Raw genomic sequence first — 72,089 nt, 5'->3', positions numbered from 1 at the left:
ACACAGGCAGCTCCATGACCAGTCATTCAGGAACCCCATGCCCCCTGAGCCCAGGTGCCATGGGCTAAAAAAGAAGCATAGGAGACAGGCTCACCTGCAGAAGGAGAAGGGGAGGCCAGCAGTTTCTGGAGCTGTGACAGCAGATGCTGCTAGGAGCCTGGCCTGTCCCAGTCTGGGAACAGGGTGGGGGAGGCAGGCTGCCCATGGCCTGCTGGCCCCTAGGGAGCAAGCGGGGATGGGGGGGCCTGGCCAGTGGCCACCTGAGCCCAGGCCTGCCTGCCTGACTTACCATGGCTAGATTCTATACCTGGAAAAATATGGGAAATGTATACATTTTCCATATATAGAATCTAATTAATGGGGGTCTTATAATCAGGATTATCTTACATTTGAGTAAATATGGTATGTCTCTCCTGGACTCCTGCTGCATTAGGTGCTGGACCATTTGCATTTCATCTTGGTTGGTCGCATGAGAGGTCCCCCTTTCTGGGGAAATTTGTTCATCCTTCTTTGTCATCTCCAAATCTCCTAAGTCCCCACTGGCTGCCCTTGTTTAGGGACTGCACTCCCTTCCTTGCCTTGAAGCAAGAATAGCTCTCTCAGCTGCTGTCTCAGCTGACCCATCTCTTACGCATGCTGCTCTACCCATTGGTCCCATCTCTTATTCTAGCATTCTAGGAGGGCTGGCAGGACCTCTTCTTGTAGGGTTGTAAGCTTCACCTCTACCAATACCTTCTCTGGACTGGTCCTCTGCGGTCCGGCCTCCTCTCATGGATCTTCCAGGCCTCGGCATCCAGGGAACTTCACCTGCTCTGGAGGTTTCTGGCCCTCTAGCCGTGTGGTCGTTAGTTGTGCCTCCACTTCCCTCAGCGACCCTTTCACCACCTCCATCTCCTAGTGCTGCTCTTGGCATTCAGCCTTAACCGCAATCACACACTCCACTAATTGGGCTCCTAGTGTCTCCAGCTGCTCTCGCATAGTGTCTGCAAACCTCACTGCTGGAGCTATCTGTCCTACTTCTGTCTGTGTTGCTACCCCTGGCCCCTCTGCCTCCCCAGGACTTTGGCCTTTCGTAGCCATCTGACTGCTTGCCACCCATAGCGTTTTGTTTTCTGCTTCCAATGCCTGGATCTGTTGCCTTAGAGTTTGCATTTGAAGCTGTGACTGCTCCCTCTCTGCATTAGCCACTGCTTCTTTGGCTGAGCTGTCCTCTAGGTACGTTATAAGGAGCTGTACTTGTTCCCCAAGGTGGTCTTTTTCCATCTTCCCTCTCTGCAACTGGGACCATAACCCATCGCTCTCTTTTACCCTGGTTTCTAACTCCTTTTCAAGGGACAGGTTCCAATTGTGCAACGCCTCATAGTTTGCCATGCAAGTCTTTACCTTCTCCATCTCCCGTATGATCCTCTTACCATCTTCTGCGATCTGTGTATGATTTTCCGTCAGCTTTTCTTGCAGCTCTTCAGCCAGACGTTCAGCTCACCAACATCTCTCCTGCCAGATCTCTAGGTCCTCATGCAGGCCTTCTATTTGGTCCTCTTGGCTGCAGACTTCTTTTTGTAGGACGTCTATTAAGTTTCTGGACACCTCCAACTTCTCCTTCTGTTCCCCTGCCTGGGTCGTGCAGGCTTCAGGGGCCCTCGCCATCCAAGTTTTCATCTCTTTCTGCATCATCTGCAGCTTCTCTTCCCTCTCTCGGCTCTTCTGGACTTCATTCATGACATGCTGTTCTAGTGCACGAGTTCTTTCAGCTTCTTTCAGCCGCTATCAAGCGCCTAATTTATTTGGAGCCTCCTTCCTTTTTCCCTGCTTTTACCCGCTGTTCAAGCCCCGTGGCCTTTGCCTCCACTTGTTCTTTTCGGGCCTTTGCTGCTTCTAATTCCCACTCTAGTCCTCTCTTCCAGCTCATTCACCTGCAATAGCCAGGCAAAATTCTCTTGGCCCAGGCTCTCTATGTCCACTGCCTCTGCTATAGCTAGCCTGGTCTTATTCCCTCCCTGAGTCATAACTACCCTGACCTTGTCTTCCTTGGTCAGGGCCTCAGTCTTACTCCCAAAATTCTGGGCAATGGGTATCCTTCCTTCAGCCCCACCTAGTGAGGTGTGGTCCCCACTGCCTTCCTGCCAAACCATCCGTTGCTCTACTCTAGCCCATGGGTTTGTTCCCCTTTTCAGGGACACGGGTTCCTTCCCCATGCACGGCCGGCTTCCCGGCCAATGCACCAACTTTGTCACAGAGCAGGGTGTTAGGGGTGGCCATGATCTCCCCTAGCACCCCCTACCGTGCCAAGTTCGTCTCAAAGCACCCTCTTAATCTTTTGTATATATAAGGGAGGCTGCCTTTCGTCCCTTTGGACACGGTGCTCTGTTGTATACTGGCCCCTGTTCTATACTGTGTGACTTGGTGCACCCCAACCTTATGGGCTATGCATAGCTCCAACTGCCCCGTACCACGCCGCAAGCCTTGCTGATATCCAGGACGTTGTTTGGTCTGTCTGGCTCTCTGCGCCCTCTCTGGTGCTTGGACTCTCCGCAGCCCTCGTCTCTCACCACACCCTCTGGTGCTTGGGCTCTCCGCAGCCCTTGTCTTGCAATTGTGCCCCACACATACTCGGGCTTTCTGCAGCCTTGTCTTGCAACTGCGCCCCACAGGTGCTCTTTAATCATTGCCCCCTTGCTCTGGGGCCTCCTCGCACTGACCCCTTTTGCTCTGGGGCCTCCTCGCGCTGCCATGCCCTCTGACGCTCGGAACTGCCTGTCCGGCCTCAGCCTGGGTTTAAATGGGAGCCAGGCCCTGCCCCTCCTGGTCAGCTGACTCACCAGTTTCCCTGGCAACCCGCAGCTGTGCTTCTTTATCACTACTCTGCCCACCCTGGTAACTAGCAGCTGGGCTCCCCACTCATTGTTAGGGCTCTCTTCCTAGCTGTTTCTGCTCTAAGGAGCAGGGCACCTGTGTGCTCTGCGACACTGTTCCAGACCTTGGACACTTGGATTGTAAAGAAGTTTTTCCTTGTATCAAGTCTGAATCAGCCTATTAGAAGTTTGTGGCTGTTAGACCTAATTATCCCTTGGGGAGCCCCAGTGAACAAATGTCCTCCCAGATCCTGATGCACTGTGGGCGGCATGTCTACGTGAAACATTTACTGCAAGTTGACTAATTAACTGCACAGTAAATGTCTCAGCAACTATACATGAGCCCCTATTAAGGTGCATAAAACTAGTAAACTCCACGGCAGTTGGAGGATGAACTCCTGCTTTGGAGTTTTTATGTGCATGATAGCGCACATGTAGGTGCTGCCTCAGTTGGCTAGGGCAGAGAGTGCTTGCTGGTAGGCATCATGGAGGCTAGCCAGCAGGTAACACCCATGCTGTGTGCTCTGTGTCCCCTGCTAGCCCTGACTGCTCCAACCAGGCTGCATGTACTGTGCATAAATAAACTCTGCAGCAATTTGAATGGCTGGCCATTCAAATGTCATGCCCAGGAGCAAAAAACTCTATAGTTTATTTGTGCTTATTAATCTCATGTGAAGACATGCCTTTTGTGTAGTTCCTGTGACATCACTTATTCTGTGCTGATTTGCACCAGTGTAAGATCTGACCCATCAACCCTGTTTCCTTACCTCTCTGCAGCCAGTGCTTTTTGTTCATTTTCTCTTTCAAGCAAGTGCTTCAGTGTTGTTCTGGAGTAACCCTCAGTGTAACAAATGGGCATGTTCATGAGATCTTGGGGAAATGTTATGAAAAGGAACCAGATTTCTACACTTTAATCAAGTGAAGTGCTGAGTGCTTCTACCAAGTGGTCCATGCCTCTTGATTTCAGAGAGGGCTGACTCCCCAGCCCTGGCTTGATCTAGCCCCGGGGATGGGAAGTCAGCCCAGCTGGGCTGACTCCCTGCCTCTGGGCCCTACCTGGCACTGGGGATGGGAAGTCAGCCCAGCTGACTGACTTTCCATCCCCAGTGCTATGGTTGAAACATTTTGATTTTTTAAATGTTTCAACTAGCCTCATTTTGCTTAGAGGCTGTTTTGATGCCCTTTGTTTTGTTTTGATTTTGCTGTTTCAAACTTGAAATGAGTTGAAACAGTGTCGAAATGAAACATTGGGTGAAATTTTGCACAGCCCTATATAAACTGACCATCTTAAGGATTTGGCCATGGATTTTAGGGGCCTTGAATAACACTCCAATTTTATGCCAGTGCAACTTCATTGATTTCAGCATAGCTCCATCAGAGCAAAGCTGGGGAGCTGTGGTTATAAATCAAGTTGTTTATGAGCACATTTATTTATTCATTAATGCACTGTAATTGTGGTGTATTAAGTTAGTACCTGTAATAACAGGTACTAACATAATCAGCACTACTGTGCATTAGTGCAGATGAATGTTTTTTGTGTCACTTAATGAATATTGGACTTATTTACTGAGCATTAGCACAGTTTTTGCCAGCTGCGCAAATGCGCAGTAGACTCAGTCCAGTGGGAATCAAGTGTCTCATGTGGATGTTCCCCATGTCTTTCTTTTCAGTGTTAGGATCATAGGAAAGTAGGTCTGGAAGGGACCTCAGTAAGGTCATCTAGTACATTCCCCTGCTGAAGTTATCCCTGACTAAACCTTATTTATCATAAATAAAACCATTTAACAGAATCAGTGGGCCAAAATCAACACTTATTTATACCAACGTGAAGCCAAGAATAACAACAATAATAAAGACAGTGACTTAATTATGAAATAACTTTAGCAAAACTGAAAGCCAGTTTTATCTGAGGGAGAGTTTCTCTACTTCTAACACCTTTGTTCCTCCTCTCTACAATGTTCTGTACACTCTTATTTCATATGATCATGCTACTCGTCCAGGCTTGGTCTGCCATCTGACAAATGTTCCTTCTAATCGTCGCTTGAGCAGTTTTCATTGAAAACCTAATTATAACTGTGCCATTAAATCTCAAAGATAATAGACTTCAACTTGAATTATAACTGCTATTTGTAAATTTATTTTGGAGAGGTCATTTATGGATGCAAAGTCCCTGGGAAGGCGTCACACCTCTAGGGTAAGCTTTGTTAGCCACTGGATATCTCCCTCATGAGTCAGAAATCTTGTCTGAATAGGTAAGGGCTAGATCGGGGGGGTGGCAATTATTTTGGGTGGAAGGCCGCTTACTGAGTTTTGGCAAGCCATCAAGGGCTGCATGACAGGCAGTCAGGGGTAGATAAATATTAATTTTCTAAATTTTTTAGGGGCCCTGCAGGCCAGATAGAATGGCCTGGCAGCCCACGTCTGGCCCATGGGCTGCATTTTGCCCACCCCTGGGGTAGATCCTCTTCTACCTACTAGGTGCCAAAGTCATCTTAGGTATCTAAGTGCAATCTTTTCCCATTCTACCCAAGTTTCTGAAAAAAACACTAACAAGTCTACTTTTATAACATGCCATCTTCTTAGCCTTATGATGGTGTCACAAAAAGCATGAAGAAGACGACCCAGAACCAGGGCTAGATCCAGGTTTTAGCAAAGGGAGGTGCAGGACCACCCATCTCCACTGTAGGGGTGTACCCCTTCTTCTAACCTCCTCCCCCATCCCTTCCAAGTGACAGGAATACACCCTGCAACAGCAGCCTTTGTGGACTTCTTAAAGTTCACAAAGCACATAAGAATCTGTACCTTCCCCTCCATACTAAGGAGTGCATCATGACATAAGAATTACCATTTACTGAATCAGACCAGAGGTTCATTTTGCCCAGTATCCTGTGTCCACTGTGCCAAAGAGTGGATGCTGAAAGGGAGAGTGAAATGGGTATGACCAGGGTTTTTTTTTCACTGTTCCGCTCTCACTTGTAAATTCTAATTCAGGCTGTATCCTAATATTCCCTCCTCTACCTGCTACTGTTCCCCATCCCCCACCCCTGTCCTTGGGAGGGGGGTAAGGAAGCTTGAAAGCTGCTCCTGTCCTCTCCAGCTGGTGTACCACTGGGAATAGTAACAGCTGTAGCTGTCAGATGCTCGGTGGGGGATTCCACCACCCTGCCTGGTTGCCTAGGGAGCAGGCATGGGAAAGGGAAACACTCTGGCCATCACCTCTCCTGCTTTCACTGCTCCCAGCTGAGCCTATCAACTTCAAAGGATCTGCTTTGAAGTTTTATCCCACCCCAGACTGGGAGGAAAATAGCAGTAGGAGGGGTAAGGAGGGGAATAGTAGGGAAGGGGATGTGTCTGAACATGAAGGGGAAGGAGGGGGATTCTTACATGGTTTGGAGACTTTATAAATGTGTCCAAAGGCTCTTGGGCAAGATCCAGTACAAAATGGGGGTGCAGCCACACCACTGCACCCCCTGAAGATCTGCCCCTGAACCTGTCTACTGGTTTCATAGATTTCATAGACATTAGGGCTGGAAAGGACCTTGGAAGATCATCAAGTCCAGCCCCCTGCCCGAGGGGGAGGAAGTCAGCTGGTGTCACAGGATCCCAGCAAGATAAATGTCCAAATGACTCTTGAAGGAATCCAGAGTAGGTGCTTGCACCACCTCTGATGGCAGGCTATTCCACACCTTGGGGACTCGGACAGTAAAGAAATTCTTCCTTATGTCTAGCCTGAAAGGGTCTTGCAGGAGTTTATAACCCTTCAACTTTGTCATCCCTTGGAGTGCTCTGGTGAACAAATGTTCCCCCAGATCCTGATGTACACCCCTTATATACTTATAGGCAGCCACCAGGTCCCCCCTTAGCCTACACTTTTCCAGGCTGAAGAGTTCCCTAGCTCTCAGCCTCTCATCATAAGGCCTGTTTTGCTGCCCTCTGATCATGTGCATTGCTCTCCTCTGGACTCACTTGAGCTTCTCCACATCCTTTTAAAATCGTGGAGCCCAGAATTGGATACAGTACTCCAGCTGTGGCCTCACCAAGGCCATGTATAGAGAGAGGATGAAATCCTGAGATTTCCTGGAGATGCAAGCCAGAGTTTTGCTTGCTTTGCCAGCTGCAACATCATATTGGTGGCTCATATTAATCTTGTGGTCAATCATGACCCCCAAGTCCCTTTCAGCCGTGATGCTAGCAAGCATAGCACTGCCAAGCCTATAAGTGTCCTACAGGTTTTTCTTCCCAAGGTGGAGTTGAAGGCCATCAGGTTTTTGTCTGCCCATTTTCTGAGCTTGTCGAGGTCAGCCTGGATCACTGTCCTGTCCTCAGGTGTTCATAGATTTCATAGACATTTGGGCTGGAAGGGACTCTGGAGGATCATTGAGTCCAGCCCCCTGCCCCAGGGGCAGGAAGTCAGTAGAGATCCCAGGATCCCAGGAAGATAAGTATCTAAATGTGTTTTGAACATGTTCAAAGTAGGTTCTTGAACTGCCTCAGGTGGCAGTCTGTTCCAAACCTTGGGGGCTTCGACAGTGAAGAAGTTTTTTCTTATGTCCAGCCTGAACCGGTCACAGTGGAGTTTGTGACCATTCGATCTTGTCATACCTTGGGGGGCTGTGGTGAACAGTTGTTCCCCCAGATGCTGATGAGCACCCTTGATAAACTTATAGGTGGCCACCAGATCACCCCTGAGCCTGCGCTTTTCTAGGCTGAATAACCCCATTGCTCTCAGCCTCTCATCATAAGGTCTGTTTTCTTGACCTCAAGCCCTGCCCAGGCCCCTACTTGGCCCAGCCATGCAGGGAGAGAGAGAGGTAGCAGGGGTACTCACCAGTCCCCCTCCAGTAGGGCAGGGCCCCCGAAATCCTGGGCAAGGCCCCCCGTGCCCATGAGTAGCTTCCGTGACGGCAGGCCCACTGCGAATACACGTAGTTTAAAAGGGCCCACCAACAGCAAAAATGCCCCAATTAGGCTCTGGAGTGGCAAGAGATGTGTGGGTGAAAGCCCACTGCGCCCCTGCTCCCTTGAAGCCCCCCAGAAACCTCCCAGCAGCCATGGAGCCTCTGCCAACCCCCAGCACAGCTGGAGGCAAGCGGGGCCCATGATGGGAGGGGGTCAACACCTTAGTGAGTGGGAGGAGGTGGCTGAGTGGAACTGGGCCAGGTCAAGCCCCGTCCAGGCCCCTACTTCGCCCAGCCCCCCAGGGAGCCACGTCACCAGGCTGCGCAAACAGGCACACTTGTCTGCTGGTGCATGAGTTAGCACGGAGTTCACGCAGGAGGGTGTGCAGGAGGGCCCGAGACCCTGCCTGCGAACCCCCCAGGGTAGACAGTCCCAGCCGTAGCCAGCCTACCAGAGGCATAACACGAACGGGCACACGCTGTACCCTAAGGGTCCCCTTGGGGTCTGCAGCCCCTCCCCCGGCACCTCAGAGATGGCCACCCAGATGGAGCCGGTTGTTCTGGGCTCCATGCAGATGAAGCCCCTGGAATTCGGCTGAGGGGGCTGTCTGTTCCATTTTCAGGCTCTGGGGCCTGGGAGCATGGCCACCTCCCCTTGTGGGGTCTGCTCTCTTTTGGGGTCTCTGGCGCGCCAGCTGGATGAGCTCCAGGCCACAATCCAGATACTGCATGCCATCAGGGACTGTAACCAGGAGATAGACTCCTACTGCCAGGCTTCTCCCCCTGGGAGCCAGAGGGTAGACCACAGTCTCCCTCCAGGACAAAGGAGTACTCTGGGACTTCCCACTCTGTCCAGTCAGGGGCATGGACCAAGGTGGTCAAGGGCCCTAACGCCCACCGCACCAAGGCCCCTGCCCCACTGAAGCTTTTCCAGCAGAGCCTGCTGAGTTGCCAGTTGCTGCAGACAACACAGGTCAAACTGCAGCTACCGCCCCCGCTCTCCCCAAGACAAAATGTAAGGTGTTTGTTGTGGGAGACTCCATCCTGAGAGGGACTGAGGGGGCAATCTGCCGCCCTGACCCCTTAGTCCCGGAAGTCTGCTGCTTCCCGGAGGCTGCATCTGGGACATTGCGGAGAAGATCTGTAAGCTCCTCCAGCCCACAGACCACTATCCTATGCTCCTTATTCATGTGGGCACCAGTGACACAGCTCAGAGTACTTCCAGATGGGTCATGAGACGCTACAGGAATTTGGGAGCGGGGCTAAAGTGTCTGGAGGCACAGGTGATGTTCTTGTCAATCCTCCCAGTCTTGGGGTATGGGCTGAGGAGGGAGAGGAGGATCCACATAGTCAACCAAAGACTGCGGTGCTGGTGTCATTGGGAAGGCTTTGGCTTCCATGATGACAGCCCGCTCCTTGGCGAGAGAGGCAGCGAACTGCTGGGAAGAGATGGCCTCCACCTTTCTCCCCTGGGGAGGAGGCTCTTCTCAGCCAGACTGGCTGACCTGCTGCACTGGGTTTTAAACTAAGCCCGTTGGAGGACGGGGGGACTACCACCACTGCTGGCCCACCCAGCAACCTTTGCAAAGCCAGCAGGCCAAGGCACTTAAGGGAGCCCACCCTTACCCCAGCCCTGGCACAATCTGTGGGCAAGGGGACACTTGCCTGCCTGTACACAGAAGCCAAGAGCTTGGGGGATAAGAAGGAAGAGCTCGTCCTCCTTAATTCAAATAATTATGATGTCATAGGGATAACGGAGACCTGGTGGGACTCCACCCATGTCTGGACCAAGGGTATAGATGACTGTACCCTGTACAGGAGGGATTGTATAGATAAAAGTGGTGGGGACGTAGCTCTCTATGTTATTGAAAGCTACGCATCCCTGAAAGCTGATATTGGAAATCAGGGTGGATGACTGGAGACCCTCTGGGTTAAAATCCATGGGGAACACGGCACAGGGGACACAACAGTGGGAGTCTACTACAGACCTCCCACCCAAAGTCCTGAGCTTGACCAGGAGTTCACCTGGGAACTGGCTGAGGCTGCATGCTCCAGGACCATGGTTGTCATGGGTGACTTCAATTACCTGGACATCTCATGGGAGGATCACTCAGCAAAATCCAAGCAGTTGCAAAGCTTCCTCTCATGCATGGATGACCTCTACCTGACTCAAGAAGTCTATGGGCCAATGAAAGGCACTGCACTGCTCAACCTGGTACTAGCTACTGGGGATGACCTAATCGGCAACCTAGCGCTTGATGGGAAGCTGGGTGACAATGACCTTCAACATCCACCATAAAGCTGGCAAGTCAGTCAGCAACACGGAAGTCCTTGACTTCAGAAAAGCTGACTTTGACAAGCTCAGGAGGCTTGTCAGTGAGGCCGTGAGGGACCATGACCCCAGGAAGAGGGGAGTTCAAGAAGAGTGGTTGCTCCTTAAGGAAGCGATCCTCAATGCACAAGCTAAGTCTATTCCATCTTGAAGGAAAGGCATCAAGAGGGCACAGCAGCCCCCCTGGCTCTCCAGAGACCTAGCAGACCTCCTGAGGCTAAGAAGAAAGTCCTACAAAGGATGGAGGATGGGATTCACCTCCAAGAAGTATTATTCTGTACTGGTCTGGTCCTGCAAGGAGCAAACCAGGAAAGCCAAGGCTGCAACTGAACTCCAACTAGCTTCAAGTATCAAGGACAATAAAAAGTCCTTTTTCAGATATGTGGGGAGCCAGAGGAAAAACAAGGGCAACATTGGACCCCTGCTGAACCAGATGCAGAAACTGACAACTGATGCCCAGGGAAAAACCAGCCTATTAAATGGGTACTTTGTGTTGATCTTTCATCAGTCCCATGGGACGCCCATGCCCGCTACGGGACAGGGAAGTCCGGGTGAGGGAGATTTCCAGCCCTCCATTAATGCTGACCTCATGAAGGAACACCTTGAGAAGCTTGATACCTTCAAGTCAGCCGGCCCTGACAATCTGCACCCCAGGGTACTCAAGGAGCTGGCAAGCGTCATAGCCCAGCCCCTGGCACGGATCTTTGAAAACTCCTGGCGCTCTGGTGTAGTGCCCAAAGACTGGAAGAAGGCCAATGTGGTGCCGATCTTCAAGAAAGGGAGGAGAGTGGATCCAGCTAACTATAGGCCCATCAGCCTGACTTCTATCCTGGGGGAGGTTCTTAGAAAAGTTTATTAAAGAGGGCATTCTTCATGGACTGCCCGACGCCAACATGCTAAGGGATAGCCAGCACGGGTTTGTTGCAGGTAGGTCTTGCTTGACCGATCTCATTTCCTTCTATGACCAGGTGACTTATCACCTGGACAAGGGAGAAGAGATTGATGTCATATATCTTAACTTCAAAAAAGCCTTCAATCTGGTATCCCATGATCCCCTCTTGGCAAAACTGGCCAATTGCAGCCTTGGGTCCATCACAATCTGCTGGCTGGAAAATTGGCTCCATGGTTGGACCCAGAGGGTAGTAATTGACAGAAGTCAATCATCATGGTGTCCTGTGACCAGTGAGGTCCCCCAAGGCTCTGTCCTTGGACCCATATGGTTCAAGATCTTCGTTAATGATGTGGACATTGGAGTCAGAAGCGGACTGGCCAAGTTTGCTGATGACACCAAACTTTGGGGCAAAGCATCCACACCAGAAGTGATCTAGGATAACCTGGACAGGCTCAGCAAATACGCAAACGAGAACCTTATGGTGTTCAACACTAAAAGATGCAAGGTTCTCCACCTTGGGAAGAAAAACGTGCAGCTTCCTTATAGACTTGGCAGTGCTATGCTGGCTAGCACTATGGAAGAAAGACTTGAAGGTCATCATTGACCACAAGATGAACATGAGCCTGCAATGTGATGCTGTGGCTAGTAAAGTGACCAAAACGCTGGCTTGCATCCATAGATGCTTCTCAAGCAAATCCCGGGACGTCATTCTTCCCTTGTACTCAGCCTTGGTGAGGCTGCAGCTGGAGTACTGCGTCCAGTTTTGGGCTCCACAATTCAAAAAGGATGTGGAGAAGCTTGAGAGAGTCCAGAGAACAGCCAGACACATAATCAGAGGTCAGGAAAGCAAACCTTACGATGATAGGCTGAGAGCCATGGGGTTCTTTATCCTGGAAAAGCTCAGGCTAAGGGGAGATCTGATGGCCACCTATAAGTTTATCAGGGGTGACCACCAGGATCTGGGGGAACGTTTGTTCACAGAGCGCCCCAAGAGATGACGAGGTCGAATGGTCATAAACTCCTGCAAGACTGTTTCAGGCTGGACATAAGGAAGAATTTCTTTACTGTCTGAGCCCTCAAGGTCTGGAGGTGATTCAAGCACCTACATTGAACACCTTCAAGAGTAAATTGCATGCTTATCTTGCTGGGGTCCTCTGACCCCAGCTGCCTTCCTGCCCTTTGGGCAGGGGGCTGGACTCTATGATCTTCCGAGGTTCCTTCCAGCCCTAATGTCTATGAAATCTATGAAGTTATTGATGAAGATGTTAAACAGTATAGGCCCTAGAACACAGCCTTGTGGGACCCCACTGGTCACAGAGCACCAAGACTATTGCCTCCCGTCGACCACCACCCTCTGGGTCCTACCGCAGAGCCAGTTACCCAGCCAGCAATCCTGGTGAAGTGAAGGCCAGTTTAGCCAAGAGGTCATCATGGGATACCAGATCGAAAGCTTTTTTAAAGTCGAGGTATACGACGTCAATCTCTTCCCCCTTGTCCAGGTGATAAGTCATCTGGTCATAGAAGGAAATGAGATTGGTTAGGCAAGACCTATCCACAACAAACCCATGGGCCCTCTTCCAACCATCAGGCACTTTACCAGAGCCCCAAGAACTCTCAAAGATCTGTGCCAGGGGCTGAGCTATGATGCTTGACCTCTCCCTGAGTACCCTTGGGTGTAACCCATCAGGGCCGGCTGACTTGAAGGTATCCAGCTTGTCAAGGTATTCCTTCATGAGGTCAGCTTCAATGGAGGGCAAGGAATCTCCCTCACCCGGGCCTCCCTGACCCATAGTGGGCAGGGTTTTCCCATGGGGCTGATGAAAAACTGATGCAAAGTACCCATTTAGCAAGTTTGCTTTTTCCTTGGCGTCAGTTGTCAGTTGCCCCATCTGGTTTAGCAAGGGTCCAGTGTTGCCCATGCTTTTCCTCTGGCTCCCCACATAGCTAAAAAAGGACTTCTTATTGTCCTTGATATTTGTAGCTAGCTGGAGTTCCATCGCAGCTTTGACTTTCCTGGTTTGCTCTCTGCAAGTCCAGACTAAAGCAGAGTATTCCTCCTTGGTGGCAGTTCCAGTCCTCCATCCTTTATAGGTCTTCCTTTTAAGACGCTGGAGGTCCGCCAGTTCCCTGGAGAGCCAAGGGGGCTGCTGTACCCTTTTGCTGCCTTTCCTCCGAGACAGGATGGACTTTGCTTGCGCATCCAGGATTGCTCCCTTGAGGAGCTTCCATGCATCCTGAACTCCCCTCTCCATTGGGTTGTGGCCTTTTAGGGCCTCACTGAAAAGGCTCTTTAGCTTGTCAAAGTCAGCTTTCCTGAAGTTGAGGACTTCTGTACAACTGACTGAATTGTCAGCTCTACAGCAGATGGTGAAGGTGATCAGTTCATGATCACTGTCACCCAGCTTCCCTTTGATTGTTAGGTTGCCAATTAGGTCATTCCTGGTTGCCAGTACGAGGTCGAGCAGCGCTTTACCTCTTTTCGACCCGTAGACTTCCTGCATCAGATAGAGGTCATCCACTCATGAGAGAAAGCTTTGCAACTGCTCGGATTTGGCTGAGCAGTCCTCCCACAAGATGTCTGGGTAGTTAAAGTCTCCCATGACAACCATACACTGGGATTGTGTGACCGCAGCCAATTCCCTGGTGAACTCCTGGTCAAGGTCTTGACTTTGGTTAGGGGGTGTGTAGTAGATCCCCAGCATAGTACACCGTGTTCCCCATGGATTTTAACCCAGAAGGTCTCAAGTCATCCACCGCGGGTGCCAATATCAGCTTGCAGGGACACGTAGTTTCCTTGACATAAAGAGCTACGCCCCCGTCCCTTTTGTCCACCCAATCCCTCCTGTACAGGGTATAGCCATCAATACCTGTGGTCCAGTCATGGGTGGAGTCCTACCAGGTCTCTATTATTCCAATGACATCATAGTTATTTCCATTTAGGAGGAGAACAAGTTCCTTCAGTTTATTCCCTCAGGTGTGGATGCTTTACCCCAAAGTTTGGTGTCATCAGTGAACTTGGCCAGTCTGCTCCTGACACTAATGTCCACATCATTAATGAAGATGTTGAAAAGGATAGGCCCAAGGACAGAGCCTTAAGGGACACCACTGGTCACAGTGCACCACAATGATTGACTTCCATCAACTACTACTCTCTGGGTCTGACCTTGAAGCCAATTCCTGAGCTAGCGGGCTGTGATGTAGCTGATCCCACAGTTTGCCAGTTTCTCTATAAGACGATCATGGGATACCAAATTGAAAGATTTTAAAGTTGAGCGATATGTTGTCAATCTCTTCTCCCTTGTCCAGGTGATATGTCGCCTGGTCATAGAAGGAGATGAGATTGGTTAGGCAAGACCTGCCCTCAACAAATCTGTGCTGGCTATCCCTCAAGAAGTTGCCTTCAGCCAGTTTGTCAAGAATGGTCTCTTTGATTTTCTCCAAGATCTTCCTGGGGATGGAGGTCAGGCTGATGGTTCTGTAGTTCCCCGGACCTACTTTTCTCCCGTTCTTGAAAATAGGCACCACATTGGCCTTCTTCCAATCCTTGGGCCCTTTGTCTGAGCACCACGAGTTCTCGAAGAACCGTGCCAGTGATGAGCTATGATGCTTGCCAGCTCCTTAGGTGTACTCCTGGGGTGTAAGCTGTCTGGGCCAGCTGACTTGAAGATGTCCAACCTCTCAAGGTGTTCTTTTACATGGTCAACATTGTTGTGGGGTAATAGTTTTCCCTCACCCTGGCCATCCCATACCATATTGGACAGGGCCGTCCCTTGGGGCTGGTTGAAAAACCGATTCAAAATACCTGTTGAGCAGGCTGGCTTTTTCGTGGGTGTTGGTTGTCAGTTGACCCATATGGTTTAGGAGGGGTCCAGTGTTACCCTTGCTTTTCCTTTGGCTCCCCACATATCTAAAAAAAGGACTTTTTATTATCCTTCATATGCGTAGCCGGTTAGAGTTCAGTCGCAGCCTTGTCTTTCCTGGTTCGCTCCCTACAGGTCCGGACCAGTGCAGAGTACTCCTCCTTTGGGGTGGATCCAGCCTTCCATCCATTATAGGCCTTTCTTTTTAGATGCAGGAGGTCCACTAGTTCCCTGCAGAGCCAAGGGGGCTGCTGTGCACTTTTGCTGCCTTTCCTCCAAGACAGGATAGACATTGCTTGAGCTTCCAGGATCGCTCCCTTGGGGAGCAACCACTCTTCCAGAACACCCCTCCCCTTTGTCATGGTCCCTTAGGGCCTTTCCAACAAGCCTCCTGAGCTTGTCAAAGTCAGCTTTCCTGAAGTCGAAGACTTCTGCTTTGCTGACTGACTTGCCTGCTTTACGGCAGATGGTGAAGCTGATTAGCTGATGGTCGCTGTCTTCTAGCTTCCCTTCAATCATTAAGTCACTGATTAAGTCCTCCCCTGTTGCCAGTACCAGGTTGAGCAGTGCTTTGCCTCTCGTCAGTCCATAGACTTCTTGAGCCATATAGCACTCATCCACACACATGAAGAAGCTTTGCAGCCATTCAGATGTGGCTGAGTGCTCTTCCTATAAGATTTCAGGGTTGTTGAAATATCCCATGACAACCATGCACTGGGATCATGCAGTCTCAGCTAGTTCCCTGGTGAATTCCTGATCAAGCTCTTGATCCTGGCTAGGAGGTCTGTAGTAGACCCCCACCATTGTGTCCCCTGTGCCTTGTTAACCATGAATTTTCATAGATGTTAGGGTTGGAAGGGACCTATTAGATCATCAAGTCTGACCCCCAGCCCTTGGCAGGAATGAGTGCTGGGGTCAGATGACCCCAGCCAGGTGTCTGTCCAATCACCTTTTAAACACCTCCAAGAAAGGGGACAGCACCACCTCCCTTGGAAGCGTATTCCATATTTTGGCAACCCTCACTGTGAAGAATTTTTTCCTGATGTCCAATATGCATTTGCTATCTTCCAGTTTGTGGTCATTATTTATAGTAACCCTGAGGGGTGCCCTGGTAAACATTGTATCCCCTATTTCTTGCTGGCCCCCCTGATGAGTTTGTTGGTGCCCACGATATCACCTCTCAGCTTCATTTTGACCCAGAGATTCTCCAATCATTCCCCCTGGTTAGAAATGTCAGCTTGCAGGGACGTGTAGCTTTCTGTGATATAGAGACCAACCCCCTTGCCCCTTTTGCCCACACAATCTCTCCTGTACAAGGTATAGCCATCTATACCTGTGGCCCAGTCATAGGTGAAGTCCCACCAGGTCTCCATTATTCCTATGAGATCATAATCCTTTTAGTTTAGCAGGAGGACCAGTTCCTCCTGTTTATTCCCCAGGCTCCTGGCATTGGTGTACAGGCATGTAAGTGTCCCATTAAGGGCCCTTGCCTTTCCTACAGATTACTCTGGGGCTGGAGTAGGGTGGGTTCCTTTGAGTGCCTTAGTCTGCTGGGTTTACAGAAACTGCCCAATGGGCTTGCAGTGGTGGTACTCCCCCCATCCCCCAGTGGGCTCAGTTTAAAGCCCAGTCGAGCAGGTCAGGAAGTGTAGCTTAAGAAAAGCCTCCTCCCCAGTAGAGTAAGGTGGAGGCCATCTCTTCCCAACAGCCCACTGCCTCCCTTACCAAAGAGCGGGCTGTGATCATGGAAGCTGAAGCCTTTGTTGCATTAACAAGTTCTCAGGGACTCAAGCAGGGTAGAATAGGATTGTACTGAGATGCCTAAGTGAAATTTGACACTCAAGAGAAGTTTCATAGTTTCATAGTTTCATAGTAGCTAGAGTCGGAAGGGACCTAGGTAGATCATCTAGTCCGACCCCCTGCCTTAGCAGGAAAGAGCACCGGGGTCAGATGACCCCGGCAAGGTGCTCATCTAACTTCCTTTTAAAAATCCCCAGGCTAGGAGCCTGCACCACTTCCCCTGGAAGCTGGTTCCAGGCCCTAGCCACCCTGACTGTGAAGTAGCGCCTCCTAATATCTAATCTAAACTTACCCTCCGCCAGTTTGTGACCGTTATTCCTGGTCACTCCTGGCAGTGCACGGGGGAACAGGGACTCCCCCAATACCTGCTGATCCCCCCTGACCAGTTTGTAGCAGGCCACAAGGTCCCCCCTTAGCCTTCTCTTGTGGAGGCTAAACAGGTTCAGGTCCCGTAGCCTATCCTCATAAGGCCTGCCCTGCTGACCCCTGATCATACGAGTGGCCCTCCTCTGAACTCTTTCCATATCGTCCACGTCCCTCTTGAAGTGTGGCGCCCAGAACTGGACGCAGTACTCCAGCTGCGGCCTGACCAGTGCCGCATAGAGGGGGAGGATCACCTCCCTGGACCTGCTCGAGATGCATCTGTGGATGCATGATAGGGTACGATTGGCCTTCTTGACTGCCTCCCCACACTGCCGGCCCATGTTCATCGTGGAGTCAATGACGACTCCAAGATCCTTTTCCGCCTCCGTGCTGGCAAGAGGAGAGTTCCCCAACCTGTAAGTGTGGTGCCGGTTCTTCCTCCCCATGTGCAACACCTTGCACTTATCAGTGTTAAACCCCATCCTATTCTCATCCGCCCACCGTTGCAACCTGTCAAGGTCAGCTTGTAGCCTATTGCATCCTTCTAGTGCACCCACATCCCCCCACATCTTAGTGTCATCAGCAAACTTGAACAGGGTGCTTTCTACCCCCTCATCCAAGTCACTGATGAAGATGTTGAACAGTGCAGGCCCGAGGACCGAGCCCTGCGGAACCCCACTGCCCACATCCTTCCAGGTCGAGAAGAACCCATCCACTACCACCCTCTGGGTGCGGCCCTCCAACCAGTTGGCGACCCATTTGACCGTGTGGGCATCGACACCACAGTCTCTCAGCTTTTTGATGAGGACAGGGTGAGAGACAGTGTCGAAAGCCTTCCGGAAGTCCAAAAAGACTACATCCACAGCAACCCCTGCGTCTAATGATTTGGTGACCTGATCGTAAAAGGCCACCAGGTTGGTCTGACAAGACCTGCCACTGATGAACCCATGTTGGTTGCCCCTGAGCATGCATTCCCCCGCAAGGCCCTCCTGGATGTGTGCCAGGATAATTTTTTCAAAGAGCTTACCCGGGATTGAGGTCAGACTAACTGGCCTGTAATTTCCCGGGTCCTCTTTTTTTCCCTTTTTGAAGATAGGGACCACATTGGCCCTCTTCCAGTCCTCCGGCACCTCGCCAGAGCACCACGAATGCTCATAGAGCCGTGCCAGGGGTCCCGCAATGACCTCAGCCAGTTCCTGTAGAACCCTAGGGTGAAGATCGTCCGGACCAGCGGACTTGAACACGTCCAGCTTCTCCAGAAGTACCCTAACTAACTCCTCGCTAACCCTTGGCCCAGGCGTGTCTCTCTCGGGGCCCGAGAGAGTAATAGGATCTGAACCTAAGACTCAAGAAATCACAGGACTAGTTGGACTCAGCAAGGCTTTTCCAAACATACACACATTTATTAGCAACATTTTAGCTTCAATCTGTTTTTGAGCTTGATGGTTAATTTGCTACTGCTGACACTAGAGGTAGCCAAAGTTCCATGGTAGAGATGCTTTAACTTTCAAGTCAGTGCTTCCCAAAGCTTCCTTATTCTTATCCCTGAGCCTGAGGAAGGGCACATGTGTCCGAAAGCTTGCAGAAAAAGATAATTTTTTTTGTGATTTCTTACTTGGTCTAAAAAAGGTATCATCTCTGAACCAAGAGTTCTAGAGGTTGGCATTTTTTTTCGTCTCAGACCAACACGAGTACCAAATACGCTCCTTCTTATTCTTATTTCACTTTTTTGTAGCAATATGGACATTATTTTTCCCTATTTAAAATGCCATGGTTCAAGTTTTGGTATTGCATATGATCCCAAAGTTGATGTTTTCAGTAACTTCTATGAATATTCATATATAATGAAGTGTCTGTCTATGGTCCTCTGTATCTGAGTAATTTAAATTTAAAGATAAGGAAAGATTTCTTAATGTCAAAGATGAGAAATATATTTGGACCTACAGAAGAGACTGCACTGTTAACCCAGTACTTTAAACAACTTAACTAAGGTGACCTACAAAGTGATAATGTATGCAGAGTATATCACTATCCATCTGTTGGAAAAGAAAAAAAGATTTTCTTCCGAGATAAATTATAGATTTGGACAAACAAGGTTTGTGTTTGATAGACTGGAAAACTTAAATGGCTGTGCTGTAAACATATTGGACATGCCATTATTTTAACTACCCATTTTATGAACAAGCAGCAATTAAATTAGTTTATGTTTGGAAGTAATCTATAATGATAGTCTACTTTTCTCTGTTTCTCTCTCTCTCCCTAATTAATTGGTGCCTTAAATAATTATAAATAAAAAGCAGTCACACTTGGACTAAACTCTCAACTTTACTTTATGCCACTTTTAAAGGCAGTAGAATTATTCGGGATTGAAATGATTGTAAAGAATGATCAGAAATTGGCCCAGCATCTGTTAGCACCCTCCCATTGCCAAAGCAACCAGGGCATGTCTACATATGCATTTACATTGGCTTACTTTAAATGCGCAGTCAGTTACCGAGGGAATAGGCCGGTGTCTACATGTGCAGGCATTAAAGCATATTAATGCTGTGAGGGGGCTGACTTAGGGCTAAAGTTAGGTGCACAGCAAGGTATCTACACTCACGAATGCCTCATGCTGCCTGAGTCTGGAGGGGCACGGCAACCACCCACAGGTGGCGGTGGCAGTGTCAGCAGGGGGGGGCATGGTGGCAATGAGTGGGGACTACCTTCAGGTGGCCACAGTGATGTCGGTGGTGAGGGCAGGCTGAGTGGGGACTGCCCACTGGCGGCCACAATGGTCTTGGTGGTGGGGAAAACGGGGGGGTGGTGAGTGCCAAGCGCCAATTATCAACCACTAGCAGATGCCAATAGCAGCATTGGCAGCAGGGGAGTGGTGGCAAGTGGCAACCACCTGCCACCGCCGCCGGCCAATCTCAGGGGGGACATGGCCAATTTTAGGGGGATACCTGCACGTGCACCCCCTACGTGTCGCCAATATCTACACGTGCATTACTGAACAGTAATTAATTGGCATGACACGGATATCAAATTTACTCTTAAGTCAGTGTACCTCAGCATATTTAGTGCACGGTACAGGTTTGCACATATAGATATGCACTCATACTGCTCAGTAATTTAGGTTACTGTGCAGTAAATGTGCATATGTAAATGTGCCCCCCTAAGACTTGTAAACATGCCCAATTTTATTAGCTGTTGTGACCATTATAAAGCCACTATTCCTGCTAATGCTACTGCCAGAGCTTCCTTGTTTGCTTTCTTTACTGGTATGTTCACAGCAGCCATATTCTCTGCATTACTTAGTTTGCAGTCAGAAGTCCTTGAAGTCACTGGAAATACTCAGAATGGTTTGAATACCTGGTATTTTGTTCCTTTAGAATGCATGAGTTATTACTGTGTTACTCCAGTGGAGTTACACCTCATTTATATGCTGTGGCTTGTCAGCTCTTTCATCTTTTCCATTATTTCTAATCCTGTTTTCAGACGCTTAAGCCCCCAAGTCAAGTATGGTTTTGATAGGTACTGGGCTAAGATATCAGAGATAGTTAGGGTGACCATATTATTTTTAAGGAAATCTGGGACTCTGCACCTCCCCTGCCATGCTGGTCTGCCTCCCTGCTGGCCAACAGTGGGGGGAATGTGAGGGGAGAGACTTCCCAAGCAGAAATGGGGTGAGCAAGGCCAGGAAAGCAGATGGCTTGGGCTCTGCTGGAAAAGAGATCAGGAGAAGGAAGAGGAGGGCTGAGCTGGAGGCTGCTGCAGGGAGAGAGGTGACCTATTCTGTGGGAATTATGAGTGCAGTGTGTGTGTGTATGCATGTGTGTGTGTGTGTGTTATTTTCTCCCAACAAAAGGAGTAAATTCTCCTGCAGTATAAATCTTCTGAGAACTCAGTAGGCAGGATGCAAATAAAAGCTATGGACTTTATACATGCTTGAGGGGCAGATGCACTTTAATTAGAGTGGCTCTCATTTGATGAGCTTTAGTTAAAGCACCCCCACCACCATTTTGAAATGTAGGGTCACTGAATACATGTGACCCCAAGGCTACTGGAGTGTTCTAATTACCCAGGTGGCCCTCTACAGCTCACCAAAACTCATGAAGTGGCCCTCCACCTGAAATAATTGCCCGCCCCTGCTTTAAGGTGTGTTGCAAAGCTTGAGGCATCTAAAGGTACTTGTCTCTTTTGAAAACCTGGACCAAGATTTCCAAATGTTCTATCTATGTAACTGACTGAACAAATGGGGAAAATCATTAGGTCTGACCACTGGAAAGATATGACCCAAAAAAGAGACTTGCTGGGTAGGAGATTTAAGAAGTTGAAACCATGTAAATAAGTTTATATGCCACACTTCCCAATTCTTAAGCCACTTCTTTTTCAACTTTTTGTTGTTATACAGATCGTGAAAGATAATCCAGGTTTGCTGTTGGATCATCTCCAAATCATTTGTATCCACTGGACTATACAGGAAAAACTGTGAGGACCCTTTGAACCATGAGTTCTCACCACTGTGTGACACATGTTCTTCACTTTCTTGAACTCTTTCATGGAGGGCAGCTCCCCAAGATGAGAAAGTAACTTCAAGTTTCCTGTGCAAATCCCAGATTTTCATGCATAACTTTATGTAGCAAGCTTCATAGCCTTCAGACAATCACGTTTCAGATCACTTAAAGATTTTATAATGGGAATTCTTCAGTTATTTGAAAGCTGTTCTGCTTGAAAGAGAAGCATATTGATTTGGGTGATCTATTTTTGTGGTGTATTGTCTTGTCATGGCCACTGGGTTTCAGATGTAGTTACCACACTGTTGGAAAGCTGGAGATGAAAGTCCAAAAGGATGCAGTGGAGAAGTGCAAGCAATGAATGTTGTCCAGGCTGGAGACAGTTTAGAGATGAGCACTGAGAATTCTTACAGTGCTGGGAAATCTAATTTAGGAAGGAAATTCTAAAAAGCTAAATCTAACTTAAGGAAGGAGATGATATAATGGTCTCCTTTGAAGGGTATAAACATCAAAAACAGTTTAAAGTGGTAAAACCAACATAATCAGGAGTGAATGGACCAAATTAAGATGAGATATTAACATTAGAGAGAAGTTCCTGAGCATTAGCTCTGTTAGACTATTGTACTCCAAGAGAAAAGGTGGAAGTCCCATTGCTTGGGAAATTTAAAATTTGCCTGTACAGCTGTGCAGTTAGAATCCTTTTCTCTTGTTCTGTTCTATTCAGGTTCTTAGACTCTACTTACCAGTTTGGTACAATATTTCCTTCCATAATTAGGAAAGTTAACAGATGAATATTGTCTAGCAAATATGGTTGCTCCTTTACCAGCCCATGGGGGGTGGGGAATTGTGTGCATGTGCATATAAAGAAATGTTGCTTTCTTTTTGAGGAAGGTAACGTGCATGTCATTCTGTGACATGCTGTATAGCAGATGGTGAAGGTGATCAGTTCATGATCACTGTCACCCAGCTTCCCTTTGATTGTTAGGTTGCCAATTAGGTCATTCCTGGTTGCCAGTACGAGGTCGAAGAGCGCTTTACTTCTTTTTGGCCTGTAGACTTCCTGCATCAGATAGAGGTCATCCACTCATGAGAGAAAGCTGAATATTATCTAGCAAATATGGTTGCTCCTTTACCAGCCAATGGGGGGTGGTGAATTGTGTGCGTGTGCATATAAAGAAATGTTGCTTTCTTTTTGAGGAAGGTAATGTGCATGTCATTCTGTGACAAATTGGAATAGGCTGGTAGAGGATGAACTAAATGATCTTATGTTTTTTTCCCCAACTCTGATTTCTATGAACCTTCCAGTTCATATTCATGTTCATGTTGTGAAGAGCGTCTGTGAGGAACAGTTGAAGGTAGCACCATGTCTTAGAGAGTTTTAAATTTGATACGTTAAAAATGTTTTAATTTACTGAAAATTAATATAAGAAAAATTAATATAACAAAAAGTAATATTGTAGTCGTTTAGATTTCCCTTACTGAATGTTTTCTGTTTTGGGGTAGTGTAGTTATCTGAAGTTCTCACCAGAGGGTGCAGTGCACTAACCTTTGTAATAATAGTTTCAACAGCTGGCATACTGCAATATTGAATGAGCGCAACATGCTATGCACCATTCTGTTGCAGCCTGGTTAATTATCATTTATCCTGTGAAGCTGAGTGCTTTGAATGTTACATTGTACAGAGATGGCCTTTTTTTCCACATCTGTCTGTTAAATAAATTGCCTTAATGATTTTTGGTGGTATTTAAAGGATCCCAATTCATTTTATAAGGATGGAGACACAAACATTTGCAAGACATGATGAAGTGAATTTGGGTTCATGAAATCTTGAATTGAGCATTTTGGGCCCTAAAGCATTGTTCAGAAGTCAGTGAGTTTTATACAAATGCTAATTCTAGGGTTTTTGGCCCTGGAACCTCTGGAAGACAAAATTAATTTGATTAAGCACAAGGTGAGAGTTCAGGAGATGTGGGTTAGATTCTTAACTCTGCCAGGGATTGCTCACATGACTTCTGCTAAGTCACTTAACCTCTTTGAGCCAAGAAATGAACATAATGATAGTGATTAATGAACTGCAAAATTAGTATAATAGCCGCATGATAAAGGTGGAGATTTAGGAATACCTAGCAGTCCTACTATGGAAAGTGTTATGGAAGTGCAATACACTGTTTAGCGTTCTTTACTGAGCTTGGTAGTTTGGTGTATTGGTTAGTAGGCCTATGCGAAACTTCAATCCCTAATTCGATTCAGCCTGATTTGGTGGCCAAATCTCCAAATCTGAATTGAATCAGGAGACCCTTTAATCTCTCCAAATCAAATCAGAACCTTCTGAATTGATTTGGAAAGATTCAGAGATTTGGACACAGATGAAGCTTTAAATGTTTTTTCTACATACCTCAGGGTACCAAGCAGCTCATCAATGCTGCAATTTTGGGGCAGATGGAGCGTCCCACAAGAGCGCGGGGGGATCCCCAGCATGCTCGGCAGTAGACCTGAAGCACCTCCAGGTCTGCCAGGGAGCACAGAGGGGGGCTTTCCATGTCCCCCCTGGATCTGCAACTGGTGCTTCCTGGGGGGACACCCAGGGTCCCCCTGCAGCTGATCACTGAACCAGAGGGGTGCAGGGGAGGGAGGGGCAGTGCGCTCCCCACAGACCCGGAAGTAGACCAGAAGTACTTCCAGTCCATTTCCTGGTTCGCCTCTGAGCATGTGCCCCCCTGCACTCTTGTGCGATGCTCCATCTGCTTCAGCATTACAGTGTTCACAAGCCATGCCTAGTACCTCAAGGTATGTAGAAAAAACATTTAAAGCTGTGTCTATGGCTGAATCGCTGATTCTCCAAATCAGCATCAAATCTTCAGGTTCGGATTCAGCTGAATCTAATCGGGGACAGTGATCCGAAACAATGAATCAAATCACTGTCCCCAGTTTAGGCCAAATCTGAACCAAATATGGCCTGTTTCGCACACCCCTATTTATTAGGCACTGGGGAGGCAGGAGCTCTGGATCCTTTCCTGTTTCTACCCTTGGCTTGCTGCATGACCATGAACACTTCACCCCTCAGGGCCTTTGTATCCCTCCTCACTGTTGTCTGTCTCGTCTGTCCAGAATATATATAGTGTGGACCCCTGCCCCCCGACCACACACACACATAACCCTTCCCTTACACTACAGTGTTATTTTAAAACCTCACCATTAATACACATGGCACATATATACGTGGCACATTGCTAGACCCTACTCTCTCAGGAGCAGACTTGGTAGAGCAGTTGCCTCAGACTAGCTGTTCCTTCCATTGGGACACACCTACCCTACTGAGCATGTGTTTCACAGATCAGCAGTAGTTCTGCAGTGGAAATAATGAAGTATACAGCCACCCTTCTCCCCCACAGAGCCCTGGTTATAGATCTGTATTTCACAGCTCCTTGTACAGTGGACCCCGATCGCAGCTGTAGCCTCCAGGTATGACACAGATCTATAAAAACTCTGAGTTGCTATTTGCATGTATATGAAAAGAACCTTGACTTTGTACCTCTTGAGATTTTTTTTTTCCTCAGAAATCATTACTAAGTCATATTAAAAGCTGCAGGGATAGGCTGTTTCTGTCATGAATGAAATGATTTCATATGCTGAATCTCAGTATTACCAGTGTCCTTTGTCCCCACTGGAGCAGTGATGTGTTTTTGCTTGAGCTGATCAACCTAATCCTGAACCTGAAGGCAAAAAAAAAAATGTGGTTGTGTTAATTCCCTATATGGCCACAGAGAAATGATTTAGGGCCACATTTTCAGAGGGAACCCAAACCATTTCCGTGGCTTATGCCGATATAACAAGCTCAGAAGGGCTCACAAGCACCCCTTGCGTTGGAATAGCAGCCTTGGAGAGGGCGCTATATCTGAAAGCCTCACTATTAATATAAGTGGCACTGTAACACTGTACATTTTTAGAACTTAGTTTCATGGGAATATACTTTGAAGATGAGCTGCCCAGGCTGTCTGTTTTTCCCCGGGGACACACCCACCCTACTAAGGAAGTGCTTTGGAGTTGTTAGCAGTTCCAGAGTGGGAAACAGCAGATAAGTAGGCTTGGCAGGATTTGATTTTTATTGATAAGTGTTGATAATTATTGATTTCACCTCACACTCACAGCCTGACAAAAAATATTTTGATCATTAATAACCAAAATTTATACAAGAGGGATGAAAGAAAAATGATAGCTGGTGGAGTGTGGGGAAAAAGGGTAAAGGAAAAAAAACACACCAAAACATCTGCATCAAAATTTTGTTACGATGTTTTCTAAATGATATGGTTTAGCTTTTCACTTATTTATTTTAATTAATTTATTTTTTATTTATTTAAAGCTTTACATAATACAATAAGTTATAATTTAAGTTGATTTTGCTTAATACATGTTGATCAATCAAAAATAAATTAGAAAAAATATTCTGTGGGGTACGTTGACATTTTGGGTTTTGTTCTGAATCAAAACTAAACCAGTTTTCAAACTCCCAAAGTTTTTCTGTTTCTTGGTTTGGTAACTGTGCTATTGTTTTTCTCCGTGCTGCACAGCAGAGGGAACTATAAGATCCACTGAAGCCGGTAATAATATAAAAGGGAATTTTTTGGGGGTGTTGAGGCTTGGAAGAGGTTTTAATTAGGTGTAATCTGACAGATCTGGTGGTGAAGAGAAAACATGGAGGGAAAAAGCCATTTAAGCAATGCTCTCCTCCTTCCATTTAATACTGTTATGATTTCCTTGTGTCAACTTTGATGAATAAATCTGTGATTACAGCTCATGAGGGTGCAAAGCCTTGTCATGAATGTGTTCCACTGTTAATGGTCAGTGAAAATATCTCATAATCACTAAGTATCACTAACGTCTTAATTGGTAAATGGGTAAATCTTCTGATGCTTTTACTGCCAGCAGTGTGAATCAGCTATGGTATATCCAAAACACAGATTAATATTTGCTTTGGAGAAAAAATATTGTTATCTGTAGGACAACTACATGTAATTTTTCTGTTCCGAAGATTATCCAATGTAAGTAGATAAAAAAGTATTATTAGTGCAGGATGGAAAACAATTTTCTCATCCTATAAGAATGTCTGAGATTTCACAGACTCTTTTTTCCTAATTGAGATGAAGAGTGGAAATCTTTAAACTTTTTGTGAATGGAAAATCGGAAAAGCAGAAATTGGGAGTTTATATTCTGCTGGAAAATTATCTTTTAATTTTGAAATATTTCATTTTCATATCAATTTTTCCCCTTTGCACTATAAATTACCTTAGATTTCTAAACAAAGTTATTTCGACCCAACAAATATAATTTTTCCTTTTAACATGTCAGAATGTCAGAATGATTTTGAAATGGTAAAAAAATTTAACTGTGAAATCCATTAAAAATAATTCTTTCCTGAGAAAAATCAAAACACATCCTGATCTATGTGGCTCAACAATTCTTTTACTTCCCTATTCCACAGCTATTAGACGAGAACTATGTCAAATGTCTTATTTACACATAAGAATTTTCATTTTAGATGGTAATGATCTTGGGCAGGGGACCACCATTTTGTCTTTGTAGCCACTTGCCACTATTATAATACAAATACTAATACAATTGATCATTAATAGTGGAGGCTTGGATCATATTCCCTGACACCAAAAATCCTTATGTAGAGCAAGTTTAATGGTACAAAACTAAATGCATCAAATAAACACAATTTTTGGTCAGAGCTTTCATTTCATTTTGCCTGTGAAATATAACAGATGTACCATTATCACCACACCAGTAAATATATAACTTAAGTGTAAATTGTATTTGTATTGGCAGAATTAAAGTAAGTAACATTTTGAAAGTGTGCACTAGCAGCAGATCAATCACTTGAGCTGAGAGTTTGATTGCTGTTATGAATATACAATTCAGTCTCAAGACCCTAATCCCAAGTCCCAACCTCTAAATTAAGTAAATTACTTTGGCTTAGCTAGAGTTTATGTCCCACAGGAATATAAGATTTTGTCAACCTGTGAGGTTTGTGTCTCAGCTTGGTTTCATGGAGCAATGTACTGGTTACCTGTGGAACCTCAGATTGAACCATGAGATTGATCATTGTGATTGATACATTTACCTGATGCTGAGAGTGGATACCAGGTAAGCAAGAAATGGGAGCAAAGGAATAGCTAGAGTACACAGCAGCAGGATTATCTTGCTATAAAAACAGAGTGATTATTTATTCATGTAGTGTGAATAAGTGAAGATCCATCGATAGGGTGTCACTTAAGGCTACTAATTCATTTTCATTTAGACAGACACCATAAAAAGAATAACAAGGTTAAAATTTTCTTTTTGGCTAGATGGTCCATTTGACTAGTATAGCTAATGAATACAGTTTCTATAGGCAAAAGAATGCTAGGGGAATGAGAAAAGAGCAAGTAAACTAACTTCCAGAGCTACTGTAAATGGGTACATGGTATGCCTGTGCGAAGCTTAAGTAGCCAATTCGATACAGAGGAGATTCGGCCTGATTCGATGACTGAATCTCCGCATCTGAATTTAATTGGGATACCAGTTAAAAGCTCTGAATCAGTTCAAAGTATCTGAATCAATTCAGAAAAAGATTTGGAAAAGATATGGTGATTTGGCTATAGACTAAACAGGCAGCTGGCAAGTCTGTTGGGGTTGGTGGAGGGGGAAGAAAGGGGCATGGGGGAGGGAGGGATTGGGGCTGCGACTGGGGTGGGAGGGCACATTACTCAGGGAGGTGGGCAGGGGGGCGCGGGATATGGCACCGAATCTTTGGGATCTGATTTAGCCTAATCGACTTGGGACAGTGATTCGAATCTTTGAATCAAATCACTGTCCTCCAAGTTGGCCAAATCCAAATCTGAAGTTAATACTTGCCTCTTCGCATAGACCTAGTATATAGCCACTTAGAATGGAAAGTCATAGTATCCAGCCATGAGGCTGGCCACATCATTCCCTTGTATGCCATTAGCTAGAGCAGTGATTCTCAACCAGGATTCCATAAAGCCCTCCCTCAGGTGTGCTGCAATGCAGGTATTGCTGCTGGGGTGGCAACCAGGTAAAACTGGCCCATGAACAGGGCTGTGGCTTATGCACACTCCAGCTGCATTAGGGCTCATTCAGCATCCTAATGCAGATGGAGCTGGCTCTAACTGCTGCCCTTCTGTAGTCCATCTTCCACCTGTGCACCTCTGTTTCTGGGAGGAGTGCTGGTGGGTGGTGGTGTGGACTGGGAAGCCAACTCCTACTGGAGGAGGATGGTGTGCACATGCTACAGCCCTTCCCAGGTTGGTTGTGCTGCAGGCATGTAGGGTACCTTTACCTGGAGGTAGAAGCACCAAGTTAAGCACTGAGGTAGGCTAAGACAGCACCAATAGTGGTTTTCAACCATGGTTCTGCCACATTCAGAAAAGTGGCAGAGGGGTGCCATGAATGAAAAATTTGAAAATTACTGGGCTAGAGAAGTTGGCATGTCATACTTATGCTAGCCTAATAGCTGTACACAGAAAGATCACCACTGCTATTGTACCTGAGACCCTGATTTGTGGACACTAGCTCTTCCTTACCTCTCCTTAGAGGTGAGGTAGTTTTGTCTCTAAGATGATAGATGTGATATTCCCCAGACAATGATCAAAGGCTATCATGGTCAAATTAAATGCAAGATGTATATGGTGTACAGTGAAAGCGTTGGATAACAGTGAAGCAAACAGTTTGCACATTTTATCTCTTCTGGCATCTGGTTCAAGTTAGGCTATGAAGGTACGTTGAGTTTAGTTACAGTCTATAAAATATCTTGAATTATAGTATATTTCCCCTTGGCATCTCTTTGGTCTCAAGCCCTGCAGCGCTTGACCCATTCCAAGCAGAGTTTTATGAAGGATATAAGGGCACTTTGGTTTTCTTTGACATTTGCTATCTTTACACCAGCAGGCTAATATACAGGTATATTCACATGTGGATTCACTCTTCCATGCTTAAGGAGACATGTGCTTCTGTGCTTCTTGCTTCTGTAGATTCTTTGCTTTTTTTTAGTTCCCTGCAGGCAAAGCAGAATTAGAAAATCCAGGTCCCAGGTCAAATATTAAAGCAAGACAGATGTGCTTTTTACTCCTATATGGTTCCCAGATGACTCCTTGAGGATTTTTTAAAATCTAATATGACCACTAATATTGATGCATAGAGTTGTTAAGTGTTTTGAACCTACCCAGGTTACAGGAAACCTTTAACATTTCCATTTAGGAGTGTGTTGTAGCCCTTCATTCTTCAACTTTTATGCATCCTAGGGATGTTTTTTGTCTCCTTTGTCAAGAACGTCACATAGAATTATTCAACATAGAAGTAATCTCTTCTGTATGTTTATGACACTATTGTTTAATTCTGTCTTTATTCATTCACAATCATATTTGTTTTGATGGTATGGTGTAATTTTGCTCTCAAATGTATTGATGCAAAAATGGCATCCCTTCACTCAGGATTTCTGCTCTTTATGTGCTTTCAAGCTTAAAACTGAGGATTTAATAGGACAAAAAAGGAGGGGAGTTGTCAAAGTGGGGAGCTTATTGGTTTTTATGCTGCTGGTCCTGGAGAACCAGCACATTAAGAGAGTAGGAAACGGCACTAAATTCTGTTCAGTTTTGTGCACCCTCCATAAAGCGGTCTACTAACTTTAACCTCAGGGTCAAAGGTAAAAGTGAATGTATGTGCAGGTAGAGGAGATGGGGAGAATGGGTGAAGGAGCTGACCAGAAGTCTGCAAAGCTGGGCAAAGAGGATCTGATGGACACTAAACCCAGGCATTCTTAGGTTTTATCTGCTTTCATTGTTGTGCTAGTTTTAATTTTAAATCAGTTTTAAAAATGATTTAGCTAGACCAGTGATTCTCAAACAGGGTGTTGCAGCACACAGGGGGAGGTGTGCAGACATTTACACATGATTCACAAGATAAGTCCAGAGATTTCAAATAGAAATCCTTAGTGTCAAAAAACTGTTGTGGTTTTTCTGAGTTGTTTGTAACAGAAGAATTACTCTATTATTTTCCCATAATAAAAAAAACCCAAGTAAAATGTAAGAGCTGGAATTTTCTGAGGGGACCCTTGAGTCTAACCAGGGGTGCTTTGAATCTAGGGAGGTACTATTGCAGCCACCTGAAGGAGGGAGAAGGATTCTGTCACCCTCCAGGCTCTCCAAAGCCAACAGGCTTTCTTGGGTGGGTACTACCAAAAGGTGATGCTACAGAACATCCTTTGGCATTGAACAATGGTCTTTCCTTTTTTTATCCCTTTTTTTGTTGGGATTCTTTGGAATTCAATGTTGTCTTTTTTGTAGGCTGGGTGAAGAGTTAAGTATGTATTTTTAGCGGGGAGGGGAGCAGAAAAGAAGGATGACAGCTGAGCCCCTCGGCAAGAGAGAGCACGTGGGCTTGGAAGAGAGGGTGGGGGATGTCCCCTGGTGTTGAGGCAAGGTGGTGGGAGTGGAAGCAAGGTGGTGGGAAAGGTGGATGGTGAATCCCTGAGGAATGGGATGGTAAAAGTCTTCCTGTAACTAGGTGTGAGTGGTGATTAGGAAGCTTGGTTGAGATTGGTAGGAGGGTTTGCTTGTGTAGGAATTTGGGAAGAGAGATCAGTTGAGGAAAATTATGTGAGCTGGTATTTCTGTATTTTGGGGTGGTGTTTGGAGAATCCTCTCTGTAGGTTGTTTGTTTGTTGTAAGCCACTTGGACCCTATAGATAGAGTGGGATATAAATTAGGGCTGTGCGAAACAGCACCATTTCGGTTCAACTTCCGTTTCGCCATTTTGATGGGACAGTGTTTTGTTTCGAGTTTTGTTTTGTTTTGAAAGCACTGTTCCATTTTGTTTCATCGAAACTCTTTCGCAGTTTCAATGCTGTTTCAATGTTTTTCCCATAGGCTATAATGGGGAACCATGAAACTATCTATAACTTTGTCATTTCCTGCCTGATTCAGTTGAAACTTGCAGGAATGGTAGCCCCTTCTGAGGCCATGAAGCCTGCCGAGTTTCAAAGACATAGGTGAAGGGGGTTCTGGGAAAACTACACCTCAAAATCTTGAAAACAAAACTTGTGTCGTGTGTGTTTTAAGGCACAGCAGGGTGAAAACTGCAGGCATGGTAGGCCCCTCTCCCCCTCCCCCATGGCCATGAAGCCTGCCAGCTTTCAAGGAAATAGGTGCAGGGGTTTCTGGGAAACTGCACCTCCAGGCTGCTGACAAGCAAAACTTGTGACATGGGTGACACTTTGTATGTGTTAAGGCACACCCTCACTGGTGCTGGGGCCTCTACATGACATGGTAGTGTGTCCCAATGAGGCCGCCTCCTCTCCTACAACCTCAGTCCGGTCAACCGCTTTAAATGACAACAGGTCTAAAATAATTTGGTGAGCGCTAGCACAGTAGCACCAGCAGCATCTCAGGCAGCCAAACAGTGATAAAGCCTTTATTTCCTCTCCTGCAGGAGCTTTCTCTCCAGCCACTGCCAGAGAACTCTCCCTGCCAGCCCCAGTCCTGAGGCATAGATGTGCCCAGGGCCCTGCCTCCTTCTGGACAGGTGCTAGAGGTGTTGGTCTAAGGACATGGCACATGCAGACAAGGTCCTTTGGCTCAGTCTAATCTGGTATTTTTTAGCAGACCAACTGAATAGTTACAGAAATATATCTTAGCGAGCTTTCAGGTTGAAAAACCCTTCATTGGGCTGAGGAAGTACCTGCAGTTGGTGTGTGTGTATGCTTTTCCTGGATGGAACGAATAGTAAAAAAGCCAGAGGCTGGCATGCAATGCAGGCAGGAAAGCCAGTCAATGAAAATGGATATAGAGGTGTCAGGGGGTGAGGCACAGGCTGGGGTTGGGGGGAAGGGGGTGTAGCAGGCAAAAGTGAAGAGGTACCTGGGGAATCAGATGTCTGGCAGGTTGTAGTGTGTCAGAATTCCAATGTATATATTGAGTCCATGATTTTCTGTACCTAGGAGGTTGATGAAGTGCAGTTCATAGACTTGTCTGTCAAAAGTGGTTTGTAAATTCAAACAAGCACTGAACCTCACTAACGTCATCACAAGAAGCCAACTTCCTATAGCCCAAGACACACTGAATGGATCCAGGCCATGCCATGACAAGACACGCAAAACCTGCCAAAAATATCTCTAGTATGGAGATATCTTCACAATACGAATGTATCTCCATCAGGGCACCAAGTGCCCTGATTGAAAATACGTGGAGAAACCAAGCAATGATGTGCACCTGAATGAACGCACACCGAAAATCTATCAAAGACAGCAACAGAATACCACCTGTCTCCAATCTCTCAGGCCTCATCCTCAAAGGGAATTTACAAACCACTTTTCACAGACAAGCCTATGAATGCTCTTCTTCCTAATCTTTGAATTACTATGTATAGTAAAGGGTGGAGACCTGTCTTTGCACTGCAGCCTGGCCCTCCTACCAGAGTCTCCTATAGCCTTGCAGTGGAAGGATCTTGCTACACATCTGTTTTATGGAGATGGGGGGGTTTCCTCCTAGCTTGCTTCTTTAGCCTGTTGGTTAAGGGCAAACAACACTTAGAGGCATTCAAGCCCCAAGACCTCCAGGCTTGGGGCAGCGTGTAGGATTCCTGCCATGGCTTTGGAAGTATTTGAAATCCCAGGCTGAAAGTCTGGGAAAGAGGATTCTTGTTGCTGGGAGCGCCACATGGATTTGAACAATTGTGTGTTGCTTAATTGATAGGATTCAGAACTGATTTGGCTAATTTGACCTGGAATATGAAATTAAATTTAAAAAATAATCAGTATGCTTGCCCAGTGTGGGCCAGGTGTTTTACAGTCCTGCTCTGTGTTGGCTGCATTCAAACAACTTTCTAGCTGGATTCTGTTGCTGAGCACATGCTGCTTTTGGCAATAGTTTAGTGATGGACAATGCATTTAGTGAGATGTCCTTTTATGTCATTATAAAACAAGGGGCTTTTTTTCCCCCTTGCGAATTGGGGGTAAAAACCTTGTCTTGTATTTGAGTAAACACAGTATTTAACTTAAGTCTTTCCTAAACATATATAAGCAAGATTTCAGGGCCACTATGGCTGAATGCAAGTACACCCTTAAAAAGGTAACTGATATTTTCGACTACTTGCACAAATTTTAGGTCCTGCTTCCTCAAGATTGTAGATAGTTGTAAGCCACAGAAAAATGAAAGGTCTTTATTCCAGTACCTTAGTGCTTAGGTCATTTATCCAGGAGTGGGAGTGGAAGATGAAGCTTCTTGGTCTCACTTATCCAGAGAGGAGTTTGGACTTACAGCTCCCACTTCTCAACAGTATCCTAATCACCATAAATAGGAGAAGGCAGGGCCAAGAACATTCTCCATCCCTCCTACTACAGCCGGCCTACTGGATGTTCCCATAAGGGAAGATATCTGAGTCCAAGAGGAGTATAGGGTCGGTGAGGTGGGCACTACCCTGGAAGAGAAGGGGCTCTAAGTTCTAGCTTCTGAATTTCACAAGTGCTGAAAAACCAGCCCTGAAGCTAATGGGAATTTTGTTGTTGATATATTAAGTGTAAGATAGATGAAGAACAGTATTGCAAAGGGACCCAGGCCATGCAAGTATGTCAGTACTCCCTATGGCAATGGGCATCAGCAGAAGGTAGAGCTGAAGAGTTGCTGAGCAGAGCTTAGCTTCAAATGCGTGCAAGAGTAAACTGAGCTCTGCATATTTTGCCGAGACCTACTTATCTACAAAAGGGTAGCATTTTGGCATAGATCCCAAAAAGGTGGAAGTATTATATGACCAGCACAAAAGAAGAGTAGTAGTATTTGAACAATGCTGTGATTCAGCATATACTTTGACAGTCTTGTTAAACCATTACCAGAAGTCTGTCTGGGCATGCTCCACCTCATAAGCAAGAGGGAAAACACTGATGTTCAAGTGAAGCAATGTTTGGAGTGATGGAGGAAGATCTATGATCCTGTTCTCACAACTTTCCTTTCCCAGGAATTTGAAAGGGAGATAACATGTTGTAAGGCAAAGACAGGAAGTACAAAGAGCAGAGGATTTAGTGGGAGAGTAGTACATATAGAAATTCCTGGCCTGCTGTGCTAATAGGTGAGGTGTCTGGGTGGGTTCCAACTACCTGTGGACAAATGCGCAGACATTTCTATTGCTTTATAAATCATTAATCTGCAAACTAAGGAGGAGAAGGGATATGAGGCTCTCCTGACTGATGTCTGGGGGCTTCTAGAGGAGCTGGAAATTCCAGACATATTCCCTGGGCTATGTCCCAGATGAATGAGGTATTTCTTTAATTACTAGTGTGAAAGGGAAGAAAAATAGAAAGAATGAGGTTATTGCTTGTTCAGAGCAAAAGTCTGAAGTGAATGTTCCCTGTCTGAGCAGATATTGTAATACTGGATGAGTGATTTATCTGAATTTGCAAATTGACAAAGGAGATTTAAATTTCTCTCAAGGATCAAAGACATTGGCAGTGTTTGGATCAGAACAATTGCCAAGTTTATGCACATCACTGAAAGATCATTTCAGAAGTAGCGAAATAAAGGCCTTCACCTTCTATTTTCAGTTACATAGATTCAAATGTCTCCTGGAATATGCCCAAAGTCAGCATCCTTACTAGGTAAGTGTGTCTGTAGATTCAGGTTTCCAGACAATTGGATTGCAAGTCAGTGGCATTTTTTAACACTGATAGAGCCAGGAGCTAACCTCCTCATATTATCTTGTCCCAGCACCTTTCAGTCCAGTCAGATATGAAAATAGATTCAAGATAGATGCATTCTGTGATCTGTGTTCTTCATTTACAAAGAGCCATGGTGGTCAGCCTTTTGGCCTCCTGAGACAGATGAGTAGCATGGGGCCAGTCTGTGGGCTGGATGGTGCCCTGGTGTCCTGGCACCACTCCCTCTCACTCTTTATATGTTGGGATTGGGTCCTGGGGTCTCAGCATTGCCTCCTGTGGGCCCCCCAACAAAAGGATTTGGCCATGGAGTTGGGTGCCACCCTCACCCCATGGGTCCAGAGATTTGGCAGCAGGGAAAAGGTGCCATCACACCCCTGCCAACAAATTTCTAGACCCACAGGGAGACCTGCAGGCCAGATGTAACAGAGCTGTGGGCTGGATCAGGCCTGTGGTCCAGGGGCTGAGCACCCCTAACATAGGTCATTGATGGTCTACACAAGATATTTCCCTGAATTACCCGTTTATGTTAATTGATCAATGTACTGGATCTAATGCAGAAAAATGTGCTAACTTCACATTTACATCAAGTCCCAACAATTAACTGCTGCTACCACTTAGGAGCTACCACTTGGGAGTTTATCTACCAAAGTACATTTTAGGCAATTGATTTAATAATCTGGCTTCTTGTTGCATATACCAGTATAAATTGGGACTAAGTCAAATGAAGTCAATGATATTTCACTTGCATAAAATCAGTGTGGGAAGAAAATCAGGCCCCATTTCTTTGTTCACAGAGGTGTTTTTTGAGGGTCCCCCCTCTTTCTTCTATTTATTTCTTTGACATAAATCTGCTGGCAGACATTAAAAAAAACCCCGCACTTTACCAGAAGAAGCAGAATGTTACTTTGATTTGGCTCTGCAGTGTCTATATAGATCAGGCGCTTCAGTGGGGTTTTTTGGTGCTTTTATCTAATAGCTGATTAAATCACCTATTGGATAAAAGCACCAAAAAAGTCCCACTAAAGTGCCCGATATATACAGACATTGGGTGAGTTGGGTCAAACTAATATGATGCCTCTGCTGGCATTGCACTGGGCTCAGCATGAGTTTAAAGTTTAAAGTAAAATGTTGTTTTGTTTTTTGGTATTTTTTTACCATTTGCAAGCAATTAAAATGTTTTAAAGGTGAGCTTAAATTAAAAGTGAATGACTAAAATAGGCTGATAAAATAGGCTGGTACTGTTGTAGTTTTAGTGAACTTTACAGTGTTCCTATATCTTCTCCCTCATGAGGTTTTAGATACCTATGGTTACCTTGAAGCAGTTGTCCTTTTCTAGGAGGGCTTGGAGGTAATTTCTAGGAGGGCTTGGAGGTCATTAATGATGTGTCCAACATGTTCAAGATGGGTGTTGTACATGACAGCCAGAGGGATTCTGTTGTCAGTTGCTCAAACCAATGTTAACACCATAAGCTTAACCACACTGCTTTTTCTGCTAAGGTCAAGTAGTCTTTTTTTTGGTTGTTTTGTGATGCCTGGTTGTTTTGTGATACAAAATTGTTCTCATGATACAGCTGAATACTGAGAAGAATCTGAAACATGAAATCATAGATGGGTGTAAAAACAATATTAATCAAAATCAGGAGGAACAGATTTTTACCTAGCCTGTTCTAATAACTTGAAATACAATTGCCAAACTTGATATAGTCCTATAATCAACCTGTAGTTTATTTTCATTTCTTTTTTTACTCTTGTTCAGAATACATGGCTACTTATATTTGGATCCTCAGCTACTTAGTCAATTAGCATATCTCAATTGACTTCAAGACAAGAGCTGTGAAGTTCTAGATGGTGAAAGATTTATTACAATTACTAATACAAAGAACACTGAGTGCTCTCAATTAATGTTAGTGGATTATATAAATGATTCCATCTGCAGTGGTTAAAGAAGAATGTACTTAATTGGAAAGAAGGGTATGGAGATGTATGGTAAAAGCACTATATACTGAATGGTACTAAGGTCAAAGATGACTGATACTCAGGCAGCCAGCTGGACATTCTTTTTTGTCCTTACCTGTAGTACAAAATTACTCAGCCCCATTCAGGGTTAGGGTATCCATAATGGGAGATGATCCATCTCTTTCTGAGGGGATGTGCTGCTCTGAAACTCACAGCTGTGGTGTTAGGTAGGGAGCCCATCACCAAAAACCAACAGCCAGAGGCTGCTCTTTGTGGCTTTCATCCAAGCCCTGTCTGTCCCCTCAAAGCTGCCCCTGCAACTTCTCAGCTCTGCTCATTGCTTCAAAGCCTTCCCCTTAGTATGGCAAGTTTTCAAAGGGGCTTCAGTGGCACATGATCTTAACAGACTCTTTGTTACTAGACAGTTTTCCTAGCAACAGTCTCTCTTTTCCTCTCTCCCTAGTCTCTTTTGAGCTTTCTTATCCCAGTGCAAACTGTGGTTGTGGTTAGGATGACCCTTCCCCGAGGCACATTTCATGGGTTCTGTGGTCTCTTCATTACCTGGCAGGGGGAGGTAATGGCAGAGTAGCACTCTGTTACTCTCAAACTAAAAATGTAACCACATTTTAACCAAAATGCTCCAAACTATCACTGCTGAAATGTAAATGAGGTCTGGTCTATCAAGTCAGTTTTCAAGAAATGCCAACAGAAGGCTATGCTCTTCCTAAGTGGGGTCATCCCTGTCTAGAGTTCTCCAGCAACTCTGGGCCACTCTTCCTTCTGTTCATTCTCTTCTGTGGAGCAGTAGTTCCCAAATGTTTGGACCAATGAACCACTGTCAACCCTCAGTATTTCTTGTGGATCACCTTGTAGCCTTATCATCAACTTAGACTTGGAAAGGGATTTCTAGACCTTGCTCACCACAGTTTGGGAACAGTTGCTCTACGTCTCCAGGCAACAGTGACTGCATTTAGGTAGGCAGTGGTTCCCAGTGATTCTTAGATCAGTGGTTCTCAACCTTTTTAGACTTGAGGAACCCCTTCTTGACTTGAGGCACCTCTCCAGAACTTTTGTGAATTGAGTTGTACTTCATTTCAAAAACGAGTTTGAAACATTTATTAGAGAACTTGCCTCTTTGCAGAGGGGCAGTGGCTAGGAAGGGGCAAGCCTGAGCTTGCACTTATCCCCTCACATATCACAGCACTCTTCAACAGATCTTGCAGAAGTCTGGTTCAGAATAACTGGATTAGACTGTAGAACCTGCTTTCAGGGTGTGATATGTAAGAGATGCTCTTTTGCACTGCAAGACCCCTTTATACTCCGTACGTACACTTCAAAGTTTCTTTATATTACCAAAGGGATGAAAGACAGCCTTCAGTGCAGCAGAGTCCCTGTATCTGCATGTATATTACCTAGTGTAAAATATGGAAGGCTTTTTGCTCCTTGTGTTCTGGGAGGTCAAAAAAAAATGCCCCATGTGTTGCAACATTATATTATATAGTTAACAGAATTATGAGGTTTGAACCTTTCTCCAAAGAATCCTGAGTTGGTCAGTGTTGCAGGCAGGATTGTTGGCTGGATGAGTGCAACTGATCAGTTCCAGTTAGAGATGAGCCTTAAGCAAAACCCCAGAGCAGAACACTGCTAAAATCTGGAAAAGTTCCAGCCTGGGAATCTGAAGTTTGCACCTTTAAGCTTATCTCTAGTTCCATTGTAGCAAACCTTCTGTTGTTATATTAGTTTCTGATTGAAAAAGGATTTACACTAAAATTCCCTTGAGACACAGATTTTTTTTTTCAATTCATAGCCAAAAGGTAACTATGGCAACCCCAGAAACATTTTTCCCTTTCCTTTATGTTGGGCCTCATCCCATAATGAGAAAGTCATGTTGTTTCTGTTCCATCACTTTACAGTATGTGAGTTTTTTGGGTTTTTTTAAGCAGCCCTTTTTTTCACTTACAGCATAGTTCTCCTTTGGCCACATTTTAATTTCCATTATATAACCACTCTGCATAGGAATTTCTAGCTCAATTGTAAAAATGCTTCCTTCAAGTGATGAAGCTTGGTGACAGGCCCCAGCCAGGTATAATTGTTTTTTTGTTTCAGTTTTCTGGAAAATGAGAACTTGAGGACCACAATATCTCTCACTGCCAGGATTTTACTTTCAGGAGGCTCAATCTTCACTCATATAATTCATGTACTTGCACAAAAGAATTCTTAGAGGTGGGCTGAAACCAGAACTCAGCCCTTTCTTGCCAAAGTCTTATCCATGGTCGGGCTTGCAGCCACAAAAATCTGTCTTTGCAATTATAGGTACAGCCCTGGAAAAACCCTGTTGTCCAAGATGTGTGCTATGTTAGTGAAGAATTGAGCTAGGTTTCTGGCTTACTAGACATGGGCTACAGGATAGGCAAGGGGAGACAAGACTGGCAATATCCAGTTATCAAAGGGGAGAGAAGCATGCAACCAGCGTAGAGAGAAATGAGCTGCCGCAGTAGTAGTGGGAAGAAAGAGGCTGAACAGAACAACAGAACTGATTACCAATCATAATGGAGTGGGTGGAAGGAAGAAAGTCAGAGCAGACCTCTACAGATTAAACTACCAGTTAAGGGGCATGTCTGCAAGATGTTTACTGCACAGTTGACTAATTAACAGTAAATGTTGTGTGTCACATATGTGCCCCTATTAAGCTAGATTAAACTAATTTTAAAAGCTCCACAGCAGTGTACATGTAGACGCTGCCCTGACTGGCTGGTGTGTGAGGGTGCTTCAGTGTGGGGGCTGCCTGCCAGCTAGGCTCGTGCTGAAGCTCCCTCATACCTCAGCCAGCACCTCCATATCACATTGAGCTGGGGTGAGCAGCCATGGGTTGGCAGGCTGACCTCCAGGGTCTCCTGTCAGCTGGAGCTGCTCCACCCGGGCTCCAAGTGGTGTGTCTGAATAAACAGCGGAGCTTATTGCTCTGGAGTTAATTGCTCCTGGGCACATGTTCAAACAGTGCACCTGGGAGCAATTAACTCCAGAGCAATAAGCTCTGCAGTTTATTCAGGTGACATAATTGCATGTGTAGATGCACCCAAAGAGGAGTGTGGAATGGGTCTAGCCCAGTGGTCACCAACCAGTAGATCTCAACCCACTGGTAGATCTTGGAGCCTCTTGGAGTTGATCTGAGGTGGGGGTGGGGGGTTGAGTGTCTGTGTGCATGCATGCGTGCTCTCCAGCTCAGTGGGTCAGTGGGAGAGGGAAGGGGTACAGGCTAGATCGAGGCCCCTGTGGTGAGGGAAAAGTGCTGCAGAGGCAGGAGCAGGGGTAAGTCTAGTGGGGCCCTGGCCAGGTTTGTCTTACCTGCTAGTGAGGTGCGCCCCCAAATAGTTTTTCTCCCTCTGCCTTGATCTGCCTCCCCCCTTTCCACCCCACAGACTTACCTGTGTGAGTGTGTGTGTGGGGGGGGGGGGCGGGGGACATGATAGATCTTGGCTTGCTTTTAAATGCTAATGGTGATCTCCTACTTGAAAAGCTTGGAGACCACTGGCCTAGCTGATGCTAGCCACACAACTCGTGTCTTGGGAGCACGGGTGAGAACTGCAGAGAAGGATCCTCCACAGCATTCCAGTATGATGGTGCAGACTCTGCTCTGCTTTGAAGTCTGCGGTGACTGGGAATAGAATGGTTTTTAACTGTGGTCAGGTTCCTTAAAGAGATATTTCCTTTTTGCCAGAAAGGCTGGCATAAATTTAATTTTTTCAGCCAAGGCATGATAGACTGCATAACAATTTTTAGTTCCTTGGAAATTTAACAGGATCAGCTGTTACAACTGCTGGACATTGCTCATTTGATTTTTTTTTATTTGATATTTTAAGGCAAATAGAATTGCAAAGTTCAAAGGCAACTATTTTTGCCAGAAGTCAGGAAATTGTTTAACCAGAGTGAGCTTTATAATAAAATAAACTTCAATTTGATCACTTGCTGAATCTGCAAAATACAGCTTGGTTTGGCTGAAGGAAGTAAATAGGGATTTATTATTTACTTTCCCACACAATAATAGAACAAGGGACATGAACTCAAATTTCTATGTAGTGAGTTTAAAACCAACAAAGGAAATTCTTTTCTTTTTTTTTTTACACACTGGCTGTGTCTACATGAGGTGCTGACTGCGCAGTAACTCATTACTACTGCACAGTAACATCACATGTAGTAATACAAAGGGCAACACAACACTACTGTGCAGTAGTCACAAGCTACTGTGCAGGAGTAATGAGCTACTGCACAGTCAGCATCACCAAAAAGATGTTTGGGGACACTACTGCACAATAATTCCAGTTACTCAGCAGTCATTTAGGACTTGTATATGCAAGACGGAAAAACTCATCAGTATGTGTTGAAGCTGGTATACAGGGTGCAACGTCCGAATCAGAACATCCAAATCTTAGAGTGTTGGAAGCTGCAGTGGGGAGAAGTAAGGGGTAGACCACTCTAGACATCTTAAAGAATCATAGAAAATCAGGGTTGAAAGAGACCTTTGGAAATCATTTAGTCCAAGCCCCTGCTCAAAGCAGGACCAGCCCCAAGTAGATCATCCCAGTCAGTGCTTTGCTGGGTCTCCAAGGTTGGGGCTTCCACCACCTCTCTAGATAACCTGTTCCAGTGCTTTACTACCCTCCTAGTGAGAGAGTTTTTCCCAATATCCAACCTAAACTTCTCTTGCTGCAACTTGAGACCATTGCTCCTTCTTCTGTCACCTGCCACCACTGAAAACAATCTAGATCCATCCTCTTTTGAACCTCACTTCAGGGAGTTGAAGGCTGCTATTTAATCCCATCTCAGTCTTCTCTTTTCCAGACTAGAAAAGCCCAGTTCCCTCAGCCTCTCCTCAGAAGTCACAGGCCACAGCCCCCTCATCATTTTTGTTTTCCTCCACTAGACTCCCTCCAATTTGCCCACATACATTCTGTAGTGGGGGGCTCAAAACTGGACGTGGTACTCCAGAGGTTATGATCCACAGGATTACCCTGATCACCCACACTTTGCCAGTGAGGCAGGACACTGGGATAGATCTACCTCTGGCAGTGGTTCTTAACCTTTTCAGACCCAGCCACCACACTGTAAGTGTTGTGAACTGAGTGGTACCCCATTTCAAGTTTTTTTGTTTTATTACAGTGCTTAATGCCTTGCAGAGTAGCCAGGCAGTGGGAAAAAAGGAGGAGCCTGAGTGTGGACTTATCTCCTCACAGCACCCTGGCACCCTGACTGAGAATCACTAAGTGCTGGTCTAAGTTCTTATGTAGGTTATGTGGGTTCTCATCCTAAAACATCATTACATCCTCTTGTAACTGTGAACCCTCGGTGACCTACAAACTTGGTGACCTACACATTTCATTCCAGTTGTCCACGTCGTAAAAATGTCCAAATCAGCAAAGGATGCAAGCTCTGAGAACTTGCATAGGAGGATTATTCAAAGGTGTGCACTGGCTGGTGAAGCTGTATAGCTGATGGACCTGTTATGCAGAGAAAGAAAGGAATTAGATGTCAAGGCCATCAGTTCAACACTTTTCACAGTCCCTAAAATTTTATTTTAATAGTGTGGTAAAAACAAATTTACAAATTTTACCAAACAATTTATAAATGTGTGGTAAAAACAAACATGCACACCCATTAGACACAAGCACAAGAGTATACACAAGCAAAGGAACCACTGGCATCTTCCACACATTAAACAATGCCACATGTGTGCTGAAAGATTTGACCTTGCAGATAAGCATCTGTAAGTATGCAAAAAGAGAAAAACATTCCCATTTATCACTGGCATCAGTAGAATCAAAAGCAAGATCAAGCTGCCATTTTCCAAGCCACTGTCTGGAAGCTGGATGCAACTCATCTTTCAAAGTAGACGGCTGAAATGATTTACAGTCCTTTCAAAATGATTCTTCAGCATGTACTATGCATACTGATCACATGGATTCCAAAATTTTCTCTGTGGTCCCAAGGAGCAGTCTATATTTGAATCTAGTTAATAAATCAGAGAGGACATAAGTTCCATTTACTTGTGTACAGAGTGGAATTACTAATACTCAAAAGCAAAACAGCCATACCAGGGTTCTCTGGGGACTATACAGAATATAGATATAGTAGTGGAAATCAGCAATTTATTTTGGCAGGACCTTGGGAGTTGGTGGAAAAATAATAAAATGTCCATCACTGGGAGACAAAAATAGCTTGGCCTAGTTCTGACATTGTTCACTTAACAATATATCTTATAGAGTAACTGGCAAACAGGCCTTGCATAGTACAGTGAGACAAGAAATGAAACAGATTGTTGTGCTATGCTATTATAAACATAATTCAAGTTGAGGATCACTTAAATCAAACACTGGTGTTATATAGACCATTACATTGAATGCATACACATTATATAAAAAGCCTGTGAAATTTAAGGGACTAAGTGGGTTTAAAATTGTTATTTATAGATATACTTTTTAGAAAGTTTCACGGAATTAGTACTGTTATATTTTATAGCGAAGTATAGCAACATAGCAGTTCAAGACAAAAGTAGAGCACAGCTTTCTCCCTAAATGTATGTGCCAGAGTTCCTGTGCTGTTCTTTGCATTTTAGCAATACAAATCTTGTATATACTACTTTAAATTTCTCTTTAACTTAAGCATGGTGGAATGCTACAGGACTGGTTTCTGCCATCTGATCTGCCTCTACAGATCTACCTTGCCTTCCAAGATAGAGGGTGGTAGTGGGTCTCTGCAGCTAACTGGGTGCATCTACATGAGACATATTACTATGCAGCAGACTACTGTGATGCAATGCTACTATGCAGTAGTCTTGGGCTACTGTGCAGTCAAGCCATTGATCGGTGCTACTGCACAGTAACGTGGGTTATACACAGTTCTAAATGACTAAGCAGTAATGACTGCACAGATGGTGTCTCATGTAGATGTGGCCACTGTCTACATGTACACAGATATTGGGGCACATGAAACTTGTAAAATACAAGTACTACCCTCCTGAAGAGTTTTTTCTTGTGCAGCAGTATACACGTAGACACTGACCTAGCTGGTTGGGGCACAGGGTGCTTCAGTGAGGGGCTAGCCATCAGGCAGCTCCCACATTGAGGCACTCTGTGCCCCAGCCAGCTGCTGAGCAGCAAGTGGAGATCGGGGAGCAGCTAGCTCAGGGCTAGCTGACACACTGCTCAGGACAACCCCCACACTGAGGCACGCAGAGATGGGGGGACAGCCCTGCCAGCTAGCCCTGTACTGTGCACCAACCCACACAGCACATGGACTCTGGTCAAAGCAGCGTTGGGCTGGCAGGTTGACCCCCTTGGTCCCCTGCCAGCCCAGACTGCTCCAACTGAGCTCCATGTGGTGCTCACAAATAAACCCTGGAGCAATATGCTCTGGAGTTCTTTGCTCCAGGGCATGCCATTTGAACATGCTCCTGAGAGCAACAAGCTCCAGAGTTTATTGGTCTGCATTAATTGCATGTGTACAAAATTAGAAGCATTAACTGCTTCAGTCAGTTCATTTTTGGCTGGAAAGGATGTGTCAGGTAGGCTATGCCTTCATACCACCTGATTAGCTAAAAGAGGCTGTAGGGCACTATTTAAGCCCACCTATAGCAACTGAGTGCAGGCTTGTCAAGATAGGAACTGTAGCTATTACTCTAATTCCCACTCTTGACCCCTGAGATTGTGTTTCCTAATCTGGGCCTTGCTTTCTGCTTGAGTCCTTGGCCCAAACTATTGGGAGGGACTGCTGATGAATCTGCTTATAAGAAGAGGAAGTCATAGAATCATAGAAGTAGGGTCAGAAGGGACCATGTAAATCTTCAAGTCCGCCCCCCGGGCTGGGCAGGAGAAAAACTGGGCTCAAATGACTCTAGGCAGGTAGGCCTCAAGCCTCTTCTTAAAGACCCCCAGGGTAGGAGCCAGCACCAATCCCTTTTGAAGTTAGTTCCAGATCCTAGCTGCCCTAACTGTGAAGTAGTTCTTATGGATGTCTAATCTAAACCTCCTCTCCAACAACTGTGCATGATAACAGCCAGGGGGCAGTGAGTGAGGTGCCTTTTGGTGGACTCTTTTGAAAATTAGGTAAGGGAGTTGCAGGAGCAAGTCAATAAGTTCATAAGCTTCTGTGAGGGAGCAGGAGGCTGTAATCAACTCAATGTACAAAAAGACTTTCTGCCTCATGGAAGAGGGACAACCAGAGAAGGCACTGGAAGATGCAGAAGACAACTACTGAGGAATGTGGAAGCTGGCGGCTTATCACCTCTAGCAATACATAGCACACCACTTCTGAACTTGAGGCTGTCCAGCTGAAGAACAGGTATGAACCCCTGGCATTGCTTGAGAAAGTGACTACTCCAGCCATGTACCTTTAGGGGTGGAAGGATCAAGACCAAGAGAAAGCGACAGGTGGTGGGGGGTTGGTAACTCCCTCCTGCCAGGTACAAAGTCATCTGCCTGCTGGCCAAAACTGTTGGTTCAGGAGGCCTGCTGCCTGTCAGGAGCCTGCATTTGAGGTATCACAGAAAGGTTGCTAAAACTCATCTGGCCCTCTAACTACTCATGTATGTGGGTATTAATGATACTGCCAGGGACAACTTTGAGGAGATCAAAAGTGCCTATACGGCTCTGAGTGCAAGGATGAAGGAAGAAGGGACATGGATGGTGTTTGCATTGATCCTTTCAGTTAAAGATAAAGGCCCAGTTAAGAGTAGAAGCATTTGGAGATTAACACGTAGCTTCATAGGGCTTTGGATGCCTTGACCATAGGATGGTGTTTCAAGAAGGACTATTGGGAAGATTTCATAGATTTTAGGGTCAGAAGGGACCTATCAGATCATTGAGTCTCCCCCTGCCCTGGGCAGGAAAGAGTGCTGGCATCAGATGACCCCAGCCAGGTGTTTGTCCAATTTCCTCTTAAATACTTCCAAGGATGGGGTCTGCCTGACAAAAGACAAGAAAGAGTGTCTTTGAATATAAGCTTGCCAAACCAGTGAGGAGGGCGTTAAACTAAGTTCCCTGGAGGATACTGACAAAAGACCAGAGGTAAGCAGAGAGTCAGGGGACCTTGATAAAAACTTGCTAAGGGGAAGCAATAGTGGAAGTTTAAGCAGTGTTTTCAGGGAAAAGAGAGCACAATCATTTAGATACCTGAAGTGTTTATACACTAATGTAAGAACCATGGGAAGTGAACTGGAAGAACTGGGGGTGCTAGTACAATCAAGGAATTATAATGTAATTGGGATTACAGAGAAATGATGATACAGTTCACATGACTGAAGTAAGATTATGGATGAGTATAACTTCTTCAGGAAGAATAAGCAAGGGGAATAAAGATGAAGGTGTTGTCCTATATATAAAGGAGATGTATGTGTTCTGAGGTGCAGTACAACATGCAAAGTAGGCCTGTTGAAAGCTTCACTGTAAAGGTCAGACGGAAGAGAAGCAAGGGGAACATCATGGTGGGTGTCTGCTTGGGCCACCAAACAGGAGGAAGAGGTAAACAACTGTCAGAAACTTCCAAATCATCAAACCTGGTTCTTATGGGCAACTTTAATTATTGGGACATCTGTTGAGAGGAACATGCAGAACAGCGTAAAGAGTCCAGCAAAATTCCTGGAATGTGTCTGGGATTAATTTTTGATACAGACGGTAAAGAGGCTGACTAGGAGAAGAGCTTTTCTCAACTTGCCGCTCACAAACAGGGAGGAATTGGTTGAGAGTGTGAAGCTGAAAGGTAACTTGGATCACGGTGACCATGAAGTGATAGAGTTCAAGAGCCTAAGGGATAGAAGGAAGGAGAGAAGCAGAATAAAAATACTAGACTTCAGAAGAACAGACTTTAGCAAACTGCTGCTGGGTAGGATTCCCTGAGAGGTATGAGAGCTGGCTTTACTGTAAGGAGCCCCTTTTAATGGTCCAGAAACAAGATATCCCTATGTGACTGAAGAATAGGAAGTGCAACAAGAGACACTCTAGCTAGAAAGCAAAATCTTCAATGAGTTGAAATGTAAAAAGGAATCCTTCAAAAAGTGGAAACCTGGTCCTATTACCAGGGAAGCGTATAAGAGTATTTCATGTTTATGCAGGGAGAAAATTAGGAAAGCCAAGGAATGAATTAAGATTAAACAGACAAGGGACATAAAAGGCAATAAAAAGGGATTCTGAATATATGTCAAAAGTAGGGCTGTCAAGTAATTGCAATTAACATGTGTGATTAACACATTAATCAGTTCTTGTGTTAAATTTTTTACCATGTTAATCACGCAAGTGATTTTGGAGCCCGTGCCCAAGCTCCACTCTGCTGCCATCGTCTGCCACCTCCAGGCCACCCAGCAGGGCAGCAGTAGTATTGCAGAGAACTGCAGGGCAGTTCTGCAGCAGGATGAGCTGCTGCAGCAGGAAGGGGCAGTCAGGGGGGCACACAGATGCACAGGCAAACAGACAGACACACATACACACACACGCACGAGCAGCCGCAGCATGCACGTGTCCAGGAATGCAGCTCAGTGGCATGTTGAGCAGCACTGTCAATACGTCTGTGGAGGGGAAGGAAAGTGGGGAAAGGGAAGGGGCAGACTGAGGCCCCCATGTGAGGGAGGGAGAGGGGCAGGGGCAGGGGCTGGGGTGAATGGGAGTCCAGGGCTGGGGCAGGTGGTGCGACAAAGCCACAGGTGGCTTGTCCAGGGGTGCAGGGAACGGGGAGGGGAGCAGTTCCCTGCCATTGCATGTAGCCCCAGGAGAGGCATGGGGTGGCACATTCCCCCCACACTTGTGTGTGGGGTGGAGGCAGAATTCCCTCTGTGGGCTGGGGCTGTGAACCCTGTTACCTTTTCCCTGGGAGCTGTGCACTGACTGTACAGCATGTCCCCTGACCACCCAGTGGTGGGAGGCACAACATGGCATCATGCAGCTCCTGGGGTAAAGGCAGCAGGGCACAGAGCTCCAGCCTACAGTGGAAAGCCTGCCTCTGGCCCTGGGGTCCCATTCACCCCTGCCCGTGTCCCATTCCTTCCCTCACTGCGGGGGCCTCGATCTGCCTCCCCTCCCCCCCACCCCTCCCCCTTCACAGACTTACCAGCAGGGTGCTGCTCTACCCATTGCTGGGTTGCATTCCTGTAGGGTTACCATATAACCAGTTTCAAAAAAGAGAACACCTTATGGGGGGGTACTATGATTATGGGGGCACAGTGATATGCCTGTGCTCTGCCCCTGCCCCTCACTCCCAAGCCACCCCTCCCCCAAGCCATGCTGATGCTTGCATTCTGCAAGGGTGTGTGGGGGTCCCCCCTCCCTAGATTCCAGACCCCCTGCAGGGATCCCCCCCAGCCTCCAAACCCTCTCACACACACCCACAGCCCCCACACCTTTTTTGCGCACAATTTTGAGTTTTTAGCTGTATGTTTGAAATTTGCAACTAATTGCAATTCATTTTTTTAATCATTTGACAGCCCTAGTCAAGAGAAAAAGGAGGACCAAAGAAACCATAGACCCCTTATAGACTATGGAAGGCAATCTGGTTATGTATCATGCAGTGAAGTCTAAAATATTTAATGCCTTTTTTACAGCAGTCTTCATAAACAGGGGCAGCTACCAGATGAGGAGTGCAATTAGCAGCAAAGATGTGGCAGAAGTGGTTAGGAATTACTTAGACAAGCTAGATGATTTCATCTCAGGATAGCTGGATGGGATGCATCCTAGTGTACTGAAGGAATTGGCTGAGGTAATTTCAAAGCCATTGACTATTCTCTTTGAGAATTCTTGGAGTTTGGGTGAGATCCAGATGGCTGGAAAAGGGAAAACATGGTGCTCATCTTCAATAAAGGGAAAGAGGATCTAGGGAACTACAGACCAATCAGGCTGACTGCAATACCTGGAAAGATCAGAGAACAGGTCCTCAGGAATCTGTTATGAAGCACCTAAAGGAGAAGAAGGTAATCAGGAACAGCAAGCATGAATTCAAGAAGAGCAAGTCATGCATGACCAGCCTGATTTATTTCTAGGATAGTGATAGGTTCTATGGAGGAAGAGCAGTGGATGTGATATGCCTTGACTTTAGCAATGCTTTTGACATTGTCTCCTACACCATTCTCATTAACAAGCTAGGGAAATACAGTTTAGATGGAAGTACTGTAAGATAAATACATAACTAATTGGATCGTGCTTAACAAGTAGTCATTGCTGGCTCAATGTCTAGTTGGGAAAAGGTATCAAGTGGGTCCTATAATGTTCAATACCTTCATTAATGATTTGGATGATAGGATGGAGTGCACTCTTAACAAATTTGCCAATGACACCAAGTTGGGTGAAATTGCAGACACTCTGGAGGGTAGGTCTAGGATCCAAAATGGCCTAGATCAAATGGAGAAATGATCCACAGTCAATCAGATGAGATTCAACTAGGTCAAGTGCAAAGTCCTGCACTTGGGATTAAATAATTTCACACACACATACAAACAAGGGAACAATTAGCTAGGCTGCAGTACTGCAAAAAAAAAAAAAAGAGAGAAACCGCCCATTCCTATCGCTCAGGAAATGTATGTAATGTAAGTGGCAGCAGGTACTGGGGAATGATAGTAGTACAGGGTGTGACTGTTGGACCTTGTAATCAGGAGTGGGTCTATGAGGGATTTGTGTGGAAGGTGGACAGGGAGCCAATGTACTCACTGATCCTGACTGGACAACTACAAGCTTCTATTTGCTTATACTAAAAGAATGAAGAAATGGCAAGCAAAGCCCTAGACCTGAACTGCCTTACTTCTCAACTGAATGTCTGTCCCCTCCCACCTCCGCCCCAGCCCAGGGATCCAAATAAGTACTACTGTTGCTTCACTTTTTAAGACGTAACTTTTTATACGACTTCACCTAGGCTATATGAAATCCTTCCCTTTATAGAAAGCCGTAGCAAAAATGCCTTAGTCTTAGTCAGGGGTATATGTTGTATCTGTGTTGGTCTAAGAATTATAGACAAACAAAACTCTTGGGTTAGAGGCACTATATTTTATTCGAGCAACTAAATAGTAGCAAAAAAAGATTTCTTGGCAAGCTTTCAGGTCCAAACACCCTTTTTCAGTCTGAGGAGTTTGGACCTGAAAGCTTGCAAAGAAAAAAAAAATACTACTATTTAGTTGGTCTAATAGAATATATCACCTCTAACCCAAAACTTTTGTTTGTCTATTCATCTTAGTCATGCATCTGCATGGTTATACAACTTGCCTGCTGAAATAGCTTTAGCACTTGCTTCCAAGTTACATACAAGCCAACCAGAAAAGAACTCAGCCCTGCATTACTAAGGCCAAGGATCTCCATTTCTTAAAACTTGATTGTCAGACATAAATTGGCAATTCATCTTGGTAGGTCATACTGCTCCTTTAGGCTCTAATAGTGAGCGGAACAGAGCAACAACACCTCAACAGGAAGACTGAACATATTAGTCCTTAGGTTGGCAAAAAAAAAAAAAAAAGGCCTTCTAAAACTTCCTGGCACACAAGGTGAGCATGCATGCTGCAGTAAAGTATTTGTAAAGCTAAGCAGTTAATATCTGTGTTTCCTTCATAGCCAATCATTGCCCTACCTTCTTCATCACTTTGAAGGGAAGTACCAGAGATCAGACTCTGAATTTCAAAGAGTTCTTCATCTGAGTAGGTGAAAACAGACAGGAAATGGGAAATGCTCTTTGAAACCTCCTCAGCCTGCCCATCAAACTAGGGGGCATAAATAAAGAAATAATGTGCCCCTGGGATATGGAGAGGGTGAAAACTGACATTGTGTTTATCCAGGGTCTTACTGTCAGGGTTTTTTACACCAAAGTAGGCATGGGCAGTCATTTACATACATATCTTGAATGGCAATTAAATCAAATTAGCCCTGGTTATCTTGGGAAAATATACTATCTCAGATACCTTACAGGTGCTTAAGGTGGGACAATGGGCTTTTATATCTGTACGGGTTGACAACCAAAATTTCTTAGGGTGATATATTTTGCAGAGGTGAAAAGAGACATTGCCTTTGGTTGCCTTTATGCCACTATAAATATGTTTATGGAAGCACAGAGTAAAAGCAAATAGATGTCCTTACTTTTTGTTGCATTGCAAATGCCCAACTATGTAGCTACAACAGAAGGTAGTAATATTTTGTGTTGCTTTATTGTTGTGGATGCCTATTTGCTTATAACAGAAGAGTGCAGGCATCCCAGAACTGCCTGTACTCTCCAGCCACATGCTTCAGTAGCTTGAGGGGCCCAATCTTCCACACCCTGGGAATCCTTGGGCAAAATCAGGCCCCTCAAGCTCTTAGAACCCCTGGCTTTCTCTGCTTACTGAGATGCATCCCTGGGAGGTGCATCTGACTAAGAAGGGAAAGTTGGGATGTGCTCCTGGGAGCTCTGGGAATACTTCTGGATAAGCAGGGGAAGTCAATGTTTCTCCACTTACCCTGATGCACTTCCAGGATACTGCTTCCCATCTGATTCTGTTGCTTTGCTGCTTGCCTGATTTTCTGCTCTTCTTCCAACCCCTCTCTGATCTGCCCCATGAGACAGCTATTAGAGGCATCTAAAGCATGACTTACGGTGAAAGGCTAAAAGAGCTAGAGTTTAGTCTGAAGAAGAGACGACTGACGGGTATTTGATAACCGTCTTCAAATACCTGCAGGGTGAATATAGAGGATGCAGACAGAAGTTAAAATTTTTGCCCTATCTGGCCTCAGAAAGCAGTCTATAGCCATGACCAAACACAGCCCTCATCGCATGAGGGATCAGATGAAGATGTTTCAAAACAGAGCATTTTCTGTAACTTCTGTCTGTGCTGTCTCTCAGCCTATCACTGTTTTCAGAATGGAAGAGGGGAAAAGGAGCAGAGGGAATTCGGTCTGGGGTTCTTCAGCCCCTGCTAGAGGGTGGGGTGGGTGTACTGGAGCTCCACCGAAGTGCGGGGGAGCTCCAGTTCACCCACTCCACTGTCCAGCACTGGCTGGGGGACCCTTAGAATGAGGTCCCGCTGCTCCCTTTCCCCTCTCCCATTCTTCCCATTCTGAAAACAGGGACAAGCTGGGAGAGAACAGGGGCCATTGCTAGAGAAAAGTGGCTGCAGGCTCCCAACCAGCAGATAGATTTCCCTCCCCCCTGGAACCAACAGTGAACTTCTGTTTGGTCCAGGAGATTGTTGTAACTCAGAACATTTCCTGCGAAGCATTACCAGTTACAGTGGGAAACTGCACTTCTGTCTGCACCCAGAGAGAATGGAGATAGGTTTTTCTCTGTGTCTGTAGGGAACAGGACTAGGAGCAGTGGATTTAAGATGCAGCAGAGATTTAGATTAGAGATTAGGAGGAACTTTCTGACCATAAGGGTGGTTAAGCATTAGAACAGGCTACCTAGAGAAGTTGTGGAATCTTTATCCCTGAAAATTTTTTTAAGCAGGTCAGACAGACACTTGGCTGAGATAGTTTAGTCAGGGACGATCCTGCCTTGAGCAGGAGGCTGAACTAGTTTAGATAATCTTGTGAGGTCCTTTTCAGCCCTACTTTCCTTTGATCCTATGAGTGTTTCATCCAATACCTAAACCAAAGGCCATTGATATTACTGGGGTTTAGGCTTTCTATTTATGTCTCTTATCTATAGTAACATTAGATAATTAGTCTCTTATCTATAGTAAATGTTATAGTATATAACAGTTAAAATTGGAAGTTAAAGCGAAGAACCAAGGAACTGGCGCTGAATTACATCTTTTACCTAAGCACTTGCCTAGTTTAGCTTGTAAACCAGAACCTATTGACATGCCCTAGCATGCATTACTGAGCTTCAGAACCTTCTATGGACAGTTCTGCATAATGCATGTGTGGAACTTCTTTCAGCCAGCAGTCAGCCAAGAGGTTGATTGTGTGCGAATAAGAACAAAATTTGCAGCCAAGAGCAGCTTTAAAATAAATATGACAACTGCTGTCTCATAGGCTACAAAATTGGAACCTCGGTGTTGTGTGCCTTTTTAACTAAAATATTTTACCTTTCTGTTTATTGAATAATCAGACATAAGATTCTATATTCACTTTGAATCTCACTAAATGTTTCTGGGGTGTATTTGGTAGCCGTGTTGGTCTGAGACAAAAAGACATACAAAAAACTAGAAATCTTGGTTCCAAAATGATACCTTTTATTAGACCAACTGGAAAATTGCAAGAAAACCTATGGGGACTTTTTACTATCTTGTACCATCTATACTTTTCCCAGAGCCTGACGAAGGGACTTTGATCCCAGAAGCTTCCAGAAAAGGACAATTTTCCTGCAATTTTCCAGTTGGTCTAATAAAAGGTATCATTTTGGAACCAAGAGTTCTAGTTTTGTTTCTGGCATTGAAAGCTTGGTATGAGGTGCCTATCAGTCAGAAATCTATAGCCTTTATGCTAAATCCTTAAAGATCTGTTCAGTATACATTTATTGCATTGTGAGAAAGAAGTGGAAGATCTCCAGTGGCTAATATAATTCCTCTGTTAATTGGAGTCTTTGTACTTGGTAGAGAGGTTTTGTTTTAGCATTAAAATATTGGATCTCCAAAGCCTTCTTAAATGTGTACTTTCAGTTTTCTTTTGCCATTAATGAAATTACATGAGAAGATTCAATAATTTTTACACTTTTTAAGCAAAAACCAAACCTGATCCAAAATAATTCACATGACAACAGAAGAAAACGAGGAAAAAAAGAAAAAAGTTTCATAGATTACATAGGCATTAGGGCTGGAAGGGACCTCGGAAGTTCATTGAGTCCAGCCCCCCGCCCAAAAGGGCAGGAAGGCAGCTGGGGTCATAGGACCCCAGCAAGATAAGCATCCAATTTACTCTTGAAGGTGTTCAATGTAGGTGCTTGAACCACCTCCGATGGCAGGCTGTTCCACACCTTGGGGGCTTGGACAATAAAGAAAATCTTCCTTATGTCCAGCCTGAAATGGTCTTGTAGTAGTTTATGACTGTTCAACCTCGTCATCCCTTGGGGCACTCTAGTGAACAAACGTTCCCCCAGATCCTGGTGGTCACCCCTGATAAACTTATAGGTGGCCACCAGATCACCCCTGAGCCTGCGCTTTTCCAGGCTAAAGAGCCCCATGGCTCTCAGCCTGTTGTCATAAGGTCTGCTTTCCTGACCTCTGATCATGCGTGTGGCTCTTCTCTAGACTCTCTCAAGCTTCTCCACGTCCTTTTTGAATTATGGAGCCCAAAACTTGATGCAGTACTCCAGCTACAGCCTCACCAAGGCCGAGCACAAGGGGAGAATGACGTCCCAGGATTTGCTTGAGAAGTATCTATGGATGCAAGCCAGCATTTTGGTCATTTTACTAGCTGCAGCATCACATTGCAGACTCATGTTCATCTTGTGGTCAATGATGACCCCCAAGTCTTTTTCTTCTGTAGTGCTAGCCAGCATAGCACTGCCGAGCCTATAAGGATGCTGCAGGTTTTTCTTCCCAAGGTGGAGAACCTTGCATTTTTTGGTGTTAAACACCATCAGGTTCTTGTCTGCCCATTTGCTAAGCCTGTCCAGGTCAGCCTGGATCACTCGCCTGTCTTCTGGCGTGGATCCTTTGCCCCAAAGTTTGGTGTCATCGGCAAAATTGGCCAGTCCGCTCCTGACTTCAATGTCCACATCATTAATGAAGATCTTGAACAATATGGGTCCAAGGTCAGAGCCTTGGGGGACCCCACCGGTCACAGGACACCATGATGATTGACTTCTGTGAATTACTACCCTCCGGGTCCAACCATGGAGCCAATTTCCCAGCCAGCAGATCGTGGTGGACCCAAGGCCGCAATTGGCCAGTTTTGCCAAGAGGTGATCATGGGATACCAGATCAAAGACTTTTTTGAATGAAATCAAGATATATAACATCAATCTCTTCTCCCTTGTCCAAGTGATAGGTCACCTGGTTGTGGAAGGAAATGAGATTGGTCAAACAAGACCTACCCACAACAAACCTGTGCTGACTATCCCTTAGGATGTTGGTGTTGGCCAGTCCATTAAGGATGGCCTCTTTAATAAACTTTTCTAAGACCTTCCCCGGGATAGAAGTCAGCCTGATGGGCCTGTAGTTAGCTGGATCCACTTTTCTCCCTTTCTTGAAGATCGGCACCACATTGGCCTTCTTCCAGTCTTTGGCCACTACACCAGAGCGCCAGGAGTTTTCAAAGATCCGTGCCAGGGGCTGGGCTATGATGCTTGCCAGCTCCTTGAGTACCCTGGGGTGTAGATTGTCAGGGCTGGCTGACTTGAAGGTATCCAGCTTCTCAAGGTGTTCCTTCACGAGGTCAGCATTTATGGAGGGCAGGAGATCTCCCTTACCCGGACCTCCCTGTCCCATAGCGGGCATGGGCGTCCCATGGGACTGATGAAAGACTGACGCAAAATACCCATTTAATAGGTTGGCTTTTTCCTGGGCGTCAGTTGCTGCATCTGGTTCAGCAGGGGTCCAACGTTGCCCTTGCTTTTTCTCTGGCTCCCCACATATCTGAAAAAGGACTTTTTATTGTCCTTGATACTTGAAGCTAGTTGGAGTTCAGTTGCAGCCTTGGCTTTCCTGGTTTGCTCCTTGCAGGACCAGACCAGTACAGAATAATACTTCTTGGAGGTGAATCCCATCCTCCATCCTTTGTAGGCCTTTCTTTTTAGCCTCAGGAGGTCTGCTAAATCCCAGGAGAGCCAGGGGAGCTGCTGTGCCCTTTTGTTTCATTGTATGCAGGGTCATTTATAGATTGTTTATTTCTTTTCTTGAGCACCTATTACTGTGGCAGCTAGAGAAAAAAATGTTAGAAGACAGGAAATGCACACCAAAAGCTATAAAGCAAATGAGAGTAAAATGCCTTTAGACTAAACTGATAGGCCACATGTTGTACTGTGAGTTTGACCAAACTGAGAATTTCCCAGGAGAACTATACCAGCATAATTATTCCACAACAGTTACAGGAGAGTAAGTTCCCACATAGACACTGCATTATATAATAAACTTAATTGTCCATTTGGGGATTTATTCTGGTATGGCTATGTTGGGAGGAAAAGCCCTGAGTAGACAAGCTGTCAGGCATCCTCATGCTATCAGACAAAAGAGGTTGTATAGGGCAGGATTCCAGAGTGGTCAAGAGAATAAGTGTATTTCATGACCTTTTTTGAAGTTTCAAAAATTGGTTTTGTTCCACAGTGCACAAAAAACAACATCTTTTGAATATGAAAAAATATTAAAATATTTTTCCATCAAAAGAGGTCCAGTTTCCATTTTGGAGATCTCTCTCTCGCTATCTCTCTCTTTCTGGTCCAACTTAAGAAACATTGCTATCAAAAATTTTTGTTGAAGTCCATACATCCCAAAAAAGTTTCAGTTTTGTCCTAAAATGCATATTTTAATGGAAATTTGATTTAATGGAAAATGTTCTAACCATCTGTTCAGAATCCTTTGTGGAGAACAGGGTGGCACAGGGCCTACAGAATTCAACTCCCATCATCCAGCTGCAGGACTGAAGGGATCAAAAAAAAGCCTTAGATGATATGTGAGAAGATAAAGATGTGATTTATTAGATTATTGAATTTCAAAGTAAGGGATTTATAATTAGTCATTAATGCCTTGACATGAACCCAGCAATGGACAGCCAGCCAGCACCATATGCAATATATCAGGAATGTCCAAAATGTGGCACAGGCAGCCTCTATACATGGCACTTGGCACTTCAGGAAGGGGATAGGGAACACAGTAGCAGATAGGACAGGAAATAAAGTAGATCAAACAGGGACCACAGGGCAGGGAACAGAAAGCAGAGCAGCAGATTGGGCAGAGGAAGTAGATCAGAGTGTCACTCGCAGATGGTGCAGTGCTTATTTGTGACATGTCTGCCAGAAAAGTTTTTTCTTCCAATGTCCATTTTATCCAAAAACCATTATCCATCTAGAAATGTTTAAATGGAAAATTGTTGACCTGGCCTATTTTAAACTATAACTCTCTTGCAACCAAAAATATCTTTTTTTGGCAATAGTGTGTTTGTGTATGTGTAGTGGGAGGAAAATAATATTAATTAAAGAGAAATTAAATGAATATTTTTTGAGGCTCTGTTATAAGAGCCCATCTGGGTATTCATTAATTCCTACAAGCTTGGCATATAATGAAGCTTGTCCTCAGTACACCTTCTTCATGACACACTCAATTGATGCTATTCACTCTTTTTCTTACCCCTCATTAACTTGCAATTAATGGTAAGAGCTGTAGTTCATTCATCACTGTGGTTCAGATCTGAAAGAACTGGGGTTAAGAGCAGTCAACCAAAGACAGAAAAAGAGGAGCATGCTCTCACCATCTTTCTCCCTTTTCTACATATATGGAAGAAGGAGGGGAACTACCTAACTCCTCTGACAGAAATTCCTCACTGAATCCTTCCTCCCTTGTATAGCCTTGATATTCAAGCATTCCTGAAAGAGGGAGGCACTAAATCTCTTGTTGAGATCCTCACAAAGCTGACATTGTCCATGACTCTGATATCAGTGGCATGCTGTGACTGCTCTTCCCTTTTTGGTCACATATACTCCCGCCTCTTTTCCCCATTTGATTCTTCATTTAGAGAGGACCCATTGTTTGTTTGTACATAAGGGCACTGAGGACCTATCTATCAGTCCTGCTCCTCTGAATAAATCAGCACTCCTATCCCTTCAGCTCTTAATCCAGTAATGTCCATGCAGTAGCTTCTTATTCATGCCGTGGTTTTGCTTGAGCTAATGGCTATATAAGCTACTACATCCTGTTGGTATGACAGCAGCTGAATCTCAGAATGGAGTCTAATGTCAGGAATTTAGAGGCATATCAGCAACACTGGGGCAGTGAGGCATCTGGAAAAAAACACCTGATAACCCACCAGTTCAGATCACATCAAACGTTTGTAAAAGCTGCTAGCTGCACAATATAATGTTTCTGCCAAGACTTTCTATGCAGCAGTATCATTTTATAGAGTTTTATAATTATATCTTATACCTTGCCCTATCATTTACCATAGTGCACTTCATGTATGTATAGATGTTATACATGTAATTTCCTCATGTGTGAGCATATTATACATGTCATATTTATATATGATGTTTTTAATTTTTCACCCCTCTACAATTAGAAGATCCTCTGGAAACCCTGAGCACCTGTGACAATCTTAAAATACAAGAATAAATAAGCAGACCAGCTAGTTACCACCCCCCCCCAACAAAAATATCAGTAATAACATAGACTTAAAAAATCAATTATTCCTTCCCGTCACAGTTTTCCCACCTAAGTGTCACATTGCTGTTAAGCATCAAACCTGCCTGTTCTGCATGAAGGAGACAACATAGGGACCAACGGGAAGGGACATCCAAAGTCTCAGGGCTCTCATGGAGAAAGCCCCGCCAGAAAACCCTCCTCCCCTGGCGTCAGTGGGGTTCCATTGTCAAGTACCTCTGTAGACTAAAATGGTAATAGTATTTTCAAGGAAAAAATGTCTCTCCAAAGATGCCTGACCCAAGACCATTGAAGAAAATTGAAAAATCCCAATAGGCTTTGGACGAGGTCCTATTTGGTCTTTCAAGCAGGTTCTATTTTTATACAGCCTACTTTTAGCCTCTACATACCATATTTACTCAAATGTAAGATAATCCTGATTATAAGACAACCCCCCATTAATTAGATTCTATATATGGAAAATGTATACATTTCCCATATTCTTCCACGTATAGAATCTAATTATTCGTGGTTTGCTTTGAATTTCTCCCACTCCCATGGCTACAGCATGGAAAATAACTCTGGGAAGGGGTCCAGTAGCCCTTTTACTCTCCAACATCTTCCCCCTGCAGCCCCTTCCCCACCTCCTTACTGTTAGACCGTGTTCTCCCTGAACATATAGAAGTGAGGAGCAAATCTGAAAAAGCTGATCTTGAATTAGCTGCAGTAATTTACATATAGTACCCATAGATTTAGTTCACCCAGAACTGATGTACTTCACTTTTTTTTTTTTTTAAACTGCTGCAGGCTGTAGCACAGGTACTTCATAAAGAGACTTTTAACTGACACTTTGACACCTACTTACATATTTTACAAACTATTTTTTTCTTATTTACAAAAATATTCAAATTCCATTTAACTCTTTCTTCCTTTCTCTTCCCCTTCCAAAACATATGTTCCCAGAAATACAAACTGTTCTCTAACTTACTGTCTTATTTCTTTCATATTTTATGTCTTATCAGTACTTTAACCTTTCCCCATCCTCCCCCACCCCTACCCTTATTTTTCCTTTTTTTGTATTTTTCTTTCCATAGGATCTATCTACAGACGTCAGAACCTATGCATCTTTCTCCTAGACTGTATCTGCTTCTTCCTCCCCTCTCTATTCCCAGTCACTCCATAGGTACATTTTCATCCCACATAGGTCTAGCTTTAAACAGTTTGACAGAACACTCTGCCTTTTTGAAGACCAGCAAGTTTTGTACAGTTCACAATGCACTTCTGAAACCAATTACCACCTTCTGTCATCTGCCCGCCCAATTTTGTTCTGCTTTTGGCGTCTCTCCTCACTGTGCAACTTTAGCTGTCGGCTTGGTGCCTGTTATTATCACTCTACCCTTCCCCACACCCTTTGTGCAAAGGCATGTTCCTACAGCAAGTGCTCATGCATTTCCTCCCTAGTACACATGTCCCCTGGGCACTTTTGGGTCCAGCAGAGCTACCAGTGATGTTGCAGCTCACAAACTTGCAATATTCCTTGTGTGTGCCAGCACCCAACTTCGCTCTTGGTGCTCTTTTAGAAAGTCTATTTTTCACACACCTCCTTTCAGATGGCATCTAGTTTCTCTGCAGAGAGTTTCCCAGTCAGAGCTGTTCTATCTCAGGCATGCACCTTTTATTGAACCTTATGATGGTCTTTCACTTCCTCAGGATCTATTTGCTGGAAATTATATTTGAAAACGTTTTTTACCAGATATTATTTAGGGGGCTACCATGCCCAGAGTCACCTATTCCCTATTTCCTCCATAGTATCAGACAAAGCATGCCAATTTCGACTCCCCTCCCACAGCTAAATTACAACACAGGCTTATGTACTTGGCCATTATGAACAAAAATGCATCTGGAAAGTTTCTTGCCCCATGTTTCTTCTGTCTGTATAATGTGTTCTGTGCCATTCTTTCCTGTTGTAACCCCCAGAAGTATACATACATGCTCTTTATCGCACAGGCTATGCTACATGCTGGGGAGAACACCAATCCTATATATAAAACCACAGGCAAGATCATGGCTTTTAGCAACCTCACCTTTCCCTCTAGGATAGGCTTCTACCCACTCCAGAGTTTCAGCTTTTGTATGACCCTTATAGTAGTTTTCTGCAATGCCTCCCACTCTTTAAACTCTGCATCAAAATGTATTCCCAGTACTCATATCCCTCCTTTTACCACTGTGACCCCCCTATACCCAACAGGACCCCTACCTCCCTGCATACTATAAAAGTACTTTTCACAATGTTGAGTTTTGGCCCCGCTGCTTTCTCATATGCTTTATCGCTTACCTAATCATCCTTTGGTCCCTGCGTGCCATATTTGCTTTCCATGTATGTGATGCACTTGGTTTGCTTTCTGCCAGTATTTGAACTCCAACCATGTTTTCACTATACTAGTTGTTCTATCACACAGATGAAGAGTAGCGGGGTTAGGGGGCACCCCTGCCTCACCCCTGATCTCACTTCTACTGTTTGTATCAGGTGTCCGTTTATTAAGACTTAACTTTTTATGCATACAGCATCTTCAGCCAGTCAAAGAATCCTGCAGAGATCCTCAGCTTTCCCAGCATTTGCCATAGGAATTCATGATTGACCCTGTCAAAGGCTTTCTCCAGGACTGCCTTAAATATTGCTAGGTTTAGTTTCTTTCTTTGCAGTATTGCATGTCATCTCTTAGTTATACCATGGCCTCGTGAATCCTCCTCCTGAGAACTGCTCATGCTTGATTTTTTTTTTCCTAGCATTTTCCCCAATTAGTTCTTCTAGTCTGTTCACTATCCCTTTGGCTAAGAACTTGTAGTCAAAGTTTAACAAAGTTATTGGCCTCCAGTTCTTATTCTGGTTTTTGTCCCTTTTCTTGAAAATCAGGGATACTGACTGTTCCTTCTCTCATGCTTTTTGAGTCTTTTTTGTTACCTCTCATTGTAGACTTCTATGGGGTCTGGTTCAGTTGGACCCAGACTGTTACACAGAGTTCTTTTGGCAATCTGTCATTTCACAGTGTTTTCCTGTTTTTCAAACTTTTCAGGTGTCCCAGACTTCCTGTGCCTTCCAATCTTCTTCCAGGGGTTGTTGGTCTTCTTCTGTTAGCTTCCTTTGCAGTCCTTCCAGAGAGATCAGTCTGGCCTCCAGCTCTACCTCTCTTTCTCTGTATAGTTCCTGTTAGAAATCGTTCACTGTTCACAGTATGGCTTCTTTAAATGTGTGTTCTTCTCCTTTCTCATCCTGGAGGCACCTTATGCCCTCTTCTGCTCCTCTTCTGATTTTGTTGAAGTACTCCATCCATTCTTCCTTTTCCTCCACAAATGCTTGTTCCCTCCTTGCTCTTTAAACCACTGTTCCAATTCCCCTTTTGTTTCCTCTGTTTCTTTTTTCACTTCAAATCCTTGCATGCTCTGCTGGTGTAGTCTTTGCAGTTTCCATTACGATTGCACCATGTGCTTCTTTCCTTTTTACTTGTTCTTCCCCTACTTGGATAAGGTAGCCCTTTGTGCCTTTTTTTTTTTTTTACCCAGTCCCACCAGTGTGCCACTGTTTCAAACCACCCTTTTAGTGCTTTCCATCCTGTGTACAGTTTTTTCGTACTCTTCTTGTGTTGTTTTATTCCAGTAGCTTGGCATTTGGCTTCCAGATTCCTTTCCCTTTCTGCATTTGTTTTCCTCCTTCCAGTCCTGCTGTAAGCATGCAGTGGTCTAAGGAGAAATTAGTGTTGCTTCTGCTTCTCTCTTTGTCCGGTGCTTTGATGTCAGGATAAGGTCAGTTCATGAGAAACTTTACCCTGCTGCATCTCTGCTTGTAAAGGTGACTTATTCCCTTGGTCCTCTTTTTCCTGTATCCTGCAAGTCATTGTGTGCATCATTCTTTTGTTTAGGATCATCGATGGTGCCATGGTTCCTGCCTGCCCCTTGCCCTTTCTGGCCTGTGCTTGTTGTAAGCAGTTGAAATCACCTACTAATAAACAAGGTGTTCTGCTAGTCATGCTAATTTCCACTTTTTCCAAGAATGTTCACCTCTTCTCTTGATCCACTGGTGCATAGGTATGTATGATCTCAAATATTTTCTCATTCATTTCACATATTACTTGCAGTATTCACCCCTCCAGCACCACCACTTTTTTGTATCCTTGATTTTAAGGTCTTAGGGCATCTATATATACATGACAGAGCTCTTCTCTGACACATACTAAATCAGCATGTGTTGGCACAGACTCAATTAAATCTGCTGAAGAATGCTAATTAGCATGTTCCAGCAGCCTCTGCTTCACATGTATCATCATCCCTGTGTTTCAAAATGGCGGCAGGTGCAGTTTAATTAAAACTTGCTGAAGAAGCTTTAGTTAAAGTGTCCCCACTGCCATTTTGATGCACGGGATGCTGAATACAAGTGACTCTGTGAGAGTTTTAATTAAAGCAGCTCTTAAAGCTGCCCCCCCGCCCCATCCCTAGAGCACATGTATAGACACCCTTAAATAGTACTTCAACACCTGTTGCTTTGTTAATGTTTGAGCCAGACCAGCTAGATGGCCTCCATTTCTACCACCTCTCATTCTGTGTCATTTTTTCTTGCTGGTATTGTATATTCTTGTATATAGATAATATCTGCCTTTATCTGAGATAGATCCACTTCAATTATATCCCGTATGACCTTAATTAGTACAGACCATACATTTAGAGAAGCTATAATTAACCTTTTGGTTTAAGATTTCAGTTTACCTTGCCTGATGTTAGCTTCTTTCTTTGCAGGCTTTCATCCATCTTCTCCTCCTCCTGTGCTTCCTCCTCATCCATTCTCATATTTGTTGCTTTCATAAACACTTCTACATCTGATGTTCTAGAAGCCTGTCTCCTCACTCCTCCTAACTGATAAAAATCTCTTCTGGGCAATCAGTGCTTTGTAGTGGGAAGAAAGCCAAGAAGGGGAGACTGCTGGCAGAGATGCTTGGCTGGGGCCCTGCTGCTTTCCCCTCTAACTTTTTTTTCTCTCATTTGATTTCTCCTCCTCCCTTCCCTTTCTTTCTCTTTCTTCTAATTTCTTCCCATTCTGTCTCATTTTCCCCCTTGTCTGACCCTGCATTTTCTTCTGAGCTGCTCTCTTTCCCTCCTTCCTTTTTTGGGGATGCAGTGATCCCCTTCCCTTCGTTTTGTTTCTCTTCTTTCTCCCTGACTTCCAGTGTTTTGAGGTGGTGCTGATGGCTCCTTTCCCTCTCCTTCTGACTCTTCCTAGCTCTCATTATCCCCTTCTGATTCTTTCACCTGCTCCTCAGGCTCTGCAGCCTCTTCTGCAGGTGCCTCTCTTTCCCTTTCCTCTTGCTCTTTGTTCTCCTCCCTTTAATGTTTGCAAAGGACTGGGGCCAGAAGCAGAACACATGCCTTTCTTCCCCACAGAGTTTGAAATGCCTTTTCTCCTTACAATTTTTTGTCATATGGTCCTTCTTACTACATATTGAACATATGGTGTAGAGGCAGATGAAACTTGTGTCCCCTTCACTACATTTTCTGCACAGCTTTGGTTGGCCTTGGTAAAACATAGACCCACTGTTCACCCCTAGAGTGACTGCTACTGGTGTGAAGTGTCTCATTCCTTCAGTGTTTTCTGGGTCCCTGCATAACACGGCATGAGCCTGACAAGCCCCAGTCCAGATTTTGTTGGGCTCCTCTCCTGTTTTGATCTTGCCAACCTTTTCACAGTACCTGATGAGCCAGCTCTTTGTCTTCCTCCTTTATTGCCACATTAAACATCTCCACAATAACTACATACTCATAGTTCTCCTACAGCTCTCCAAAGTCAAAGAACTGAAGCTCTGGGTCCTCTCTCTTCCTCTTGTACATCTCCCAGAAATCCTTAAAGCGCTGGCTATCCCAAAACACAAAGTTCCAGTCCAGGTCTCTGGGCAAGGCCACCAGCCTAACCAGATCTCTAGGGTTTACCTTCATGATGTTCTGCACACTAGTTGGCTGAAATCCAGTCAGATTATGTCCAGCTTCAAAGGTCCAGTCTGGTATTAAGGGGGGGTCTGAATGCTTACCAGGAGCATTTTAATTTCTGCCATAGTCCTTTCTCAGCCACTACTCTTCTCCCTTCCTTTGCCAGCACTCTGTCCAGGTGATTTGTCTTCACACCATCCACTCCATCCTTTACCTAGCGATTCTAACCTTAACCCAGGCAGGTAAAACTGCACTTGATGATAGCCAAATGAACTATTCATGATACTCATTTTAAAAAATATATATTTCTATAAATATATCTCTACATTGGCAGCACTGTCTCATGACCAGTCTGGTTCAATTGACAGTTCCTAACACACATATACCGTTACACCAAAGTCCCATTACAGTAGCTGTACCTGTGCACCCATACACCTGTATGTCCATCACCATCTTTTCTATCCATTATAATCATGCCAAACCACCTCTGATCCCTCTATCTTCCCCTTCCCTTCCCACCTTCAATCCCACAAGCCTTCTGTTCCCTTTCCCACTTAGTCTACATTGTCTTAGTCCTCATTGTCTTGTCCTTGTTGTTTAACCCCTCTTCATCACTTTCCTCATCCTCTTCCTCCTCATCTTTGTTGTTGTCACAGTCTTCTCTGGGACTTTTGTTCATGAACAGTCTGTGCCACTCTCTTTTCTTCCATATGATTTCCACTATTGCCTCCCATCATCTTTGACTGACTTTTTGTAGTAGACCTGCATCTCACTTAGTCCCATTTTGACACAGTCCTCAACTGAGAGGTTCATGTGTCTGTACATGAACAGGTTCCTGGTCTACCACAGGGCATTCCTGAAACAGGAGATGAACTGGTCAAAGTGGGTGGTTGCGGTCCCTTGCCACTTGGTTATGTGTCCAAACAGCACCTCCTCTCTGGTCAGGGTCTTGACCCCGGTCATCATGAGGTATACAATAACTCTCCTCCACATCGCCCTGGCATAGGGGCAGTACCAGAAGAGGTGGTCGATTGTTTCCACGTTCCACAAGCAGGTTTGCTTGGGGCAGTTCGGTTGATCTTTCTGTCCCTCTCTGCTTTTCAGTGCCCGCACAGGGAGTGCCCCATGGGCTACCTGCCAGTTCAAGTCTCTGTATTCTTCTGCAAGTTTTTGTGGAAGACTTCTTCCCAAATGGCCTTGCTGCTATTGCCAGGGAGCACGTCCATGGTTGATATTCTGTCCCTTGCTCTTCCTACCTCCTGTAACTTAAGGCAATTTTTTAGGTTTATCTGGCCTTGTTTTTGTAGCATATATCTGCTTCAGGTCTTTCCAGGACCTTGTAGAAGCACAGCAGTTCTCAGGTTTGCAGGCACATATTGAGTCGCATGTACATTCCCCAACATCGCAGTAGGTTCCTCGCAAAATATTTCATAAAGCAAGCTGTTCTGGAGTCTGCCCCAGTTGCCAGGTTGCAGTTCTGACTTAGGTACTTGGCCTAGAGGAACAGCTGGGCATCCTGTATTCCTTGGTCCCCTGTCTTGTTTGTCTTATATACTTTGATAAAGTATATACACTTTGATCCTTGCAACCTTCTCCTATCTGGTGCCCCAGAAGATGACACACATGGCCCTTTAGATTCTACAGATGAGTTGCTTTGTGGGGAAGGTCAGTGTGGTGTACAGAAGCACCGATAGCACCATGTCCCTCATAAGTGCAACATGCTGTCTTCCCCCCATCAACAGGCACCACAAGTTCCACAATGTCCATTTCTGTCTGACTGAGGCCTTGTTCTTTTCTCACATTTTCTGCCCTTTCAGCTCTGAGTCAAACCACCCTGAGGATTTTTACCCCTTCATGGGGGACAGAGACTCCCAGGGTAGATAAGTCTCTGAGTTTGCCCAAAGCCAGGAAGGTACTCTTGGCCACATTGAGCTTGGCCCCTGTTGGTGCTCTGTATGTCTGGGAATGTGCAGAACTCTTTCCATCAACAGTTTGTCTCTGCATAAGATGTTGAGGTGGTTCATGTAGTCCAGGACTCCTCTCTTCCCTGCTGCCCATGGGGGTCTCCATTCCACTGATCCTAGGATCTTGCCTGGGTAACTGGGCTAGCAGTTCTACCTCACAGATTAAAAGGATTGGAGAGAGTGGACATCCCTGCCAAATGTCTAACTCTACTTCAATCAGGTCAGTCAGGAACCTGTTCACCAGCATCCTGCTGCTCACATTGGTGTACTGCATCTATATCCAGGTGATCAAGGTCAGGGGAACCCTGTCTTCTTCAGCATCTTGAAGAGGAATTGGTTAGGTGCCCTGTCAAAGCCTTCTCTAGGTCAAGGTTTACCATGACTATGTCCAGCCACCTCTCTCATTGGTACCACGGTGAATCCCACAGCTGCAACAGGACTCCATGGATCTGCCACTCCAGCACCATGCATGACAGGTCCTTATAGATTACTGTACCTGTTAGAGAGTTGAGGCACTCAGCCAACAACTTTGGCCAGCAGTTTATAATTGAAGTTCAGGAGCATTATGGATCTCCAGTTCTTCAGATCCTCCCTTTGCTCCTTCTTGTAAACAAGGGTCATGAGACCCCAGTCCATTATCATCCCCAGGCAACCCTCCTGCAGTCAGTCCCTGGCAACCCTTCTCTGGTAGGCCAGGCAGAGCCACCCCTAGGGTATGGTGAATTTGGGTGACCACTCCAGGCTCTGTGCTTTGTGGGGGGGCCCTGCAGAGCAGGGCGGAGTGGCTGCAGCCCTTCCCACTGGGTCTGCCTGGAGCTGGTGGCTCAGCCCTGCGCTGTGGAAGAAGCACGGAGACCCCTCCCTTTGAGCAGGTACCCAGGCCCTGTGCAGTGTTAAGAGGGGCCTGCACAGGCTGATTTGCCCCAAGCCCCACACCCCCCTAGGAATGGCTCTGAGGCCAGGGACCACCTGGTCCCAGAAAGTGACAGAACTCCTTAGGAAAAGCATCTGCCCAAGGAGTCTTACCACTCTTGAAACTGTGGAGGGTTTGGCAATCTCCAGAGTCCAGTCCTCCACCAGTTTCTGTCTCTTGTCCTTCCCAAGGGTCTGGGTGAGCTCCTGCATGCATTCTTGCAAAGTCTGTCTCCAGCATACAGTGCTCCACGCCTATTCCGTCTATCACATTGGTCATAGCCTTCCTCTTGGTCTTCTTTAAACACACTAAATGACAGCGAGTGCTTCAACTAAAGTTTGTTTGATGAGTTTTAGGTCAGCACCCCCACCACAAGTTTGAAGTGCAGGGACACTGATACACAAGATGCAAGAGGTTGCGGGAGCACAGTAATTATCACATTGTTTGGCATTTCTTTTGGTGATATTTGCCATAGATTTAAGGTGGGTGAAGAAACAGGAATTATTGAAAATGGAAAAGAAAGGCACAGCTAAACTGTGGAAATGAAGAGGGATCAAATGTATTCAAAGTAGTGGTTCATTGACTTGAAAAAAGAGTAGGTGCTGCAGATGGCTGTGCTCAGTAGGCAATTCAGTTTATTCAGATGAATTACACTAATTTATCTTTGTGATAGGTTCTAGTCAGCATTTTTGGCACTGGGGAGGGTGTTGGAGCTGGTTCTGGGGTCTCCAAATACCAGCCTGGTATTGCAGTACTTCCAGGCCTGGTGCCCGCTTCTTCCTGAGAGAGCAACTGCCTGCTTGTTTGTTTATAAGGGCTCTGCACAGCCCCTTCTGCCCCTCCTCCCCCCCAAAATAAAAGTTTCTTAGCAAGATGCTTGCCCAATATAGGCCATGTACTTGACAGTCATGACCAGTGTTGCCTGCATTTAATCAACTTCATAGTTGGTTTCCATTACTGAGCACATGCTGCTTCTAGACAATCTATTTAATATGGCTTTCTTGTATGTGAATGTAAAATGAGGAGCATTTTTCCCCATGTTGGCTGGGGAAAAAATTGCTCACCGTGTGTTTGAATAAATGCAGTAATATAAGAAAGCTGTTTTAGCTTGAAAAGGGTCCAATTTACCTCAGAATGGCCCACGTTTTAGGATTTAGTTTTTACTGTGTTGTAACATCTGTTTAGTTTTCATTGTCTTTCATAGGTTTGTTACTAAGGCCCCAGCATAAATTACACTTAGGATGTGATTAACCAGTTAGTTATGTGTTAGGCTGTTACCCACCCACACATTAATGTAATCGACAGTGTGATAAAACAAGGAATAAGCCACAAAGTTATTACACAGAAAATGTGTAATAACTTTGTGGTTTGTTCTTATCACTCCATTAATTGTACATGTGAACAGGCTGGGACTCCCAGCCATAAGGTGTGCCCTTGTGGCTGGGAGTCCTGTCAGCCAATCCACACTCCCAGCTGCATGGGCGCACCATGCACCCACAGAAGCAGATGAGGCTCCCTGCTGCAGGAACGCATTGTAATCCCATGCTTCTGCACCAGCAATAAGGCATGATGGGATTGATGCTGGATCCCATAAACATGTCTCCTGCCATGCATGTGCAGTTGTAGAGATCCCACATCAGATCCCATTGTGCCTTCACTTGCACATCTGCAAGGGACCTAACATTCCCAATGTTCTTCTTAGCGAAATAGCCCACATACTGGTTACATTGAAATAAATTAGGAGCTGTTGGTCATTAAAACTAGTTTGACTATGGAGATCCATAGTGATAGGCACCCTATTAATGCCAGAAGCAGATTCCATTGTGAGCCCAACATTGCAGTTGTGGCTGGGAAGCATGGAGGAGAGTTCAGTTCTGCTTATACAAAAATATATGCACATATCTCATAAAAATAAGTTCTCTAGGTGGAGCTGGTTGAAAATTTGCCAACATTTTTCTGTCAGAAAATACTGATTTGTTGAAAGTGAAATGTTGCATAAAAACGTGGTGTATCTTTGACAAAAAGTTGTTTTGAAAGAAAATTTGAAAATAAGTTCTCAATAAGGTATAAATTATTCAGGAATGGAACATTTCAATTATCCAGTTCAAAACAGTTTTTATTTCAGATTTTTTTAGACCTTTCTGCTATAAAATGGTTTAAAAGCTGAAATCAGGATTAAATATTTTGATTGACTTAATTTAAAGAAACACTTTGTGGAATTTCAATCTATGGGAATTCTTTTCCAGTTTTTCTATTAATTCTGGAATGGAAGACATTTCAAACTTGCAAAAGCTTTACTTGAAATGAAAAATCTAGTTTGCACACAGCTCTGACTTTGGGTCTGTAATCCAGAATACTTTTATCAATGCAAAGACTCCAGATAAGCCCTGTTCCATTATGCCTGGACAATTGAGTATTATGGCGGACACAGAAAAATAGTTTCACAGGGCTCCCCTGAAATGCCATTCTTACTGATGGGTTTTTGTATAATGACCACTGTAGAATACTGCCATCCTAACTTTTATTATAATCATATATTTTCCCTCAATTTCTGCCAAGTTTTATTCCTAGGGCCAGGACTTTCTCAACTCCAAGGTAATTTTAAAAAAAATCTGCAGTGGCATTTTTTGGTTATGTAAGTAGGAGAAAATATACTATTTTAAACAAATAAAACGTTGGACCTGATTATACAAAAAAGAGATTAAGATGATAAATTAAATAATAAATGAATAAATGTGTTGCTGTATTTAAGGATACTTTCTCAGGCCACTTCTCTCTTATTCTCAAGGAAAAAGAACCCCAAGATGCAATTACTCAATATGAAGCAATTGTCCAGTAGTTGGAAAGTGCCCTCCCAGAATCATAGAATCATAGAAAATGAGGGTTGGAAGGGACCTCAGGAGGTCATCTAGTCCAACCCCCTGCTCAAAGCAGGACCAGTCAGGACTTTGCCAAGCCAGGCCTTAAAAACCTCCAAGGATGGAGATTCCACCACCTCTCTAGGTAACTTATTCTAGTGGTTCACCACCCTCCTAGTGTAAAAGTTTTTTCCTAATATTCAATCTAAACTTCTCTTGCTGCAACTTAAGCCCATTGCTCCTTGTTCTGTTATCTGCCACCATGGAGAACACTTGAGCCCCATTCTTTTTGGAACCATCTTTCAGGTAGTTAAAGGCTGCTACCAAATCCCTCCTCAGTCTTCTCTTTTGCAGACTAAATAAACCCAGTTCTCCCAGCCTCTCCCCATAAATCATGCGTCCCAGTCCCCTGAACTATTTTTGTTGCCCTCCACTGGACTCTCTGCAACTTGTCCACATCCTTTCTGTGGCGGGTGGCCAAAACTGGACATATTACTCCACATACGGGCTCACTAGTGCCTAATAGATGGAAATAATCACTTCCCATGACCTGCTGGCAACACTTCTACTAATGCAGCCCAGTATGCCATTAGCCTTCTTGCCAACAAGGGCACACTGCTGACTCATATCCAGCTAATCTACTGTAACACCAAGGTCCTTTTCTGCAGAGTTGCTGCTTAACCAGTTGGTCCCCAGCCTGTATCAGTGCATGGGATTGTTCTGTCCTAAGTGCAGTTGTCCTTGTTGAACCTCATAAGATTTCTTTTGTCCCATTCCTCCAATTTGTTTAGGTCACTCTGAATCCTAGCCCTATCCTACAGCTTTTACCACTACCATATTTTGTTGCATATAACACTTACTGTTTGTTCTAAAAGTCAGCTGCTGGAAACTTGCGTTGTGTATTATAGGTGAGGAAATGTGTTAATAGCAGTTTCTGTATATTAAGCATATGCTCTACAGGGAGCAGCATAATCAGCACACAGGGCTCCCTAGCTAGTGATACTTAGCTACTTAGTGCAGTATTTTCAAGGAAAGAACTGGGGTTTTTTCCATCCTGCCTTTCGCAAGTAAGGTAGGTGTCTTATTTTGGAGCATGTTGTATGCAGGGAAAGTATGGTATTTCCATTGTTGATTTTGGGGTCCAGAACAAGAAGGTAAAAATTAGAGGTGGGCTGTTTAAAGGCACTCAGTATTGGCTTCCATTAGTTGACAGTAGAAACAGGAAGGTTTTTTGCTTCACTAAGAACAAAGTAAAGACAATTCTGATTACTTTGAAAATCTTATCTTTGGATTCTTGGATCCAGCTCTGTTCTCATTTATATAAGCGTTATTTCCTTTGACTGTAATGAGGGCAGGGTTGGACACTAAAAGAGCAAACAGTTGATATATGCCTTGACCCCTTTGGTATTCTGCCTTTTTATCATCCTATTATAACATTGTTTCCCAGCAGGGCATAGAATCTGTTGTTGAGGAATGAAAATAATCATGAAAACGAGCCAATTAAAATAAAGAATGTTGAAATAGATACAAAACAACAAGAACTGTAGATGAGCCATTAAACCTTCCTGCTTTATGCCCACATTTACATGGCAATTGTTCCCATATGCAGACTACTCATAAATAATGTTGAGGCTGTGACACTAACCAAGAACAACAATCCTCTACAAAGAGAGAATGTTAACCAAGGCTTAGACCAAATCAGATAGAAAAAAGCTGAATGAACTCAGAAAGGTTCCTGCTTTAAGTCTGGTGTCAGGAGATTTGTAACTGTTCTGTTTCCACCTTAATCATGCAAATACTCACTTTAGTTGCATGCTTTCACAATCAGTGGTGGCAGAACAGCACTCAATATTTTTATGTGTAAACAGTAGTATTCTTCATTTGTTATCTGGAATTCAGTTTTCAAGCATTTCAGTGAGAAGATTCAGTGGCTTCACACTGCAAAGGCAACATCACACACTAACCAGGACAAAGAATGAATAGGAACAGTCTCACTCAGTAATGGGAATT

The sequence above is a fragment of the Crocodylus siamensis genome, chromosome 3 (genome assembly GCF_052110815.1).
Source record: "Crocodylus siamensis isolate JL-2025a chromosome 3, ASM5211081v1, whole genome shotgun sequence".
Taxonomy (NCBI): domain Eukaryota; kingdom Metazoa; phylum Chordata; order Crocodylia; family Crocodylidae; genus Crocodylus; species Crocodylus siamensis.
The sequence above is the reverse complement of the archived record's forward strand: the minus strand, read 5'-3'. Positions refer to the sequence as shown.